At 43.1% G+C, this 72,089-nt stretch overlaps 1 protein-coding gene across 3 annotated transcripts; it reads left to right on the top strand.

Annotated features, from left to right (window-relative positions):
* Nucleotides 1–20,210: 20,210 nt before the first annotated feature.
* On the top strand, nt 20,211–50,035 carry LOC311010464 (phosphatidylinositol-3-phosphate phosphatase MTMR7-like). 3 transcript variants are annotated; one of them, XM_084004968.1, is made up of 14 exons: nt 20,211–20,469; nt 21,213–21,338; nt 22,745–22,907; nt 28,996–29,153; nt 31,868–31,996; nt 33,048–33,182; nt 33,547–33,679; nt 33,809–33,918; nt 35,825–35,950; nt 36,194–36,243; nt 38,800–39,000; nt 44,238–44,372; nt 45,443–45,569; nt 46,094–50,035. In XM_084004968.1, exons 1-14 carry the CDS (start codon nt 20,371–20,373, stop codon nt 46,454–46,456), a joined length of 2,055 nt encoding a protein of 684 aa, XP_083861094.1. In that variant the 5' UTR covers nt 20,211–20,370; the 3' UTR covers nt 46,457–50,035. The 3 variants fall into 3 exon arrangements, with proteins under 3 accessions (XP_083861094.1, XP_083861093.1, XP_083861095.1); XM_084004967.1 differs by having other exon boundaries at nt 31,868–32,000; nt 33,052–33,182; XM_084004969.1 differs by lacking the exon at nt 46,094–50,035 and having other exon boundaries at nt 20,212–20,469; nt 31,868–32,000; nt 33,052–33,182; nt 45,443–46,066.
* Nucleotides 50,036–72,089: the final 22,054 nt, after the last annotated feature.

Here is a 72,089-nt window from a genome sequence, read left to right as displayed (position 1 = left end):
GTAATTACGGGACTTTTACTGGTAAAATCTGCCGAAGTCCGGTATTTTTTAACTCCTCTGTCCGGTGAAAATATGTCAGGGCTTTCCACCAGCATCGGTGTTATGTCGAAGTCTTTTCCCTTGTCAAATGATGTTCCCCTCGTGTTAGAATGGTGTTTTCCGAAGCACCCCCTCTGCGGTTGGGGTTATAAATTTTAGACATTTATCAGAGCCTGAGCACTAACATTTGTCAGGATGTTTTACTTGTTTGTTCCATGAAAGTTTTATAGAATGCTGCAAGGCATAATTTCTGGTGTGTAAATTGTTTTCATGTTATTCACGCACAAGTGTTCAAGTCATTGTGTCAAAAGACACTATTCTTAACGTGTTCTGCAAGCTGCACTTTATGAGTGGTCAGATGTCACATGTAATGTTTCATGTAGTGATTTAATAAATCTTGAAAATTGATATCGCTTCACTATTTGTTAAATGTATGGTAATTTTAACTGATTATTTGAAGCAGTTAACAGTCAAAATTCATATTTTTTCCTTTTAAATAATAATAATAATACATTTTATTTATATAGCGCTTTTCACAGATGCTACCTATTTTAATTAAGTTTGATTTGTTTAACATGCTAACATTTTTGACATTCATTTGACTAATTTAATGAATTTCTTGACTGTTTCTCATAGCCTCTATAATTATTTCACTGAACTTGCAAAAAGTGATTGGAAAATGTTACCTTAATTTTTTTGAGTTATATCTACGCAAGAGTTTTAAGTCTGATTTGCTTAGCATGCTTACATTTTTGACATTGGTAATACTCAATTTCTTGGCTGTTTGTTATCAGCTCTACTTATTATTTTAGTATGTAGTGAAATGCATATTATGAAGTTTTCCCAACTCAAAATATAAATTATTTCACTGAACTTGCAAAAAGTGATTGGAAAATGTTACCTTATTTTTTTTAAGTTAGATCTACGCAAGAGTTTTTACAGTGTATGTTAATGTCTTTCATTTATGTTGTAAAAGAACTGAAAAAGTCTGAATTGGAAGATTTTTTGGGGTGATCTAGACTTACGAGTTCTGTGTGAAAATAGAGGATTTAGTGTCGAGGGAGAACTTCAAAAGGGTAGGTTGTCGCCTTTAGGCATCGGAACAGTTCCTAGGGCAGGACTGTTGCCGATAAGCTGATAAGCTGATAAGATATAGGAACAGCACCTAAGAAAGGGCTGTTGCCTATATGTCTGTTATTTAATGTCTGTCGTTTATGTTGTAAAAGAACTGAAAAAGTCTGAATTGGAAGATTGCTGGAACCTTTTTTGGGGTGATCTAGACTTAAGAGTTCTGTGTGAAAATAGAGGATTTAGTGTCGAGGGGCAACTTCAAAAGGGTAGGTTGTCGCCTTTAGGCACCAGGGATAATTCGTGAGTAGAATTATAGGCTGATAAGATAAGATACAGTGCCGATAAGAGGGCTGGAGACTGATCAGATATAGGAACAGCGCCTACAAGAGGGCTGTTGCCTGTAAGAGTAGCTACATAAAAGTACATAAAATGTACATAAAAGTGCGCAAAGTGACAAAATATGTGATATGCTGTCGGGAAATAGAGGAGAGCAGGAGTGCAGTGTAAATAAAAAAGGGAGTAAAAGTTATAGAGTAAAAGTAAAAGTGGTAAATAATAATAATAAAAGTAGAGAAATCAAATAAGCAAGAATTAAGAGAAAATTAGTTAAAGGTGAAAAGGGCATAATCAGAGAAATAAAATGAGTAAGAATTAAAAGAAAAATATTTAAAAGTCCGTCTAACGGCTACCGCTTTGTCCTGTACGCAGGGTCGCGGGGGAGCTGGAGCCGATCCCAGCTAGTTATTTAAAGGAGGAAAGTGAAAGGAGTTATGTAAAGGTCCGTTTGTCGGCTCCCGCTTATCCTGTACGCTTAGTCGCGGGGGAGCCAGAGCCGATTCTAGCAGTAATGATTTAAAGGAAAAAAGGAAAAAGCAGAGAAAATAAGAAAAGTAAGACATTAACTTAAAGAATAAATCAACAGGCGGAGGGCCAGATTAGGAGAAGGCCAGCGGAAAAATAATAACACCGGACCAAGATAGTAGGCTACAGCGCCGTCGGGCCGCTGCACCCAGCCAGTGTAAAAGAAAAAATGGGTACAAATTACAGTACACAGTCGGAAGGACTGACAGCAGTTGAATTGGTAATGTTGAAACACCCAAGACAAAAAAAACAAATTAAAAAATGCATGACAAAGTGGCATAGAATAACATCAGGAGGCACAAGATGGCCAGTGACGGGAACCTTTGATCTAGATTACTGTGACCGGGTGGAATCGGAGTTATGAGATAAAGACAAAAAGAATGATAAACGACACCAACGAAAGAGAATAAGTTATGCGGAGCAGAGAGATGTGCTGCAATATTTAAAATAGAAGAAACACATAAACACATGGCAATGCAACAAAAAATGGAGCGAAATGGCATGAAGCCGACTGCTCCAGGTCCGGAAACGCAGACACCACCGTATGCGCCTGTGGAGGGAGCTGGACAATTCCCACAAATGCAGCGAGGGACAGAAGTGGATGGGAGAATAAGCGGGACAGTGACGGTAGAGCTGAGGAGAAAGACAAAACAACAGAAATTAAAGTCACACACTAACACCAACAAACTAGCATACAGCCGAGGTCAAAACAGCGAGCCAAGAACCCCAGCTGACTCACTAGACTCCGAGCTGGAGGAAGATTTACATAGAGAAGAAAATGAGGCTAGCGATAATATACCAGATTTAGACCAAGAGGAATTCCTGGAGACAAGAGACAGCGGAGAACAACAACGGCAATACAGTACACTACAACAACGGACACCACTAGATCAAGAGGAGGGGATCTCAGGAGAGGAAGGCCTGAGAGAGAGACAGCAGCTGAGCACCCCCCCCCCCCTCGCATGAAGAAGTGAGAGCAAGAAAGGAGGGGCAAAGCCTCGTAAACTAGACACACAACAGAGAGCACATTCCTACCCAAATACAGAAAAAACAAAAGTGATGAGAAGGAAAAAACATTCTCAAAAACCATACAGCAGTGATATAATAGGAAAAGAGATGACAAGGCTACAACAACAAGACGAGAGTCTTCGGAGACGACTGGAGGAGGTGACGCATGAGCTGGAATGGAAACTACAGGAAACAAGGAAACTACAAAGAAACGCAACCACGTCACCACAGAGGCGGACGTACAGCATGGATCTAACTATCAACGGAGAAATAGACGAAGAGCAAGGGGAGGAGGACTTGCAACTGCGGGGGAGGACCCTCCCGAAATACCACAGTACTGGCAGAATGCCCAGTAGTAACACACAGTACTACAGAATATCATGTGATGAGGCGAGAGAGGAGAATGAAGAGGAAGGACAAAAGATGGGACCCCTGCTGGCCAAAGGGCCCGAATCAGGCAGAGAGATATGTCAGCCACAAGGACTGTCAGCACTGGTGCTGCTCAAGGGTGTGTCCTGTCCCCTCTATTGTTCTCCCTCTACACCACAGGTGTCAAACTGATCCAGTAAAGGGCCGCTGTGGCTGCAGGTTTTCATTCCAACCAAGCAAGAACACAGCTGACTGGACTTATTCAATCAACTGAATTGTCTTCACACAGTTGATTAGTTGGATCAGGTGTGTTCTTGCTTGGTTGGAATGAAAACCTGCAGCCACAGCAGCCCTTTACTGGATCAGTTTGACACCACTGCTCTACACCAACGACTGCACCTCAGGCGACCCGGCTGTCAAGCTCCTAAAGTTTGCAGACGACACCACTGTCATTGGTCTTATCCAGGACGGTGACGAATCTGCTTACAGACTGGAGGTTGATCGGCTGGTATCCTGATGCAGCCAGCACAACTTGGAGCTTAACACTCTAAAGACTGTGGAGATAATAGTAGACTTCAGGAAACACCCCCCAGCACCGCCCCCCCTCACAATAGCAAACAGCCTGGTGTCCAGAGTGGACCTGGGAGTCACCATTTCCCAGGATCTGAAGTGGGACCACAACATCAGAGCCACACTTAAAAAAGCCCAGCAGAGGATGTTCTTTCTAAGGCAGCTGAGGAAACATGGCCTACCACAGGGGCTTATGGCCATCTTCTACACAGCGGTCATTGAATCCATCCTCTGCACCTCCATCTCAGTCTGGTTTGGTGAGGCCACAAAGAAAGACATAAACAGACTCCAGCGCATCATCAGATCAGCGGAGAAGGTCATTGGCATCCCCCTGCCCTCCCTTCAGGACTTGTATCTTGCAAGAACCAAAAAGCGGGCTGGGAAGATTATCAGTGACCCCAATCACCCCGGGCACCACCTCTTTGAACTCCTCCCCTCTGGCAGACGCTACAGATCACTGTATGCCAATACTTCCAGACACAAACACAGCTTCTTCCCCTCTGCCATCAAGCTAATGAACAGCTAGTGCCCTTGTACTGTACACTGTTGCACTGTACACTGCTGCCCTCCCTTCCACTACATATTCTGTACACATTCAGCCCATATTTATATATGTATGCATAATTAATATACTATGTATATTTTGTACATAAGATTGTCTATCTTACCTATGTGGAAAATGTCTTTATTGTTGTGTGTATGTATGTGTATGTTTGTATGTACGTCTATTGTCTACTGTCTGAGAGAGTGTCCACTCTAACGGAGTCAAATTCCTTGTATGTGTGCATACTTGGCCAATAAAGCTGATTCTGATTCTGATTCTGATGCTAGACAGAGTTCAAAACAAAAAATACATGTTTGTGGTCATCTGTAGGTTTAGTAGATGGGTTGAAGCATGCCCCACAACTAAAGCTGACCACAAATCTGCTGCTAAGTTTCTGTGTACAGAAGTATTTCCAAGATTTGGTATGCCAGATACAAAGTGATACAAGAAATGTTTAAAATGTTAGGCATACAACAGAAGTATGGTTGCGTATATCATCCACAGTCACAAGGCTCTGTGGAACGAGCAAACGGTGTGTTGAAGAACAAAATAGCCAAAATCATGGCTGACAGCAATGGCAGGCTCACCTGGGTGGATGCTTTGCCATTAGCATTGATGGCTATGCGATCACAAACTAACAGACTAACTCACCTAACCCCACATGAAATGCTCACTGGCCGACCAATGCCGTTGCCACAATGTAGGGGCCCCCAAGAAGGGCCATCACTCTTACAACTTGAACGAGAATTGGGTGACTATTTGAAAAGTTGAATTCAAATCCACAGACTTGTCTTCCAACAGGTGAAAGAGGCCAATGGCAAAGACGATAGCAGAATCCCGTTGGATGCTTGCCAGACCCAAGTGGGGGACCAGGTGTTCATACGAGTATTTAGACGTCATTGGCACGAGGCCCGTAGAGAAGGGCCATTTAAGGTGGTACTCACTACACCCACTGCCTTAAAAGTTGAAGGTAAGAGTTTTTGGTACCATCGTAACCACTGCACCCGTCACCAACCTCCTAACCCGCCTGGCCGCCTGCCTGAGCATGCTGAAGGGGATGCGGAAAGCACCCCGCGCAGCGGTCCATCCAGTTCACCTCAAGGTGAAAGACGGTCAGCCCGCCTACAGGCTCGGCGTGCAACTTCTTGTCATAAAGGTACTGACAGCAGCAATGGGCCAGCCACAGAACATGACTCTGCCAGTACGGCCGATAAGGACGCCCCAGAGAGTGTCCAAACAGGGCCATCGGGTGTACGAGACACCGATTGCACGCCCACAATTACCTTCAGATCAGACCCGGAATAGTTTGTTTGCTGTCTTTCTTTTTGTGCTAACCCTTTCAGGTTTTGCAAGGGGGGAGGATGTCCTAATGACCTCTCCGTCCCTAGCAGCCGCTAATAACATCCCACATGCTAAGTGTGCATTGGCTATGGTCACATTAGCTACTGACAAAAACCTACTAACAAAAGGAAAAGTGCAAAACTACCTGTATGTAAAAACTGACACCTATGATTATGTACTAACCATTGACATCACAACAGCTAACGCTCCAAGCAAACACTGGGTGGGACTACCCGCACCACTGAATGCCAAGAAGAAGGGATTGTGACAATGCTAGAGAGAGACTTCTCTGACGGTAAGCGCTTTGCGTCATTTCCTGTTTCTCCGTGATAGTCGATACAGGCTGTGTTTTTCTCTCTAGCCTAACTCTGTTAATTTAACGTAGTTTCCCTGTTCAGCGGCTTACTACCGCCAAGTTTAAACTAAGCACACGCTATCCCTGCTTCAGCAGACACATCGCTCACTCTCTGAGTTGCCTCGCTAAATTTACTGTTGTTTTTACGCGCTATCTCTGCTAGCTACTTTAGCATAACATCTAGCCTAGCGGCTACGATGGCTTCTCTCTTTCCCTGTCCTCCATGTGTCTAATGTTCAGCTACTACTCTGCCTCCTTTACTGATAACGGTACATGTAATAAATGTAGTTCACTTTTTGCTTTGGAGGCGAGGATAAATGATTTAGAAGCGCGGCTCCGCACCAACAATCCTCCGTCGGCTGCCGCTGTAACCAGCCAGCTAACGCTAGCTGTACACGGTGCGGACCTACATAGCGTAGCAGCTAGCCGTCCCCCGGCAAACCCCGAGCAGCCGGGAGGCTGGGTGAATGTTCTAAACCGAAGCCCACGGTTAACCACCATGTTCACGTTTCCAATCGATTTTCCCCACTCAGCGACACACCCGCTGAGAAGCCAACTCTGGTCATTGGTAGCTCCATAGTGAAACACGTGAAAATAGCGACACCAGCAACTATAGTCAAATGTGTCCCAGGGGCCAGAGCAGGCGACATCGAAGCTCAATTGAAACTGCTGGCTAAGGATAAACGTAAATACAGTAAGATTCACGTCGGCGTTAATGACACCCGGTAATTGGCAGCCTTTCTGGGGAAAACCTGGTCTGATCAGGAGAGATGGCATCCACCCCACTTTGGATGGAGCTGCTCTCCTATCTAGAAACATCACTGATCTCATTGGTAGTCCTAGAACATGACAAACCAGTGTTGAGACCAGGAAGCAGAGTTGCAGTCTTTCACACTTCTCTGCGCCTCCTTTAGAGCAGTCACCCACCCAAAACCAAAACCACATAAGAACGGTGTCTGTCCCCCGACCAACCAAATTAATTAGGTCAAACAGAAGAGAGATTTCACATGAAAACCTAATAAAACTTAACACTTCCGATGTAGTAAAACAAAATAAGAGAATGAAATGTGAACTCTCAAACATTAGATCTCTCTCATCCAAAGCAGTATTAGTCAGTGACTTAATATCAGATAATCATATTGATTTATTCTGCCTGACTGAAACCTGGCTAAACGAAGCTAGTCCTCCCAGCCATATTAATACTCATATATCTCGAGGCAGCAGACGTGGAGGAGGAGTTGCAGCCATTTTTGATTCAAGCCTGTCAATCAATCCTACGCCAAAACTAAATTATAACTCATTTGAGACTCTGATTCTCAGCCTTTCGCACCCAAACTGGAAAACAATGCAGCCAATTCTGTTTGTTATTGTGTATCATGCTCCTGGTCCATACTCTGAATTCCTATCTGAATTCTCTGAGTTGCTATCAAGTTTAGTCCTTAAATCAGATAAAGTAATTATTGTGGGGGATTTTAATGTCCATGTGGACGTTGTAAATGACAGCCTTAGTGTAGCATATACTTCCTTAATAGATTCTATTGGCTTCAGTCAGAGTGTACAGAAACCAACTCACTGTCATAGCCACACTCTCAACCTCGTCTTATCTTATGGCGTTGAAATCGAAAACGTAATAATCTTTCTGTCGCGGGGTTCTCGGGGGAAAATGATGGCGTAGTCAGCAGGGTTGCAGTTCAGTGAAGTTTATTCTCACCTCCCAAATATCCAAAAACAGTGCAGTGATATTCACAGTCCAGGCTATTTACAAAAATATTTACAGGAAAAAAAATAGAAAAACACACAGGAACGGAGTCCAACTGTGACTCCACCACAATCTCCAAGAAATACTTTTTCCAACCAACTCCACACAGCGCCTTCCATGCACTCTCCCACCTCTCTTGAACCTGGGCAGAATTACCTTCTTTTAAATCATAAGCCCCTCCCCGTGGGCGTAACACACAATAAAAAAAGAAAACTTTTCCCGCCGCGTCCCCTTTAAATTTTCCAGGAAACATCAGCCCTGTTTTGCTGACGCGCCTGCGGAACCCGGAAGCACAGGCAAGACACCAGCGTAGCGTCCACGGCGCGCCCCGCTCCGGGCGCCCCTCCCGTTTAGAAATGTGTGGTTCGGTGAGTGTGCACCCTCCTCCGAACCACGAAACCGATTAGAACAAAAGAAACAAAACGCCTAGCGTATGTGGGTATGTGCGTGTGTGTGTGCGTGTGTGTGTGTGTGTGTGTGTGTGCGCTCTGCCGGCGCTCAGTGACGGAGCCGCTCCGTCACACTTTCCTCAAAATTCTTCTTAATCTGACCATTACTTGATAACCTTTGACTTATTGCTGCTGGACTTCGCTCCTCTAGGAAAAAGCTACTACTCTCGGTGTCTATCGGATAGAGCAGTAGCTAAGTTTAAGGAAGTAATTCCGCCAGTCTTGAGTTCACTTCCATGTCTTAATGAAACGGAGGACTTTTATGTTAATCTTAGTCCCTCCCAGATCGATTCTCTTATAGATGAATCTGGAAGCCTACTGTGAACGACTCTCGACTCTGTTGCTCCGCTAAAACAGAAAACTATAAAGCATAGGAAGTTAGCTCCCTGGTATAACTCCCAAACTCGTAAATTAAAACAAAAATTGCGTAAACTTGAAACCATCTGGCGCTCCACCAAACTGGAAGAATCCCGCCTAGTTTGGCAGGATTGTCTTAAAACGTATAAGAAGGCTCTCCGTAATGCCAGAGCAGCCTACTACTCATCTTTAATAGAGGAACATAAAAACAACCCTAGATTTCTTTTCAGTACTGTAGCCAGGCTGACAAAGAGTCACAGCTCTACTGAGCCATGCATTCCTAGAGATCTTAGTAGTAACGACTTTATGAACTTTTTTAATGATAATATTCTAGCAATCCGCGACAAAATTACTTGCATCTTGCCTTAAATTGGAACCGTGTTACCCTCAAACTCAGGAGTTTTAGAACTAGCATTGAGACCTGATATATATTTAGACTGCTTTTCTCCAATCAACCTAAACCAACTAACGTCAATGATCTCTTCTTCTAAACCTTCAACCTGTCTCCTAGACCCGATACCAACCAGGCTACTGAAAGAAGTCTTACCCTTAGTTAGCGCGTCGCTATTAGATATGATCAATGTGTCTTTATTAACAGGCTACGTGCCACAGTCATTTAAAGTAGCTGTAATTAAACCTCTTCTTAAAAAGCCTACTCTAGATCCAGGGGTTTTATCAAACTACAGACCAATATCAAATCTTCCTTTTCTCTCTAAGATCCTTGAGAAAGTAGTCGCCAATCAGCTGTGTGACCTTCTCAACAATAACAGTCTACTTGAGGACTTCCAGTCAGGATTTAGAGTACATCATAGTACAGAGACAGCTCTGGTGAAAATTACAAATGACCTTCTTATTGCTTCTGACAAAGGACTGGTTTCTGTACTTGTCCTGCTAGATCTTAGTGCTGCGTTCGACACCATTAACCATGAGATTCTAATATGTAGACTGGAAAAATTAATTGGCATCAAAGGAACCGCATTAAGCTGGTTTAAGTCCTATTTATCCAATCGATCTCAGTTTGTGCATGTCAATGAAAAATCCTCCAGGCACACTGAAGTTAAATACGGTGTTCCTCAAGGTTCTGTGCTCGGACCAATTATTTTCAACTTATATATGCTTCCTTTAGGCAACATTATTAGAGGACACTCTATAAACTTCCATTGTTATGCTGATGATACTCAGTTATATCTATCGATCAAGCCTGAAGAAACCAATCAGCTAGTTAAACTCCAGGCATGTGTTGATGACATAAAATCCTGGATGACCTGCGACTTCCTGATGTTAAACTCCGATAAAAACGGAAGTTATTGTACTTGGGCCTAAACTCCTCCGATGCTCGCTGTCTAAAGATATAGCGACTATTGAGGTGATTGCCATCGCCTCAAATGCTACTGTAAGAAACAGTGTTGTTGGAGTTATCTTTGATCAGGACCTGTCCTTTGACTCGCATATTAAACAAACCACGAGGACAGCCTACTTTCACCTGCGTAACATTACTAAAATTAGGCCAATGCTGTCTCAAAAAGATGCAGGAAAACTCGTCCATGCATTTGTTACCTCAAGGCTGGACTATTGTAATTCTTTATTATCAGGCTGTTCTAATAAATCTCTTAAATCTCTCCAGCTGGTCCAGAATGCTGCAGCTCGTGTTCTGACTAAAACCAGAAGAAGGGATCACATTTCTCCTGTATTAGCTTCTCTGCACTGGCTCCCAGTAAAATCCTGAACAGCATTTCAAATCCTTCTCCTCACTTACAAGGCTCTTAATGGACAGGCACCATCATATCTTAAAGAGCTCATTGAACCTTACTTTCCTGCTAGAGCACTACGCTCTCAGAATAAAGGGTTACTTGTAGTTCCTAAAGTCTCCAAAATTAGAACAGGGGCCAGAGCTTTCAGCCATCAAGCTCCTCTTCTGTGGAACCGTCTTCCGGTTCTGGTTTGTGAGGCATACACTGTTCCCACATTTAAGAGTAGGCTTAAAACCTTTCTCTTTGACACCGCTTATAGCTAGGGCTGGCTCAGGTTTGCCCTGAGCCAGCTCTTGGTTAAGCTGCTATAGGCCTAGACTGCTGGGGGATTATAGTGACACACTGAGCCTCTTTCTCTCTCTCTCTCTCTCTCTCTCTCTTGCGCTCTCTCTGTGTATGTTCCCCCGGAGTCCCTGTGCTCTCTTGCCTAGCAGGTCTCCCTGGACCATGGTGGAACCTGATCCGGACTGCACCGATGTTGTGGTCTTGTTTGCCTCTTACCGCCAGTATGCAGACTGCTAACTGGCCTGACGCTGGAAACACCACATTGTAGCTCCACCTGCCCGCTGTGTGACTGCTCAACTACTCCTGCTTTTTGGTCTACGGCGACGTGGTTGGGATGGATCCATCTCGGCGTGGCTGTGCCTGCTGCCATGGACTACTACTGTTGATACTATTGCTTCTGTTAACACCACCACTACTCTTAATGCTACTACTACCATACTACCAACACCAAATGCGGTTGGAACCCAAGGGCCTGGGCTGCACGAGATTTCTGCCTAAAAGCCTATTAAGGCAGTTTTTCTTGCCACTGTCGCTGTAACGCTTGCCCCTGGGTGTTGTTGGGACTTTGAAATTGTGTTGACTCTTGAAAGTTTGAGCATATTCTAGTCCTGCTCAATGTGTTAAGTGTCCTGAGATGACTTCTGTTGTGATTTGACACTATAAATAAAATTTAATTGAATTGAATTGAATTGAATGCAGGTAACATGCACCAACATTTTGTGTCAAGAAATGGACACAAAACAGACAATGACAACAGTAGAGGCCAATAAATGGATTCGGCTGGTGAGTAAACGAGAAAAACGAGATTTGACCAAACTAACAACCTAGCAATGGGACTCCAACATGTTTCAACAATGGATAACATACTCAGCTAAACCAATGTATAAAGCACACAAGAAAGAGCGACAGGAGTGTATTGCCTGTTACAATGCTAAACAAATTCTACAGCTCATGCCACTGCCTGGAAGTAGCATAGGAAGCTGTCCAGAGATAGCTGAATGTTTTGCCTTCTGTGCAATGATCATGGCAGGACACTTAAATGGATGGAGTGAAAAACTCAAGAATATGTCCATATAGACAAAAAAAACAACAGAATAACAATGAAGTAATAACAGCATTACCAGCTGTTGTACGCAAACCAAATTATTTGATTTTCCCTTTTTGTTTAGTACGAGGGGAAGAGTTGGAGAACCTGACCCAAACAGACACCCCGATCATGACGGACGTGGCAGGACTGGTGGAATGCAGAAAAGAGACCTGGTATTCAACCACCAGAATGGTTGGGAGTCGCTTTCCACAGGTGCGTGACCAGGGAGGACAGCCGATCTACATTACCAGAAGCAAGAGTGGATCCACAAATGCCAAATCAGCCGCCAGCGGACAACATGTTCAACCCTCTCAGTCCGGCCAGTGAGGACAGAGGAAGCCCCTCACCAGGGAGGCCCATGCAGCAGGATGGATTTGGCTCAAGTGACATGGACCAACTGAACAAAGTGTTGGAACAGCCGTTAGGTACATGGTCAGCGTACCGCAAGGTAGAAAACAATAGGCAACTTGTCTAAAGACAACTACATCAACACAAAGAAACACCTGACAACCCAAGCACAAGTTGAAATGGCCAGAAGCCGGAGGAGATCATACGAACGCAGACAAAGGGTTAAGATTCAAGAATTAAAAACATCTAGGAGACTGCTGATGGATGAGATGGCCCAGCTGAGAGAAGAGAATGCAGAACTGCAGGCGGATAACGAAAACCTGCGGCAGACTGCCAATGTCGCACAGCGCAGACTGGCCCAGCTACAACATCAGAATGCTGGACTGTTGAGGTTCTGCAATGATAAACTGGTACATCAGTCAAATGTACTGGAGCTTCTCAGAATGGGGATGACTGTGATGGGAATTTTTCATTTAGCAGTTCATTATAGTATAATTAGTAGTTTGAGTAGTTTTAACTCATACTATTCCAAGTGTCATGAGGTAACCTGTATTCTGCACTTATGTCATGTCATGTGTTACTTGAGTTGTGAAATGCATCTTGTGACACCAGTACAGCTGGCAAGTCAATATGGATCTATGGACACTGATGAGTGGTTCAAACACCACATTCTGGACAAAGTTCTCCGTCTACACAAACAACGGAACAATGCTTTTCTGATGACACGTCACAAATAACTATATAAAAAGCCCTTCTTAAGACTGAAGACTTGGTCAGACTCTTAAGGAGTCTGCCCCTATCTGGCCAGATAGTTTGCTCTGAAGCTGTATGTCGGTGATGCGGTCCGCTTGGACACCCTGTTTGCGAGGGCTTTGACTTATTAGACTTTGTCTGTTTACAGTCTGTCTGTAGCGACTGCTAGCCTGTTTTGGACTCTTTATAGAATAAATTACTAAAAGCGCTGTTAGGAGTTGTATTCTTATTTCTCATCAGGTGATCATAAACTGATTTCCACCACAAACTTGGCGACGAGGATGGGATTGGACGTGTAATCTGGACTCCGTCGGATGGACAGGAGGCCGTATTCCTCCCCAAGGGGTGAGAAGCTGCCCTCCAGCGGAGCCCCGATTGCCGATCCAATCCAGTTGAAAGGACAACAGAAAACGCGGTGAGAAATTTTTAAATTGTCTAAAACAGCCTACAGAGTCAGAGCGAAAGATTGTTGAATACGTATTTCTCACAACCATTGAGCGAGTTGTTGACAGACGTGTCATAGTTAAACCTGTATTTATTTGTTAGTATACGCCAGTGAATCCTGGTAATTCATTGACGTGCACAGCGGGTAATAATGAGACAGATAACTAGGGATGGGCAACCGTTGTTGTAAGGGGAGACAAGCGTGAAGAATGAAACGGGGAGCCGTGGTTGCAGCGTTGTCTTGGCCTTATAGAGTTCAGACCGGTTGCTGCAAGGGATCCCATTATAGCGCTAGCGGTAAAGTGTTGAAAGCCGCAGGAACGAGAACAGTACTGTAAAGAACAGCAGAGCTCTTGGAGGTACATGAACAGCACGGATTTGTATTCACTGATACCAGTGGATGGAAAACCCTGCGCTGTCCCAGGTTCCTCCTTCACTATGGGCCACTCATAAATATGATGTGGGACTCATGAAAGGCGCCGCACTATTGATAGTGAACCCCAAATTTTATTATAGGCCGTGCCTTAAACAATACCCACTCAAACAAAAAGCCATCGATGGTATAAAAATTATATTGGAATCTTTATTAAAATTAGGCATTATTGTTCCATGTGTGTGCACACCTATTTTCCTAGTCAGTAGCGCTACTTAAAAATTTTAGACACAAGGCTAGCCTTGCAACCTAACAATTGATGACGTCATACTGTAGGTAGTGGATCCCAAAATGACTTAGAAAGAGGTAAAACCCTTAGCGCGCATGACAAATTGACTTGGACTCTCGAAGCTTAAAAGTTTTTGACGGCTTAAACTTTGACTTCTTTATCTCAGGCCCTGACTTTTGGCCTGGCTAGACTAGACTTATCGTTCACTCAGTTGATAGACCAGAAGGACTGTTACATTACATCAATTTTGTGCCAACTGCACAGAAAGGAGAGTGAAAATATGCTGCGATCGTACCATTTATAAATAACTTTGCTTTGTTGTGTAAGTAATAATCAATTAAGACAGTTGAAGGTTCAACTGAGGAGAATGGAGATAACTTGTGCAGCTCAATACACAACTCTGTCCAAGAGAAAGCAGAGAAAGATTGTGCCATTCAGAGCAGACTGGGGGCATTTGGGATGTGGAAATGTGAGTCAGAGAAGAGAAAAGAGACAGAAAGAGAAAGCATGTGATACATAGTGGATGCAGGAGCAGTCATTACACTGCACCTTGCACGTAAACGTAGGGATAGACAGAGATTTTGAGAAAGTGTGGTATGAAGTACAGAAAGAACCAGAAAAGTTGTTTGAAGCATTTCTATTGGACAGATGAATGTTCTGCTGTGTCAGTGACTCCTCCCCTCTTGTAAAAAGAGAAAGACGGACACGGCACCGCAGGCTGTGTGATGTATTCAATGAGTGTCGGAACTACGATTAGCTTAAATTTGCCGTGCATCATATACATGTTGCTGTGTACAACGACGGCCTTGTACGAGCAACTACCGGCTTTTTATATGCTTCGGATCGACGTTCTCAGCTAAACTCAGCTTGTCTAGTAACGCATCTTCAAAACGTTGACGTAAATAAACACAAGGTACAGCGCAGGCATCTCCCCCTCCCACCTCAACTGAAATGTGATGTGTGTCGGGCCTCGGCTTGCTCGGCAGCGGGGCACCGGCCGACTCAGACACTCACAGACCCGGTTATAAATAATCTTATCGGTTATAATATCTTATTATTTTTATCACTTGTCATTATTGTTGCTCTAATGCAAAACAAGTTGCATTTAGTGCCGTGATGCCATCGGCATAGGTTTCTGATGATTTTAATTTTGCAGAACGTGTTCTTCAACCGTTTGCATAAATTAAAGGGGTTTAGCCACGTACACCAAAACCCTACTCAGACGTAACACTTGCTGTTTCCCATATTTTGCATGCTCAGCTTCCTACCACAGTCCAAAGGCATGCAGGATGGGGATAGGTTAATTGATGACTCTAAATTGGCCATAGGTGTGAATGTGAGTGTGAATGGTTGTCTGTCGCTACATGTTAGCCCTGTGATAGACTGGCGTCCTGTCCAGGTGTACCCTGCCTTCGCCCAATGACAGCCTGGATCGGCTCCAACCGTGATCCTGAATACAGGATAAGGGGTAGCTCGAAGGGGGGAATTATGAGGTATCTGTTCATTTACACATTCTGAGATATGATTTACCCAGGAATGATTGCTTCTTTGCATGAAGCTTTAAAGGAGTCATCACCTGGTTTTATACGTATCCAGCCCCCCTTGGATCGCTTTGGATCAATTCGTAAAACTTATTAGAAAAAAAAAAAAAAAATTTAATCTAACATTGAGCTTGTTCTGACCCTTTTTCGTACCGCGATTTTATCACGCGAGATTACGCGCGAGGTTTTGACTGGTCCGGATGTGCATTGTATAATATGTAATGAGGCGCGCGTTGATTCGCCGCAGGAAGGACAGAGCCGGGGGGGCTTGCCTGCATGCAGACTCCAAAACATAATGGCGGCGCTTCGGCGATTTCAGGTAGCGGACGGGGCGGGGTTGGGTGGTGAAAGAGGGGTGGGCTTATGCAAGTAGTCGCCACGGTGACGTCACCGAAGGCGCAGAATCAAAATCTCGTGCTTTAGGAATGCACACCCTTGTGTGCTATTCCTGTTCGGAAAAAGAGCAGAAGCGAAAAAACGGCGCCACTTTCAAACTCCAGCCTTTCAGGCAAGTTTCAACTGAGGTCAAACACAGATATGCATGTTTTAACAAGAGAAATTGCGATTTCCAGGTGATGACTCCTTTAAGGCATGTGAATTGTTTAGGCTTGAGAATTCTGTTTCAATAAAGGTTGCTCTATCAATCCCAGAAACAACACCATTAAGTGTAGCCAGTGGCGGTCCTAGGCTTCATGACGCCCTGGGCGAACCTCAACTCACCTCCAGCGCCGTCCCCCCCCCAACCCACACACACACACAAATGGACCCCCCCTGTTCAGACCAGACGGTCGACAAGCGCTTCTGCTCAGCTGTTGTTCATTCAGAGCTATTTTTTTTTTATCATAACCTCATAAAATAAATACACCATGTTTCTGTAACCAAGAAGTTTGTACACTTCTTTTATCCGTTCAGAGAGAGAGAGAGAGACAAACACACACACAGACAGAGAGAGTGTGTATGGTAGTAGACAGTAGTAGTGTAGATATACAGTTGAAATACACATATTTGTTTATCTACTCTTCACATTTATTAAATGTATTGTGTCTTCCTGTTTCCCAGTGCAAATTTAGATACACAAATATCGCATTTGTCAATCGCGGTATTTTATTTTGAAAATTGACCGGATTGTCTCGTGTTTCTTTGTGTGATTTCCTGCCAGAATTGACACGATCGCTCGCGGCATACGCAAAAAAATAGAGCAGACGCCGAAACGATTGCTTCACGGCGCGGGACGGCCGCGCCTATTCGGTTGGTGTGAACTACACTATCGCTTAACAAGGGCACCGAAAGGAAGCGGGCTCCGCTACGCACCTATTTGCGGCACTTCCGCGGCCGGTGTGAACCAGGTGTAATCGGTCCGCCTGAAACTCATCCAGTGAGAAACAATCCATCCATCCATCCATTATCTACCGCTTATCCTGTATTCAGGGTCGCGGGGGGGCTGGAGCCGATCCCAGCTATCATTGGGCGAAGGCAGGGTACACCCTGGACAGGACGCCAGTCTATCACAGGGCCAACATATAGAGACAAATAACCATTCACACTCACATTCACACCTACGGGCAATTTAGAGTCACCAATTTACCTATCCCCATCCTGCATGTCTTTGTACTGTGGGAGGAAGCCGGAGAACCCAGAGAGAACCCACGCTAACACGGAGAGAACATGCAAACTCCACACAGAAGGAACCCGGGCCGACCCAGGGAATCGAACCCGGGACCCTCTTGCTGTGAGGCGACAGTGCTACCCACTACACCACCGTGCAGCTGAGAAACAATCCAAGGTGCAAAAATAAGTGCGATTAAAATACGTAAAAAAATGTAACGCATTAATGTTTGTGTAATTAATTAATCTTAATTAACGTGTTAAAGTCCCGGCCCTAGTGTGTGTGTATATATACATAGCGGTGGGAAGTGGGGGTGCTGGGGGTGCAGCAGCACGTGTATTTATGTGTCATACTACTCGCGATCAAAAAATAAATATTAAAAAAATGAATAAAAACTCTCGGTCCCCCTGTCTATTATGCACTAATATAATGTTCAATGGTTATATTATCAGCTGCCGCCGAGCAGTGTATGCCAAATGATGATGCCTGAATAGTTTAATTATTTCTCTTGGTCTTTTAATGGATTCGTTATAAATTTATGCTGATGGTTTATATGCTCTGCGCAGTGCGCTGTGTTTTTTGTTTTTGAAAATGTAGGCTAAGGCTATACTGTGCGTTTATGATGTTTTATAGCATTTGTTGTAGGCAATAGTTTAATGTAGCCTAATTATGCGTTGTGTAGGCCTATGATGTTTTGAGTCAGTGTGTTGTGTCTAAAATGCTGTGCGATAGGGTTGTCTTAAGGGGCGTTCACACCGGACGCGATAGACGCGAATTGAGCGGCGACTCTACATTGAAAATCAATGTAAATGGCGCGATGACACGCGATTCAGGCGGAGGCGGCGCGAATGGAGCGTCTGGCGCGGTGAGACGCGGCGCGAATGGCGCGAATGGCGCGTCTGACGCGAATGAAGTGAATGACGCGAATGAAGCGAATAGTCCAAAATGAAACGCGTGAGGCGCGATACACGCGTCTCACGTGATTGTATTCGCGTCTATCGCGTCCGGTGTGAACGCCGCATTAAGCCATTTTGACACCCATGTCAGAAGCGTCAATAATTAAGTTTTATTTAATTTATTTAATTTATAACAGTTTTATATTTCACGTGTTTGTTTTCACCGTCAATTTCGGTGCAAGGCTGTACAGCAACATTTGTTACCTTAGCAAACGGTTACTTTGTTTGCGTTAGTATCAATCTGTGTGCGTTTTGCATTTTGTCGCCTTTTTTTGACAATGATGTATGCCTGTGCTGTGTGCCATGCAATGCTAATATGCTGTCCTGTTACAGAGGCGTTTCAATAAAATACAATCAATTTTGTACCATTTCAAATTAAGCCTATTTTTATGGATTTCTGGCAAACCACCCCCACTACAGCACCCCCAACCAAAACTCACTTCCCACGGCCCAGTATATATACTAAGTTAATGTCTCAGGCAGCAGAACCCTGATGAGAGTGCGGAGGAGGAGGAGCAGACAACCTGGAGGGACAAGCCCCTACATGGCATGTACCACCGTCAGATAGAGGAAGTGGCTGATATCAAGAAATCCTACCAGTGGCTGGAAAATGCAGGACTGACAGACAGCACAGAGGCACTAATCATGGCAGCACAAAAACAGGCCATAAGCACAAGAGGCATAGAGGCCCGGTTCTACCAGAGCAGATCAGACCCAAGATGCAGACTGTGCAAAGAAGCCCCTGAGACAGTCCAACACATAGTAGCAGGGTCTAAGACAACCACAACCAAGTGGCTGGGATAGTACACAGGAACATCTGCAACCAGTATGGAATAGAAGTACCCAAATCCCAATGGGCCATACCACAGAAGGTGACTGAGAACAACAGGGCCAAGGTTTTGTGGGACTTTAGCTTCCAGACTGACAAACAGCTCCTGGCTAACCAACCGGACATAGTGGTGGTGGACAAAGAGCAGAAGACAGTGGTGGTGATAGATGTGGCGATCCCAGCTGACGCCAACATCAGGAAGAAGGAACACGAGAAAATTGAGAAGTACCAAGGGTTGAAAGAGCAGCTGGAACAGATGTGGAAGGTCAAGGCTAGCTTTGTCCCCGTGGTAGTGGGGGCACTCGGGGCAGTAACCCCCAAACTGGGAGAGTGGCTCCAACAGATCCCAGGAACAACATCTGAAGCCTCAGTCCAGAAGAGTGCAGTCCTAGGAACAGCCAAGATACTGCGCAGAACCCTCAAACTCCCAGGCCTCTGGTAGAGGACCCGAGCTTGAGGATGACACAGATACCACCCCACCCGCGGTGAGAAGGAGATTTATATATATATAAAAACATCTATATGTGTGTGTGTAAATATGTCACCCCCACAGCAATTTCAGACCCAATATTTAAGTCACCAAGCACTGTTGCAATAATGTTTGAACATTATGAAACAATATTTTTTAACAGACCATGCGTTTCCTATTTCCCTGAAAATATTATAAATAATGGTGAAAGATAGATTATCATTATTTTATCTCATAGTAATATTTTTGTATTGTGTTTAAAGGTATTTTAAAAATAAACGTTTTCAAGTGTATTCTAAGTTGTGAAATGAAACGATAAAATCGCGCTAAAAACTAATGCTGAAAAAATAAATGATACATATAGAAAAAACACAATGAGCATGTAATTACATCACGTATAAGTTAAAAACAAAACAATAATTCGTTTTATCTCGTGCGTTCAAAGGACAGAAGGATGTGTTTACGCATGCGCTGTGTATCAAATTAACGCTCAGTCTGAATTTTCAAAATAAAGTACATATTTTTAGGTCGATTGCGTATTAAAACATTGGAAGATATTTCCCGGCAGAAATATCCCACGCAATTTGCTATGAGTCATATCTTGCAGATGCATTAACAGTATACAGTACGCCAGATGGAAATGCCACTATCTACGCTTGGGAAAATGTCTTCCTCCGAATTTTGTATTTTACTTTGAAAGGAATAACTGAAGGCCGCGCGGTTTATCATGGTCACAGTGGCTGGTGTGGTACACGGTCATGCAGCGAGCGATGGAGCTGATAGCCGTTTACCTTCCAGTTTAACAGAGCTAACCCGCGATACAGTAGCGGAAGTCATGGCAGATATTCCCGAGCAGGGGTACAGCAGCCACACAGAATACAGCCCGTTTGTTGACGTGAATCAGGGAATATAACGGATGACAGCCAAAGAAACAACAACACACAACACGCCGGACACTCTTTCTTCTACTCCACCATCTTGGTTGTCAGTGATGGAGCACATCCGGACGCCTAAGGTAACGACACCGTATTTGAACGGCAGTAACTGAAATCAAAGCCCGCTCCGTCCTTTGTCTTTATCTCTCCTCTCCTCTGTGTCCGCTCCTCTAATCTCTCTGTTCTTCAATGACACGCTCCCCTCCTCCCTCCGGCCATATCCCCCATCTCGGTTACAGTCGTTACGCGGCGCCGTTTCCATCAACGGGCGTCTCGTGAATGAAGGGGCAGCCGTCGGGAGGACGTACGTCTATGCTAGCAGCAGGCTCGGTTTAAAAGCACCGCGTCCAGGCGGTGTATCCCTGTTGGTTTAACGAACGAACGGTTCCCGCAGAGGACAACAAATCTGTGATACGTAAACGTTATGTGTCCGATAATGGGCTCAGCACCGATGTCCCTGACGGAGCTCTATGATCACGAGCTCCTGCTGCCAACAACGTATGTGTTTTATTACTTGCGGAATATCAACGTGTACTTGTATTCTGCCCAACCATGATGTAGCCCCCCCCCCCCCCATTAACACAACATTGAGAGTCTGTATTGATACAACCATTACAGTAACAGCTCTTCATAACATGACATTCATGTTCAGACCATTTCAATTTGAGCTCAGTGAAATCTGTTGAGTAATGCCAGAGAGAGCTGTTATTACAGTTAAAGAACCCCTGTTTTTTATGTGGGTGCCATGTTGAGTGGAGACATGTTTCCTAGCTCTTCAGCATGTTGTCATGACTCTGGTTTTTGGCTTGTGTGCCTCTGCCAGGTGGAAAACGTGCGTCTCCTGGACCGGTCGTCAGGACAGAGAAAGGCCAGTGTTGGGACTCTCTACCTTTCTGCCACGCACGCCATCTTTGTGGAAAACAACCCGGAGACACGCAAGGAGACATGGGTAATCTAGCTGCACCTGACATCATGAGCACTATCTCTACACCTGAGCAGTGTCACAGTCAGAGTGGGTATGTTTCATTAAACAGACAGGATCTAGGAAGCTAGCCATTGAGGTTCATTATGATTTAAATCATATATTTATAATCACAGCTGGTGATGACAGACTGTGTAAGTGCTGAGTTTCCAGACAAGAAAGAAATATGCCACCCTTCCCACTTTTAAATCTTGTGGAGGACACTGCCCTGTCCCTCTGGACCTCACTCGATAAAACAGACATCCAGAATCAGAATCAGAATTCCTTTATTGTCCCTCAACGGAGAAATTTGTTTGCCACAGCAGCCAAAGGACAGTATGTTACAAAAAACACAATAGTAATAATAACAATAGCAAAAATTAACAATATAAATTTAAAAAATGTAAAAATGTTGGGTGTCAGATTTCACCCAACTGTGTTTAGCAAGAACAAAGGAGACAGAAGTTAGTTTGGGTAAAAAGAACGACTGTGAAACTTCTTCTTCTTCTTTGTCATTCACTTCCTGTGAGTAAAACCATCAACTGATGTTTCAGGAAGGACATTCCTTCCTGAATCTCTGAGCTCACAAGACAGATTGTGACTCATGTTGATGCTTGTTGTTTTATAGTGCTGATGTCACTAACATTTGTACACATTTACAGTCTAGCCTTTTAGAATATATCCCATGCGATATTGTACTGAAATAATGACAAAAAAGCAATTTCTTTATATTTTTACGTCAAAATCCAACATCCCTCTCTTCTGTAAAACATTATGTGATGCATGCTTACATCAGCTCGTACTAACCAATTCATATGGTTGAAATGCTCTCAGCTTGACTTTAAAAATACATGGAATCATTCTAAAACGTCAGTGACCCTGGCCAAAATTCCTGCGATTCAGCGTATTATCCCAATAATCAACAAGCTGTGCTTTTATTTGTTTTGCATCAAACATCTCTCAGTTTTTCACTAAATCTATCTAACATCCTTTTCACTGAAAAAATCAAACAATCGTTGATGTTCCCCCTGCATAAATAAAGGATGAATCAATAAAAAACAGCAACATTGTGAGTCTGTAGTTTGTTTTTTATTTTTGAAATAAGACTCTATTTTCACTCCTCTACCATGATAGCATGCTAGACAGCTTTTTTAAGTCACTCATGGGACGACATTCACGATTATCCTGATGATGGAAATTCACCACAATCAATGTTTTGTTAGGGAGCCTTTGATCACGATGTGCAATAAAATCCTAAAGAAAACGTCATTAGTTATCATATAAAGGACCTTGATGGAGAAAAGGCAACATTGTGTGTGTTGTGTTTTCTTGCATGTCTTCATGTCAGGTCAAGATGTCTACAATGGATAATAGGACAGATGTGTGCGTTCCAGGTGTTGCACAGTATGGTGAGCAGTGTGGAGAGGCCACCCACCATCCCCACAGGAAGTCAGCTGATCCTGCGTTGTAAGGACTTCCAGGTCTTCCAGATCCTCATCCCACAGGAGAGAGACTGTTTGGATGTCTACGCCTCATTGGCCAGATTGTCACGACCAGGTGTGTATGTGTATTCATGAATGTTAGTGGTTCAATGTTTGTTAGGGGCCGATCACAACTGTTATAAGAATTTGTCCGTAAACGAATAAATTCACCCAAGGAGGAGATCGGAGACATAAGTAAAGTCGACGTCTGACTTTAATCTTGATCAAGAGGAGCAGTTACAATGCAACAACGTGTGAGGATGCTACAGAGAAAGTGCTCCAATCACTGTTGTGACTTGAGTCTTTTAAAGGCACAGGAGATAATGCGTCATTGACAGTTAATCTTCATGCAGAACAAGACATCATGACTACCAGGCCTCTGATAACATTTAGGTCAGCAATGGGGATACTAAAGTAATAAACAGTTCAACACATAAAGCTGTAACCTGAACAAAGAAAACTTTAAGACATGAGGTTATACAAAATTCTTATAACAACAACGAACAAGATTGTTCAAATATGCCCCTCGGCAAAGAGCCAGGTCAAACAGCTGATTAGTCTGTGCAGCTAGTTATAGGTCATCAAAATTAAAAACCACTGACATAAACCTTTTATTTGCTACAGCCATTGTCTGTTCCTACACATCTACCACAATCAAAACAGGAAGGAGGTGGTTAAGGAGTAAAGCCTGCCTCTCAATTTAATTAGGTGTTTAGGCCAAGTGTGACACTGAGGAGCAACTCCACGCCTGCTGCTGAAAAGTTGAGACTATTATGACATTTTTGTGTGACTAAAAGCCGTGAGAAAAACACGTCATGTTTATATCATAAATCATTAAAGTCCCAGTCGGCAAGTCCGGCGGATCGAGGGCACTCTGTCAGATTTTGAATGTTTACAACTCTCACGCTCCTCCCCCACGACCATTGAGCACCTTCCCCTCGACTTCGTGCCCTTTGAAATCCCTTAGATCACGCCAACTTTGGAAACGCGGGTCCGATGTTGACTCTCGTTTTATCACGGGCACCGTCGCAATCTCTCTTTTTTTCCTTCTTTTCCACCGGTGTTTTCTTTTCCTTGGTCGTTTCGGTTTTTACAGTTTTTTTCAATTGTTTACATGCAATTTTGAAAACCGGGTTATTTTTTTCAAAATATAATCACAATTATCCAAACACCAAACTCAATTTGCATAATTCCTAGATTGTTTGCAAAATGACACACTTTTGTTGGGACCTCACCATTAGGACTACACAATGCGGCCTACAAAAGCCTTCACATGTGGTCAGAACAAAGGAACAAAGGTTCCTCGCACCTAGGTGCTTAAGAACTCTCTCTTCCATCGCAACACCACGTTGCAACAGGAGGTGGACTCGTCCACCGCAGCACACCGCTGCAACAGGAGACCAACTTATAACATCTGCAGGGTTTCCTTTGTCTTAGGCCACAGTCTTCTCGCTGGACGAGCGACTGTTTTTCCCCGTTTTCCGCGACTCGCCCCTTTTCTTTTACTCGTTTTTGGATCCTGAGAGATCACCACAACCGCGCGATCCTATGTTTACCTGCAGAAGAAGAAACACAAACGGTTTCGTTATTTCAGTGACCAGCCGGAAGCCCCGCTCCTGTCTGAAGTCAGCTGACTAAATCGCCAAGCGTGCGATTATATTGTTGCCCGCAGAAGGAAGAAACACAAACTGTTTTCTTTATTGATCAACGAGAGGAAAAACGCCCCGCTCTCGTCTGGACTTAGCCGACTCATCACATCCCCCGCTGACGCCGGGGACTCACGAACTACCGCCGCCGCCCGCCATCGCCGGCACGGACTCGCAGCCTACGCAACGACACCAGTAAGAGGCTATCAGTCTGGGCAGGGACATAAGTTTGATAGTGTAGGATATGCTTGTAATTCTTGTTAACGTGTTTTAAGTTTTGATCACGGACCGCCGAGTCCGTTGCTTTCTGTGTTGTTGTATTTGAATGCTGATGGTGTACCCACGCCGCTGGGTTGATTTCTGTAACAATGTTTTTGACTAACCTCAGCCATATTCGCGAGCTCAGTGAGCGTCTACTATCAGTTAAAGGACCGGGGTCCCGCTGAACGACCAGTTCATTCACGAGCTCCCGTGTGATAGTAACACGCCTCCTGAGCCTTAGAATATTGCGCGCGCATTCTCCCCCTCTCTTTGTTTGTGTCCCGCTAACACACACACGCACACATACACCGCCCCCCACACGTATCCTCCGTCAGCTGTTTCCGTCTCCGGACGCTAAGGACATAGCTCCATCTGGTGGCTGTACCCGGCCATCTCTCGCTCGCTCTCTCTCTCTCTCTCTCTCGCGCGATTCTATCGGATGTCAGTGGCTCCGCCCCTGAACGCTGTGAGGAATAGCTCCATCTGGTGGCTGCACCCGGCCATCTCTCCCTCTCTCTCTCCCCCTCTCTCGCTACTTCATCTGACGTCAGTGGCTCCGCCCTGAACGCTGTGAGGAATAGCTCCATCTGGTGTTCGCGCCCGGCCATATCTCTCTCTCTCTCTCTCTCTCTCTCTCTCTCTCTCTCTCTCTCTCTCTCTCTCTCTCTCTCTCTCTCTCTCTCTCTCTCTCTCTCTCTACACACACGCACACACACACACGCACACGCACTCCACGTGTGTCTCTTCCTTTGTTTAGCTTAGCTTTGTGTGTTAGGTAGTTAGGTAATAAGGCTTGGTTGATTGCAGTGTTATTGATCGTGATCATTATTACTGGTTTTAATAAATCTTATTATATTATAACTAGCGGTCTCTTGTGCTTGTTGTGTATATGTCACTGGATAACAGCAGGTTGTGAAGGCTAGTGCTCGAATTTCACGCCTTTTTAATTGTTCGATTGTTTTTATAATTCTATGCCAATGATCACGGTGATTGGCATGTGAGTATAAAACCTTTTATATTGAGACTGAATACAGTTTTTGGTTATCTTTTCCCTGATCCCAGGGTGGTGCCCCGTTTATTCATGATTATATCATGATAATGTATTAAATATAATTATTAATATCGATAATCATATTGACATCAATAATTAGCTGTTGATAACCAAATCTGCTCCTGCTACTACCCCAACACTTCAGTCAAAAAATACACACTTCAGTCAAAACATATACACATTTTTGTGAAAATGCTATTAGTTTTCATTTAACCAACACGGTCCTCAATGATCAGACACTATTGCAGCCAGTTTCACACTGGTGTGATAAATAAAAAACACATTTGTAAAAAAACTAATTTTAGGAAATAGCATCTGCTAGATTTTTGGCCAGACATTGTTATGTAAGGGATAATTTAGATGTCATAAAAATAGTGACAAACCCACAACATTCTTCATGATTAGTTTGAGATATAGGGAGAATGTACACAAATAGGCCTACTATAAACTTACCAAGCACTGCACAACACTGATGCTGCAGACTGAATATTTCAAGTATTTATTTTATCTACCTCTTCCTCTATCTCCTTCTTCTCCTCTTCCTCTACCTGGGCCTCCTCCTCTACCTCCTTCTCCTCTTCCTCTACTGCCTTCATCTCCTCTTTGAGCTCCCCCTCTCATTCTCACTCTTCTTCTTCTTCTAGCTCCTTCCATTTTTGTTGAAGACAGGTGAACTCACCTGCTGCCTTTTATAGCACACCTGAGTGCTGCATTTTCAAATAAGCACATGTGTGCTTCCACCTGGTGGATGTGATTATTATTAGTGTGGTCATTGGCAATCCGGGGCTTTGTAATGACAAGGAAGTAACAATCCTTATCTGTGTCTAAGGTGTGAAAAATGTGTGTAGCGTTTTACAAATCCCTGTGTGTAATGTTTTGCAAAAAGGGTGAATGAGACATTGTGTGTAATGTTGTGCAAATCTGTGGAGGTGTTTTGCTCCTTGGAGTAGAATTTCGCAAATTGTGTGGAAATTTTTATTTTAGTGTGTAAACAATCGAAAAAAACTGTAACGAGAAATTACTTCCCTCCGCCTCCCCCCTGTGATAGTGGAACGACCGGAGGGGGGGGGGGGGTGGGGGGCTCTGTGTGTGCATGAACACAGCCCTGCGTGCTGATTGGACAGGATGATCCGGGCGCTGTTATGGTCACAATTAAAAACCAATAATATCAACATTTCTGCATTTGTCACTGTCCATTCCCATAGTTAAGGAATGCTGAAAAGTTTTGAATATTTTAACTTTTATGTGCGTCTAAAAAACGGAAATAAAGTGACGCACCACACAGGAGAATAGTCATGTAGGTGCACCGTACCACAAGGACACAGTGGTTTTGCAGGTAACGCGTTTCCAGTGATGCGTATCGCTGTATCTGGGCCCTCAAAGGGAAATATTCTCAATTCTCATTGTTTTCAGCACCAGGCGTCACTCCACTTTACAATGTCACACTTGGTCCAGGCAGCCAATGGACCTGCATTCGAATTAGACTGCATTTATTTAGTCTTCTGACTGTTCAGAGCACTACATGTCAGCATCAGCCAATCACACACAATCATACACTGATACACACACACATTCTCACTCCGATGGCAAAGCCTTCAGGTCAGTACGTTGCCCAAGGGCACTTGGACATGTAGACGGGAGGAGCCGGCGATCCAACCAATCATCCGTCTGGAGGGTGACTTGCTCTTATTCTTGCCCAGTCAAACTGAGCAAGAGGCTTTACTACTTAACCCCTCTCTTCCTGTTTTGATGGGTAGCAATGAATGCATATGAAATGCAATTCATGCACACAATGTTCATATCAGGGTTTTTAAAATCTGATGAACTGCATATTTTTTCAGTATGTTGTCTGGAACAAGAGCTCCAGGTTTGCTTGCCTGGTTGAACGGTTGTACCTGGAGTGACGTACCTTTGAGTGATGTCAGGCACACACACACTTCACTCCTACTGGGTGAATGTGTGAGTGTGTCAGTCTACTGCTTTGACAGTATATCCAGTTTTTTTCAGTCACTAACAAGCGTTTGTCCAACCAGTTGTCATATTTTCAAAACTCTCAACACAATTGGCCTGGCATCGGCCTTTTGTGGCCATACCAATCACACATTTCATGTCGTTTTCACACAATATGCACTCAGTGAACACATTTCTACAATGCTTACATTTTCTTAACAGACAAGCTATACCTCCCAACAAAATTATGGATTGTTTTGTATTATTTACAAATGTTAACACACAACATCCCACAGTAGCAAAAACAATATTCCAAACCTTAGATACAGTATAGAAACCTCTGCTTCTGCAATGCTATCAGTTAAAAAACAATATATCTCAGCTGATAATAAACAAACAATTGAATAATTGACACACAGCTGATTTGGGCCAACCACAGCTGATTCCAGTCTGGCTTAGACTCAGTGGCAGGGGTTATGTTTTTCTATTACACTGACACTTATACAGTAAAAGGAGGACTTTGAGGAGTGATGTTTTTGGAAACAGAAAAAGACAAACTTTTTATCTGGGCTTTTTGCTGTTGATTTTTTGTCCAGAATGTTCTTGTGTGTTTCATGGATATTTTGTTGTAAGCAATACTGTAAAACTTTTTTCTGTTATACTATCATACTGTAAACAGTATTTCTACTGTACCTCCTGTAGTAAACAGTAAAGGAAAAAAAATCTGATTTGCTTTTTACTGGAATGCTTTTGAATGTGAACATTACATGTGGACATACAGTTCCAACTTCCCAACCAAGAAATTTAGTGTAAAAACAGTGGATTGCATGTTTTGCATGCAAATACCTGTAAAACTGAAACATAAAAGTCCATGCAGTTTTTGTAATGTCAACAATAGCCAGCATTTTGAAACCTGGTGTACTCTGACTGACTGCATGTACCTTGTGAAGTGAAAACAAGTGTTATTCTTTGACAGAATAATTTCATTTTGAGTCAGATTTCCAGTGTTTCGGTAAAGTAAGTGTGTGCAGAGAAAGATGTGTTCTATTTTGAAATGAAGAGTTAGTATATATTTAACACAATGTGTTTTGAGAGGAAAATTATCCATTCGGCCAATTGTGTTTTGTAGGTGTGAGTCTGTGTTAAGAGTTTAGAAAAAGTATCTGAAGTATGGGTAAGCGCTTGTTAGCAATTGAAAAAACTGTAAGTATATATAAGATGCTGATTTGAAATGCTTCTTCCTCTCCCCTCCCCAGAGAAGTACAGTGAGCTGTACTGCCTGTCCTTTAATCCCAATGTCAACAAAGTGGAGAGAGAAGAGTCCTGGACCTTCATAGACCTCATGGAGGACTACAAGAGGATGGGAGTTCCTAATAACCTGTGGGTTGCTACAGCAGCGAACAGTGAATACAGGGTTAGTGAGTCTATTTGTTCCTTTTGTACAAATACATGTTCGGTATTAAAGTGCTGTAATGGGAATTTTGGATGTTTGTACTTTATAATCAGAATATTTGTCAGGCTGACGCCATCCGCATCTCCTCATCTGACTGTTACGCTATGACGAAAATGAATGCCTGTTTGTAGATGATATGAACATGAGTGCCACATTGACATAAGATAATTTCAGGACTATGACGCCTGTGTTCTGTAATTCTTGACCTTGCCTGTACATCTTGTCTTTGTAAGATAGGACATGATCCGTCCTTTGGTTCCTCCTCCTTAAAAGGGAGACTGTTGTTGGACTCAGGGTCGTTCCTGCTGGGTCTGAACCTTTGTATCAGAAGGCAGGGGTGAACAGTACTCTCCTCTGCAGATTAGAATACTTAGTGAAATAAACCTCGGAGAAAGAGCTGATCCTGGTTGTTGATCTTTATTGGGCAGATTCATTTTTCCACAACAGTGCTTTAAATGATTGCTGGATGATAATGTTAGAGATTAAGGGCCCTAGTTTCGTGGCGCAGCGCAGGGCGGCGCAGGGTGGCGCAGGGTGGCGGAGCCGACGCAATGCAAGTTTCGACCCGCGCAGCCTTGCGCACCGTCAGTTTGGCAGTTTGGTGGATCGCCTGCGCCAAGATGGGTGTGGCGGCGCAGCAGGGGGAGGCGTCACAGATTCAGCTTGGCGTAGCGGAAGTTTCGTGGCAAAAAGCCTCGCCGAGACTGCGCTGAAAGCTCGCCAGCTCCAACCTGGTCTACTTTCGGCGCAAGGCGTAAATAAAGTCCATTCATTCAATGCGAATCACAGCTGGCGGAGTGGAAGTTTGGCTGACGGCGCGCAGTGCGCACACGTCACCGAGACCTCACAGGCAGGTTTCCACAGTTCCAGGCACATTTAAATCAATAATCACAACAAACACTATTTAATGCAACTAATTGAATTAACACGTGAATTTATATCTATATAGATTGTCCCGTCACATCTGACGTCAGATCAAAGGCGGATGGCACGCGTAACGGAAACTCAGCCTCTCGGACCAAAACATCTCCCTCTCTCTCTCCTGTTTTTTATAATATCGGCATTGTTGTTATTATGATACGCGCGCACAGCGCGTGATGAGAGTGGTGGGAGCGCCGGCGCTGCTTCTGTCATCGGGTTGTCAAATGACGGAACTTGCACTGAACCTCCCCTAACGCATTAAAGGTGAGGAGAGGAGCTCATTTGATTGGTGAAGATCTGAATCGGCTGTATTAATCCCAGTCCACGCCTCGTCTCCCACTCACGCCTTCTTCTCCTCCCTCTTACCCACTTGCGCCGGTGGGCGAGACGGGAGGTGTGCCTGCGCGAGCCTGCGCGGTGCACGAAACTTGCAAAGTCCAGGCGGACACACCCCGTCGGCGCGGCGCAGGTGCGCTGAAAGCTGACTGCGCCTGGTCTACGAAACTAGGGCCCTAAATGTATTTGTGTCATAAAACAGGAGGGAGTTGAGGTGAAGTTATACCTAAGGTTCTCTAGTTATAAGCAGTGAATACGTCTTGTGTTCAGGCCATTCACAAGGTCATAGATACGATAGTACAAGCCTCCCCTCAGCATAGTGTGCTGATCAGCAGCGAGCTGAGTTTCTAACATGAGCCCTCTCAAAGCAGCGCCTTCACACCGAGAGTTGGGTTGTTTGGTCCGGACGAAGGGGAAACATTTTCAAATGGGGAATCTCATTTCCGCTCCAGTTCCTGTTCACACTTTTTGCAAACGATCCAGCAGACTAAACAGGAACTTATATAGACTGACAGGTAGGCATGGGACAATATGGAAATTTGATGTCACAATTATTCACGATTCTGTCCTGATAATTATCAAAATATGCTTAAAACTCTTAAAATGGCATTCTGTTGAAAAACAATCAAATAAGGTTTCCCTGCTTAAATACAAGAAAAATAAAGAAATCATATGTTTCTGTATCCTGCATTTTCTAAATCAGGCTCTATTTTCCACTACAATAGTAGCAGGTAGACAGCTTTTTCAAGTCACTCGTTGTGACCATATTCACGATAATAATGATTATGTAAACGTTTAACGTATTGTGAGTGTGTTTTATCGCGATCTGCGATAACATCCTGTACTGTCCCATCCATAATGGCAGCTGACTCGCTGATTGGACAGTTTTGGCAGTTGTCATCCTGCATCATCAGGACTAATGTGGTGGAAAGAACTTCTGGTGACTGACAGACGTTTATGCAGCAATTTAATGCTTCTAATGTGTATATTATGTTTTTTGATGAATGCATGATTATCAGCATTATTAGTGTTAAATCGACTGCATGGTATGATGAATAATGGTAGAGACAAGACTGGACAAGATGACTGGTGTGAACACGTGGACACACATGAGGTGTGTTACTGTGTTGATGAACCCACAAATAACACAATACAACAACAACAACAGCTTCAGATTCATAAATCAGGGGAAATAACCCACACTCATAGATCTGACTGAAGTCTATCAGATCACTTGCTGAAAAGATTTCACCATCAGCAGATGGATTTATTTTAGTTGAACTTGTGAAATCATGCTACAATCACATATTTGCTTTCACACACAGACAGAAAGCACCAGAGTCTGCAGCATCTCCTCACAGAAACATGTTCAGTGTGAACAGTCTCTGATGTGATGGTGTGTTTGTGTCATTTCCCAGGTGTGTGATACTTACCCATCACAGCTGTTTGTTCCAAAGTCGGTCACACCTGCCATCATCGTGGGAAGCTCACGGTTCAGGAGTCGAGGACGTTTCCCTGTTCTGTCCTACTTCCACCAGGACACACTGGTCAGTGTCATGGACACACACGCACGCACACACTCTGACACACACACTCACACACGCTCACACACACACACACACACACACACACACACACACACACCACACACACACCACACACACACACACACACTCTCACACACACACAACCACATACACACACACACACTCACACACACATATACACACACACTCACGCACACTCACACACACACACACACTCATACACACATACATACACACACACTCACACACACACACACACACACACACACACACTCACACATACACACTCACTCACACACATACAGACACACATACACACTCACACACACTCACACACACTCACACACTCTCACACACACACACACACACACACACACACACGCACACACACACAGGAAGAACCATGTGAATATTTGTTTGGAAGATTGGACAGTTAACTTACCCTTTTTCAGGTTTTTCTGATTGTTAAACAACAGCGGGCACAACCCTCCACCAACCTGTCTCCCTGCCACTCTTCTCCCTCCACCAACCAGACACCTGCTGAAGTCTTCAGCTGAAGTTACAACCATCAGTGTTTGACGGGTTGCTGAAATCATCCTGTGTTGAATGTGAGGTTTACAGTTTGACAGCGGTGTGTTAACATTTGAACAAAGTGCTGTAAGTCCACAGTGTTGTGCAGGTTGTGGTTAAATTTAGGAGAGAAATGTGGAGAGTTTATATAATTGTGTTCCATTAATGAAACAGGAACTAGAGTTTGGTCCACATGAACTGCTGCTGTGCAGACTGTGGCTAGAGTTTTACACATGTGACTCCAGATGTGCCCGCTGTCGTTTAGCAGTCAGAAAAAAAACTGTAGGGGGGGGAGCTGGAGCCGATTGGGCAAAGGCAGGGTACACCCTGGACGGGTTGCCAGTCCATCGCAGGGCTATCATCAAAATGTGTTGAAAATAAATGTTTCTTTTTCTACTCTCGACCTTTTTGAGGGAAACAATATTATATAATTCAATGTGTCATCATGTGATAATGATTATCACGTTTCCTTGTCATCCAGGCAGCAGTGTGCCGGTGTAGTCAGCCGCTGTCTGGCTTCAGTGGACGCTGTCAGGAGGATGAGATGATGCTGCAGGTCGTGATGAAGTCCAACCCTGGCAGTGACTACATCTATGTGCTGGACACCAGGCCCAAGGTGGGTGCTATTTGCAGAACACTGAACGTTTATGTTTCCTAATAATATTCCCTAAAGGAAGCATCACTCTGCTATGGTGGACACCAAACCAACAAGTCCACAAATCAACTATTGTCTTGTAGGAAGTCACACAACTGATTGGCGACTGTGGTACACGGCCTGTTATCAAAGAAAGGCTGAACATATGGACTAAAGAGGTGCTATTGTGTGTGTGTGTGTGTGTGTGTGTGTGTGTGTGTGTGTGTGTGTGTGTGTGTGTGTGTGTGTGTGTGTGTGTGTGTGTGTGTGTGTGTGTGTGTGTGTGTGTGTGTGTGTGTGTGTGTGTGTGTGTGTGTGTGTGTGTGTGTGTGTGTGTGTGTGACAGCTGAATGCCATGGCAAATCGTGCAGCAGGTAAAGGCTACGAGAACGAGGACCACTACACCAATATCAAGCTGCAGTTCATCGGCATCGAAAACATTCACGTCATGAGAAGCAGCCAGCAGAAAATCATCGACGGTGAGAAGGAATTATACAAAGATGCAGAAGAGATGGAGAAAGCAACAGCTGAGTTCAAGTCATCACACAGAGCTGCTATCAGTAAATACACAGACATTTGCCATGTCTCTCTCTCTCTTTTCCATGCAGTGGGTGAGATGAGAACTCCGTCCATGACTGACTTCCTGTTTGGTCTGGAGAACTCTGGTTGGCTCAAACATATTAAAGCCATCCTTGATGCTGGGCTCTTCATAGTGAGGGTGTGTGCACGGACACACTCAGACACACACACAGCAACCACAAATATTATAAAGAATCTGTGTAAAAACGTAGAAAGCCACACACGATTAATCACAATGGTTTACCATTTGTAAATATACTGTTGGGGATGTAGCAGGAGCAGATTTGGTTATCAACAGATAATTATTGATGTCAATATGGTTATCAATATTAATAATTATATTTAATATGTTATCATGATATAATCATGAATAAACGGGGCACCACCCTGGGATCAGGGAAAAGATAACCTAAAACTGTATTCAGTTTCAATATAAAGGTTTTATACTCACATGCCAATCATCGTGATCATTGGCATAGAAGTATAAAAACAATCTAACAATTAAAAAGGGCATGAAATTCGAGCACTAGCCTTCACAACCTGCTGTTATCCAGTGACATATACACAACAAGCACAAGAGACCGCTAGTTATGATATAATAAGATTTACTAAAATCAGTGAGCTATTCCTCACAGCGTTCAGGGGCGGAGCCACTGAGGTCAGATAGAATAGCGAGAGAGGGAGAGAGAGCGAGAGATGGCCGGGTACAGCCACCAGTTGGAGCTATTTCCTTGGCGTCCGGAGACAGAAACAGCTGGCGTAGGATACGTGTGGGGGCGGTGTATGTGTGTTAGCCGGAACAAAGAGAGAGAGAATGCGTGCGTAATACACAAAGGATCAGTAAGCTATTACCATCACACGGGAGCTCGTGAATGAACTGGCGTTCGTTCGGCGGGGCCCCGGTCTTTTAACTGATGGTAGATCACTTACTGAGCTCGTGAATGTATCCGAGGTTGGACACGCACTGTTGAAATGAAACCCAGCGGCGTGGGTGCACCCAGCGGCGTCAGCACATCAGCATTCAAATACAACAACACAGAAAGCAACGGGCTCGGCGGTCCGTGATCAAAACTTAAAACACGTTAACAAGAATTACAAGCATATCCTACACTATCAAACTTATGTCTCTGCCCAGACTGATAGCCTCTTACTTTGTCGATGTGCGTAAGTCCGTCTTGTGCGGCGGCGATGCTTCTTGACGCGCTGGACGAGCGACAGACTGTGGTTCGCGAGTCCTCGGTGGCAGCGGGGGACGCGACCAGTTGAGTCCAGACGAGAGCGGGGCGTAGCAGTTATCCTTCTCGTTGGTAGCTGGAATAAAGAAACCGTTTGTGTTTCCTCTTCTGCAGGTAAACAAAGAATCGCGTCTGCGGCGATCTTCTCGGGATCCGTAATCATAAAAAAAAAGGAAAAAGGCGAGTCGAGGAAAAGGAGGGAAAACAGTCTGTCGCTCGTCCAGCGAGTTGGGAAAAGACTGTGGTCTAAGACAAAGGAAACGCTGCAGACGTTAAAAGTTCGTCTCCTGTTGCAGCGGTGTGCTGCGGTGTAGGAGCTCACCTCCTGTTGCAACGTGGTGTTGGGATGGAAGAGAAAGTTCTTAAGGCGGCGCCAGGTTTTATACCTCAAGGCTGCTCCCGGGGACCCCCTGGGGTACCTGTGGTTGTCAGCCAATAGGGCACGAGTTGTGTGACGTTGCACTTCGCACCTGGGTGAGAAGTTAAGCCAAAATGGCGGTTGTAGTTTTTTATTATCCCCTTTGTCCCTTTGTTCTGACCGCATGTGAAGGTGTCCTTGTAGGCCGCATTGTGTAGTCCTGATGGTGAGGTCCCAACAATACCCTTTTCTCTGTATATTGTTGTGGGAACAGAAGGATTATAGTGGTTAACCTTGTTAGCAGCTTCACACCAGAATCTAGGTGGATCCAGAGCTAGTAAGGGTGCTGCTCTGCTGCAGATCCACCCCTTATATTATTTCATGTTTTAGAGACTAAAGGAATATTACCCCAGATTGGATGTGTTGTGTTTAACTGCTCCCTCTGTCTTCAGGCAGTGGCTGATGAAGGTGTCAGTGTGTTGGTACACTGTTCAGATGGCTGGGACAGGACGGCCCAGGCCTGCTCTATAGCGAGCATACTGTTGGACCCATACTACAGAACCATCAAAGGACTCATGGTAGCACACACACACACACACACACACTGCTGACTTGTTCTTATTCTAAGACCAGACCCTGGCTATTCCATGTGTATAAATGTATAAACCAGAGAATGTCTATGTAGAAACAAGAACTTCACTGTCATGTTTATGTCCAAATGGTCTGTTTATTGCAATGAAATCACAAACATAACAATGCATCTTATTATTGCTCTGTACTCTCTCCTGTATATGTCCATCTCTTCCACTCCTCACTTCCAGGTGCTGATAGAGAGAGACTGGGTCTCCTTTGGACACAAGTTCTCCCACAGGTATTTGTGGACGTCTGATTTAAACACTTCAGTAACTGACTTCAGCGTCAGTAACATCATTACAATAATTATGGCTGTTTTATTTTGTAAGACGGCCAACCAAATGAGTCAAAATCAATCCTACAAATAAGTTCCAGGCAATAGATGAACAGAAAGTTGGCTAGTGTGATGATCAGAGTGTGTGGAGATTGCATGTTGGTGTTTAGCACAAACATGCCTCCAAAGTTCCTGGGTTCGATTCCCGGGTCAGGTTCAGGTTCCTTCTGTGTGGAGTTTGCATGTTCTCCCCATGTAAGCGTGGGTTCTCTCCGGGTTCTCCGGCTTCCTCCCACAGTCCAAAGACATGCAGGATGGGGCTAAATTGCCCGTAGGTGTGAATGTGAGCGTGAATGGTTGTCTGTCTCTACATGTCAGCCCTGCGATGGACTGGCGACCTGTCCAGGGTGTACCCTGCCTTCGCCTAATGACAGCTGGGATCGGCTCCAGCCCCCCGCAGACCCTGAATACAGGATACGCGGTAGACAATGGATGGATGGATGCCTCCAAAGTATGACTCGACACAAGAATGCTTGTAGAATACAAGTATTTTCTTGATATTCTGGGTTCGGTACAAAAGAGATCAGGCCAGATCCGGTCCAATGTGAAAGGTTCAGGCTAATGTAACACAAGGGGAAAGGCTGGAAGGCTAGAACCAGAGTACAGAGACAAACTGGCAAGCAGGACGAGACTACAGGGTTCAAATCCCCAGAGAACAGCTGATGTTGTGTGTCTCCGTGTTTCAGCCCTGTGATCGTCTGTCCTCCCGTCCTGTCAGCTGGAAAGGATGCTTACATCATGGATATACAACACATGTCAACATACCATACCTAAAATAGAGAAATACAAATATGCCAGCAAACATTGAAACATAAGTTACAAAATGAAAACGATACATGTTTTTAGGTGGAAATTACTTCTCCAGCTCTGACATGTTAAACTCCACACTCAGTACAACATCATGTTCTAATCACCACTTTAGTGCTCTGACTTTCTGTTTTGAATGGATCATTCATTTCAGCGTTCCCAGTATTTTAAAGCAACACTAAAGAGTATTTAGTGCCTTAAAATAATGTTTCCAAAATAGTTTCAGTGGTTCATCACCTCAAAACCGGGTGAACGGCACTTCAGCATTCGCTCTGCAGCCCTCTATCAGCTGTAACCGCACTATGTAACTTTGCCTCGTCGGGTAGCGGTTTTGTAGTTCTAATGAGACTACGAATTTGACCTGCTTTACGGCAAGCGTTACAAAAGCCGGTAGGTGGAGGCTCTGCATAGAGATCAGTGGGAGAACACCCGGCAGGTGCGTGGAAGATACCTTGCAGCTAGGTAGTTTTTAAATTGGCGTCATGGCAGAGCCTGCAAAGAAAAGGAGGAGTATAATGTCCGATGAGGCGAAGAAAAGAAAACTGAAGCATGACAAAGAATGAGCTCGAGTGAATATCGGACCAGCTCACACTCGTTGGCAAGAGCAGAAGGAGGCTACAAAATGCAAGACGGATGGTGACTTGGCTTTGTTGCTGCTGGACTTGTAAATAATACCGGTCATCATTTTTTTTCCAACAGTGTGCATCTGTGTACAATATATCGTCGATTATTTTATTGGCTCATGTTAGCTAAGGCATTAGCTATTGTGCTAATATATATGTAACTATCGCTATGGCTCATGTTAGCTAATCTTAGCTAAGGCGTTAGCTACTCTACCTTGTCACTGGACATCGTTCAAATCGTTCATCGTTTCCAGAGCCGGTTCTGCATACAAACAAATAACGTGTGTGCGATGGTAGGCTGCGGTAGGCTAAATTATTTACGACGGCAGTAATGGACAATTCTCTTCCAACCTGTAGGGGGACCGAAGAGGAAAAGTTCTTAAGTGTTGCTTTAATGTTTAATGCCTCTATTTGAGAGGTGATTGGTTATCACGATTTCTCTTCTAGTCGTTTAGTATCTCTTAGTTATTCTTAAATAATAACTATATATACATAGAAAATGAAGGTCTTAGCCAGTAAAACAGCGTTGTTTTGTTTGGTCGGTCTTTGATCAGTTTGGTGAAAGCTATGTATAATTATTTGTATCTACAACATTAATTTAATAACTAGGGAAATTGGATCACTTTGGTCAAACTTTATTTGACAAAAGCCCAAAAGTAATATTTAAAATACCTGAAATCTACCAGAAGTTATCAGTTGTACTGAGTCGTCATGCTACTATTATTTCATGTGAAATTTGAGCAACCACATCTTTGACACCCTGATTACTGCTATTTCCTTATTGTTATTTAATCAATACATTCATTACATAATGCATTCCTTTTAATAATAGAATGGAGGAACACACACACATATGTACACACATATATACTGTATTTCAACATATATTTTCTCTCAGGGGTCATTATCATTGTTTTGTTGGACCATACAGCACTGGCGTGTGTCTTGTCTTGTTCAGAACGGGATGAGTAATTGATTATTGAAGAGTAAGCGGTGTGCTGGACGTTAAGGCGGAGCTGTGTGCCTGCAGGTACGCCCACCTGGACGGAGATGCTAAAGAGGTGTCTCCTGTCATCGATCAGTTTCTGGAGAGTGTGTGGCAGCTGTCCGAGCAGTTCCCATGTGCCTTTGAGTTCAACGAGAGCTTCCTCATCGCCATTCACACACACATCTACTCCTGTCAGTACGGGACCTTCCTGGGGAACTGCCAGAAGGAACGTAGGGATATGAGGTAGGACTTACAGAGTGCCTATATACTGTGTGTGTGTGTGTGTGTGTGTGTGTGTGTGTGTGTGTGTGTGTGTGTGTGTGTGTGTGTGTGTGTGTGTGTGTGTGTGTGTGTGTGTGTGTGTGTGTGTGTGTGTGTGTGTGTGTGTGTGTGTGTGTGTGTGTGTAAATGTATATACAATGTATATGTGTGTGTAAATGTATATACACACACACATTCAGTCAAACATCCTTTTTTATCCTGGTTCAGCCTTGGAAATTGGAAAACTAGACACCATTACTTCCACATTTCTGGGTGCTTTCTGCTAAACTCAGTCATTAACAACCTCCAAATGTTGACACCATTATACTTCTGTTTACATCCAAGAATATTTGCTGCTCATTTCAGAAATGAGCACAGCATAGCTTTTACAAATGTCCCTCTCCAAATGGTACATGTAGTATCATTTAATTTGCTATTGTGTTTTATCATGTTAGTATTATTATTATTTATCTTTTTGAACATGTATTATTAGTTCCTTGACAGTTAGTCTCACACCGCTTCACATTCACAAATAATATTGGTATTCAGTGGCGTGCACAGACATTTTTTGGGGGTCAGGTGCTCAGTGAAAAGTAAGGGCACTTTATGCAGCATGTAGAACTGACAGCTGCCTTATTATAGCAGTGTGAGTTTTAAAAAATAAATAAACATTACAGGCACATGTTGAATGTAATTGCATATTTATTAATGTCAATATCTTAATAAAATTACTTGACCTTTGAACTGGTAAAGTTTCACACTATAGCACTGATCAGTCAATCACTATCGTTTTATTTCCCAGAGAGCTTCTCCCCTGGGCTGCCTGCTGTAGCTCCCTTTCTTTTCCCCTTCTTATCCTCTCCTTTCTCGGCATTATGCTGCAATTTGTAAATAAAAAGAGACCAACAATATGAATAAGACTGTTTGGTTATATTTCAACAAGGCACAGGGCTACTTTTTCTGCAGGCAATTGCCTGTTTGTCATTTAGCAAATAAATTACTGCAAGAGTTAATTATGTAGCCTAATGTAAACCTACACAATAGCCTACTACATATTCATCTTAAGTACCTGATGACCCCAATGAAGCTGCCAACCCCACCCCCAGAACATAGGGGTTCGAAAGCAGAGGGGGGCACTCCTGGGACGCCAGGTGTTGCCAATCAGCCCTCTGGAGGTGTCGTGGGCCTATCATTGAAACACCAGGGAAGGATGGTGCCCACCTGATGACCCCAATGAAGCTGCCAACCCCACCCCCCCACCCCATCTAACTCGATCAGACCCGTCACCATCACAGCGCTGAAACCACTTGATGGATGTATCGTCACCACTCACATCTCAGGTTTTTTATCTTGTTGTAACGGGAATGTTTCATCTAGTCCTAAAATCTAACTTATCTTCTGGATCCACCCAGTGACTGCTGTGAAGAGAGCAGCTGGCATCCAGGGAAAGACCTGGTGACCGCCTGGAAAGACAGCTGACAGGAGGGAAAGACCCCAACGGGCCTGCCTCAGGCTAGCTCCCTGTGGCAGGAGGGACCTGGCACTATGAGTGTACAAGTCCCACCCATCTCTGGCTATGAAAAGTTCAAGGAAGAAAACACGCCCTGAGTCAGCGAGAGCGGGGGAGGATGATGACTCACCAACAGATTACACAGCTACTGACCCAGGAACGACACAGACAATGAGAATGATGATCAACAAGATACCTGAGTTGACAACACCTACTCCAGGAATTGAGCTCCAGAGTTGTAGATGTGGCTGGACTAAAGTAACATCCTATGCAGGCCTGAGAAGACACCAAGGCTTGAAAAAGTGCTTGATGTCAGAGCAACAGGGAACTCGCATTGACCACTACTTCTTACGAAGCAGGTGGAGTAACAAGCCTAACCTGCCAACCTGCCACAGCCTGCAACCAAGAACAAGATCCAAGGGCGGAAACCACAAATCAGGTGGCCAAAATCCTGTGAGAAAAAGGAGTGGGAGACGATTGACACAGACATCAGTAACCTCCTGGGACAACTGAGGGGAACTGCAGTTAAGAAGCTGGAGAGAATGGGAGACCTGATTTACAACTATGGTGCAGAGCGCTTTGGAACTGCAGAAAGGAGGAAGAAGACATTATCCAGCCCGATGAAGTCCAGGAGACAGCAGGAGATTGAATGGTTAGTCAAGGAAAGAAGGCAGCTAAAAAAACAATGGAGAAAAAAAATCTCCAGAGAAGGAGAAGTAGGGAATTAACCTGCTACAGGCAGAAATCAAGAACCGACTGTCAACCTTGAGGAGAGCTGAGAGTTGTGGAGAGAATTGTACGTCGGGCAAAAGCTGCATCCTACCCTGGGCCCAGTGGAGTCCCATATCGGCTCTATAAGAACACACCAGAGGTACTATGCTTTCTATGGAGGTTGATGAAGGTGGTGTGGCAGAAACAAGCAATTCCAACTGCATGGCAGAGGGCAGGAGGCATCTTAATCCCCAAGGAAAAGGACTCCGTGGACATCAGCCAGTTTCGCCAAATCAGCCTCCTCAATGTTGAAGGCAAAATCTTCTTCAGTGTAGTGGCTCACAGGCTGGCAGTCTACCTGGAAAAGAACCACTACATTGATACCACAGTGCAGAAAGCAGTGATTCCAGGCTTCTCTGGTTGCTTGGAGCACAAAAACATGATATGGAATCAGATCCAAGCAGCCAAAAAGGATGGAACAGATCTCCAAGTTGTGTTCCTGGACCTCGCGAATGCCTTTGGGTCAGTTCCGCACAATCTCCTCTGGACGGCATTCCACTATTTCAGCGTCCCAGAATCAATCACCGGCCTCGTGAGAACCTACTTCCAAGACCTACAGCTATGCGTAACAACTGGCGAGTATACCACAGCATGGCAACGACTGGAAATAGGAATAATGGCAGGATGCACCATCTCACCTCTAGCTTTCACGATGGCTATGGAGGTCATCATCCAGGCATCACGGTGGGTGGTAGGAGGTCAGAGACTCAAATCTGGTCTTCGTCTCCCTCCCATCAGAGCCTATATGGACGATATGACCATCCTTACCACAACCAAGGCGTGTGCCAGGCGGCTGCTGAACAAGCTGCAGGAGAACATCCAGTGGTCCCAGATGGAAATAAAGCCGAGCAAGTCCAGGAGAATTTCGGTCGTTAAGGGGATGCTGTCGGAATATCGGTTTTACATAGGCAAGGAGTCTATATCAACAGTGTCAGAGAAGCCAGTCAAGAGCCTTGGACGTTGGTACCATGCCACCCTCAAGGACACAGAGCAAGTGGACCAGCTCAGGCAGGACACCATATGTGGCCTTGAGAGTATCCACAAGACCATTCTCCCTGGCAGGCTGAAGATGTGGCTCCTTCAGTTTGGGCTACTACCCAGGCTGATGTGGCCTCTTACCATCTAAGAGGGGGGTTTCAATGGGGGGGATCAATCCCCGGCTCCTCCTAGCTGAGTGCCTGGTGTCCCTGAGCAAGACACCTCTCCCTAATTGCTCCCCCCTTACGAGCTGGCTGTCGCCCTGCGTGGTTGACTCCGCCATCGGTGTGTGAATGTGTGAATGAATGGGTGAATGTCAGTCATTCCTGTAAAGTGCTTTGGACAAAAGCGCTATATAAATGAGGCCATTTACCATTTATCTATGAGGTCCCAATCTCAAAGATAGAGAAACTGGAGAGATTGGTCAGCTCCTTTGCCAGGAAGTGGCTGGGAGCTCCCTAAACTCCCTAAATGTTTTAGTAACATCGGACTGTATGGAAGAGGCATTCTAGAGCTTCCTGTTTCCAGCCTGACAGAGGCGTTCAAGTGCTCTAAAGTGCGGAATCCCGCGACCCATGTGTTGCCCAAACAGCTCCTACCCTGGTGACCGGAAAGTGAAGTGAGTGAAGAGGCAAGACACCACCTGGGGCACTACTAACACCTGCAGAACATAGGGGTTCGAAAGCATAGGGGAACACTCCTGGGACGCCAGGAGTTGCCAATCAGCCCTCTGGAGGTGTCGTGGGCCTATCATTGAAACACCAGGGAAGGATGGTGCCCACCTGATGACCCCAATGAAGCTGCCAACCCCACCCCCCCACCCCATCTAACTCAATCAGACCCGTCACCATCACAGCGCTGAAACCACTTGATGGATGTATCGTCACCACTCGCATCTCAGGTTTTTTATCTTGTCGTAACAGGGGATTGTTTCATCTAGTCCTAAAATCTAACAGTATACTGATAGATTCACATGCTGTAGGATACCAATGACTCTACCGGTGGTCATCATCACGTCATATCTATTATTGATTTTGGGGTAGCGTCTAGCTTGTGCAGGTGAGACAGGCTACTTCACAACAGAGACAAATAAATGCAAGTTACAGCTTGGCAACTGTGGCTTAGGGGGCAAACAACACACTCGGCTGGTGGGCAGGGGAGGAGGTGTGTTTGGGCTGCAGCTGTGCACTGTCTGCTTCTACAACGCGCCTCCGTTTGTGTCCGCTCTGCGCGTTCACATTGACATTGAGTATGTGTGGGTGGGGTATGGAGGGAATAATAATTGGGGCATTATTATCACAAGCTTTTAATCGACGAGCACTTATAGATGATAAGCATGGGCCCAAAAAAAAAAAAACCCGAACTTTCAAAAGGACACTTGCTTGGTCCAGAGGGCAGGTGCTTTAGCACCACCTAGTGTCTACCTGTGCACGCCACTGTTGGTATTAGAAAAAGTAAGTAACAATACAAAGACATGTTATACATACTTTTAACCCCAAACGTTTTTACAGTATGTTCACTTATAACAAAGACCATCTTTAGAAATGAATGTCCCGCCAGAGTTGCAGTCTTCCTATATATTATTAGTCAGGGTTATTATAGGAATTATTTAAAAAGTGATATCCTCATTCATTTTTGTGTCCTGAGTTAAGTTCCGGGGCACTTACCCTTACTGTGATTTTGGCTGAATATTTATTAACAAAGACATTACCGAGGGGATCTTGAAGATCTAGATTCATCCCCAGATTTAGATGATTTAGATGATTGATTATTGAATTTGAGAAGATTTTGAGTAACTTTGAGCTATTTATCATGTGGAGATGTCTCGTTTGTGACAGAAATCACCTAAAATGTAGGCTAGATTATTTCATCCATCCATTAAAAAGCTATAGAAAACAGATGTACGTTGTTTTCCCTCAGTGCAGCATCATGGTGTGTGTGTGTGTGTGTGTCTTTACAGGCTTCATGAGCGGAGTCACTCTGTTTGGCCTCAGCTGTGGAAGGACCGAGGCCAGTACACCAACCCTCTGTACAAGGCGGAGCTGAGCCAGAGTCAGGGCGTCCTGAGACCCAACACCACCCCCTACTGCTTCAAGTGAGCGGCTGCAGCAAACACACACACTGACACCCCCAGATGTGTTTCTGCCACAGACAGCTAGATAGATAGATAGATGGATGGATGGATGGATAGATGGATAGATAGATACTTCATTGATCCAGAAGGAAATGCAAGCGAAGGAAATTCAAGCTGAATGTATTGTTGTAGGGCTGGGGATCATTTTCATACTGATACCTTGAATTTAAAACTGTTGGCAACATAAAACAAATGTATTGAACGCTTATACTACCACCTCATCGCCCCACCAAACTCTGTTCTCAAATGTAACACTTCACAGTCAAAATGCATTTCAATATTTATCAGTGAATATTCCATACATTCATTCTCAGTTCCTTCTCTAAATTCACATGAACCCTTCTTCACGTCAGCATGAATTAGATCCACCACACAGCACTTATTACAAATGAAAATACCTCACTTTTAAAGCTGACTTTTGCCGTTTGCTGACAATCAGTATAGTATACTATATAAAAGGTAATTTTTGAAATGGCTCCGTCAACATCAAACACACCAGGGATACATGACATCACTTCCTGTAAACTTCACAGAGAACAAGGAGGATCTGTTTAAAGTGAATATTCTCTGATAAAAACACTGACTCCAGTACAGCTCAGAGTGGTGCCCAGCATACTGAGACTAGTCCTCACAGCAGCAGCCCAGCTTCTGCAATGTCATCCCCATCTCTCTCCTCCTTTCACTCTCACTCTCAATAAAAGGCAAAATGCCCAAAAGTAAACACTGAATGTGTCGTTCACTATGGAGCCTGTTTGTAAAAGGTACAGACCTTCACTCCACCCACCACGTTGAAATGTTTCTGATGTTACTTGCAGGTGAATTTATGTCATTTTCTCCGCTTCTAATGCAATGATGCAACGACCGGGTAGGACCGACAGTGTATGATGAATATCTACTGCTACATCATTTTTGTGAAGATTCAAATTTGTCTTGAGTCATGTCATTTGACCATAGAAAATGTTACAGTTCTATGTATTTTCTTTCTAACATGTATATTATCTTGAATTTAATCTTCTGATTTTTGTGTCCAGAATGTGGAAGGGTCTTTATAACCGCATGGAGAAATCAACGCTTCCCTGCCAGTCCCCTGTTGACTTCCTGTCTGCTGTGAGGGAGGACTCCCAGCAGCTGGAGGAGGAGCTAGCCAATCACCAGGAGGTACCGCCAGGAGGAGCCGCCCACCACCACCCCCTGGGCTCCAGACAAGGCATACAACACACAGACACCACCATAACCCTAATTCAACATCCAGAACTCAGAACAAAATCTGACTATTTGTTCAAATAAGAGATTTAATACAGAAAGTCCAACTCACGTAGTTCTTCCCATTTTGCCCAAATCTGAAATGGATTGATTTATGGAGCACTTTTCAACACAAGGCAGCATTCACCCACTGAGGTGAACCTTCCAAAAACATTCACACTCACACAGTTTGGGTAGTAATAGTTTATATTCACACTGGGAGTCTGTTGAGGAATGAATGGAAGGACTCTTTAAAGAGGTCCTACTATGCTTCTCTGCTTTTTTCCTTTCCTTCAGTGTGTTTAGAGTTTTTTATTAATGTAAAAAAGTGTCCCAGAGTCAATGTAAACATGTTCTAGTAGTAACCTGAAATACAAGTACTCACCAGAAAACCTCTTTCATTAATGAAAGTGCACGCCTCGTCATGCTCTGCTTTGCAGAAGATAGCGGCCCTGACAGGGCAGCCAATCACGTGGGAGAAGATCACGGTTCCGAGAAGGAGGACTAGCCACCTGCGGCCGACGCACTGTGGGCCGGACCCGCCCACCACGTACACAGACCCAATCAGCAACCCTGCACAGGACAACGGTTCTGCCCTCTCCTCTGAACCAGCCAACCAGAAAACTCGGACCAAGGACCCCAGCCTCGGCCTTCTTCGAGCGCCGCACCCCCACCTCCAGAGTGACCTCGCCAACTGCAGCGATCGGGAGTCGGGCGTGGCCGGTCTAAGCAGCTGCTCGTCCAGCAGTGGGGACGAAGCCAAGGACCCGGACTCGAACGAGGCTGTCTTTACTACTGTCTGACTGGAAAAAGGGAACTTCTGCCGCCTGGCTGGAAGGTAAAAGAAGAAATATTTATTCAAACACCAGGAGGGGAAACAAGCTAAAGATGGCTACGGACAGAACGGCAGTTTATCTCTTGTTTTCAAACTGTAGTTTGTCTCGTCTAAAGGGAGTCACAGTGAATTACTGTACTGGCTGTTCAAAAGATATTTGATTTTACATGTTTTTAAAGGTCATTGTTTTGTTGCTGAAGGCCAAAAGGCTGTTTGTTTTTTTTAGAATGTGGATGCTTCAATAGTAGGCGGCTCAGTTACGGTCAAAATGAGAGGAGGGAAACAATCTCATGAAACAGAGAGGCTCCACTCCCGAGGAAAACCTTAGCGTGTGTCCATATTTATCATCAACCAACGTGTCTCCTCTTCAAGCCAAAGTAAAAACAGGGCTTGGGCGTGGTGTGGTATACACGGTGGTAAGAGATCCGGCAGCATCATTCCAACATTAACGTAATAAACAGAGACGCTGCTCTTTCTATGATGCCCATGTGATGTATTGTAGTTATGCGCCACCAGAGGTCCTCTAGAAAGATGGTGACTCAATGGTCCCATCTGTTGTTGCCTTAAAAAGTGTCATATACTGACTATCCCGTCAGATACCTCCCAAGCCTAATACAAGTCATAAAGTTAGTCCACCCAGGTATTTTCTTTGTAGGCCGTCTGGCATTTGAACTTTAGACACAGAAGAAGTAGATGCCTTCCTTAAGATCAAACTTCTCCATTTGATAGTCTGGACCCAGTTAGGTGTGAGGGGCCACTAGTAAGGTACTATAACCCTGTAAGGATTCCTTTAGAAGCGGCTTATTTGTCCATGTAGAGGAGTGTTACCTGTGTGTTGGGGGTTTTCATGTGTGGACCCTGAATCAGCCCTCCATCATCCCATTTGAAGAAGCTTTATTGCTGAACGGAAGAAGGGAATCAAGCTGGAGAGTTGCTGCTCAGGACAACCTCAAATGTTCTATTGTGTAGTCTCAACACTGGGAAGACAACAGGGTTTCTTCTGTGACATGAACTTTGATGAAATCTCTTCTTCCGTTGCACTTTCATTTTCTTCCTTTGTAACTTTTCCTTCTCCAAACTCAGAGCAGCCACTAGGCATTAGTGTTTAGATAAGCAGCTGAAAATATAGCCTTTTTAAACTCCCAGCCATGATGGAGGTGATGGAAAAAAATATGTGACAGATTTACCGTCTGAATGGAGATTTCATGAACCAGGAAAAAGAAGCAACAAGAACAAAATCTGAACAAATGTATGTTTTTTAAAGCTCTTTATTTTATGTGTGCTCTGTCGTCATTCTACATCCACGTTGATGGAATAACATTTGTCCATTTGTGTCATTTATTTATATATTTAAGAATGTGTGTCCTTTCAGGTGAACTTTTGACATTCCCATTTGGATGAAGATGAGATTTAAACACATGGTCTGTACACAGTCTGTGGATGTCAACCAACCACACAGTGTATGGACCTATTAAGCACGTTGTAATGTAAAGCTGTCTTAACATGAGACTGTATTCCAGACACTTGCTAGCAGAGTAACACACATGACGGTTGATGTCTTTAAGAAGAAAAATATATCAGATTTTGATGTGAAAATATAAAGATATCTTAAACAGGTGACCAACATGACCAGGGTGTGATCTTAAAAAGGCATTTTTCATTTCAGCTCAAGTCATGTTTACAGTTAACATTCATACAAACAAATCAAAAGGGGGACAAACAAACTGTGGAAGTCCAGGAGAGCGCTGTTAGTGTCCCGTGTGAGTTGCGAGTCATGAGTCGGTCAAGTTAACGTCGACCACGCTCCTGGGAGTTGGTAGTCAAGTTAAAGTCGAGCTGAAACAATAAAAGCCTTTTTAATCCTTTACGGTCACATTCTCGGTCATGTGGTTCACGTGAACAAAATCAAAATCTAGTCATCTTTCCTTCCTGTAAAACAAAATACGATGCATGGTTACATACGTTGTGTGTGGAGCGTTAGGTTGAAAGCCTGCCCACTTTTTAGTGGTCCAATTAGATGTGAAGGATTTGATTTAAATTTGTCTTGTAACTGGACACAGCTCAAATGTCCCGTTTCACTGGGGAATAGAGAGGCTAAGCTCCGCCCCTTCCCGGGGGACCATCATGGGACCTTATTTTGGAAAAAACATTTTCATCCTGTTTGAATTGTACCATGAATTAGTGATGGAACGTAGCTAAGTTAGCTCGCTAGCTAGAACGCCAGGCTAACAATGTCTGTGACATACAGAGATGATGGTACGACAAATTTAAATTGACTTATTTGTATATCATAGTACAATTCATAGATTATTTGTCTCTTGCCATTGACTACTCTCCATATTTTAACCGACATAAGGTCATGTGGGTAACACCATTAGCGTCTATAGTTGCTGTACAGAAACCGAAGCTTTAACTTCCGTGTCACTGGGACTTTATCATCAACTTCATTCTTTTCCTAAACCAGAGTGGTTTTGCTGCCTAAACCTAACTTCCCTTGAAGACAGAGGTTTATTTTGAAAAGACTATCCATGTAAGGAGCGTGCATTGACATGCTGTGGTTGACACGTTCTAAAGTGACAGTAGAGGGCAATGTAGAGTCAGAGCCTCGGAGCTCTGACCATGCATTATTTGACACACTAGAGTGAGAATGTGTGGCTTCTACAGCTACACTAAGCTGGAAAGAAACGTGAGGAAAGTGACTTTTCATTGCCAACATGCTGGAATCAGAAGGTGAAGGTGGGCGATGATAAACGTCACCATGCTGCTGTGTATTTGACAACACTGACTGGATGTAATGAGCTGTAAGGATCCCCTCCTTCTCAACTGGAACATTTCATTGTAGCCGTGTGTGTGTGTGTGTGTGTGTGTGTGTGTGTGTGTGTGTGTGTGTGTGTGTGTGTGTGTGTGTGTGTGTGTGTGTGTGTGTGTGTGTGTGTGTGTGTGTGTGTGTGTGTGTGTGTGTGTGTGTGTGTGTGTGTGTGTGTGTGTCCGTTGATGTAACGATTTATCAATAAATGCACTGTTAAAAGGGAACTGCAACGTACTGGCTCTGACGTATTATTCAACAGGACAGGAGAAACTCAAGAAAGCAGCTTCCAGTGACAAATCCGATCATATAAGAATGGTCACCTGTTGGTTCGTGGACTACGGTTTTGAAGCCTTCAGTTCAGCATGTTCATCATTGCCATCTTGAATTTCTTCAACCAGTGAAGGAAGAGACCATTTTTGGATACCAAAATAAATGTCTGCTTTTTATAATGTATTCATGCAGGGAGACCTTGTGATGTACGACCTTCCCACTAGCATGATGTCTTTTTTGAGCTTTAGTTCATAGACAAGGTTTAATAGGCTACGTTTATCCCAGATTCAAACCATGTTTTAAACACAATTAAAAATGCATGATGTGTTGAAAAACAAACGTTTACTAAACTTTCACCTTTCTACCCCAACTGAGCAGAATTTAAACTGGACGTCTACCAACAAATGGACATCCAATATACATCTGTTTTAAACGTCAATTTGCTCAGTGGGATCTCATTTAAGACTTGCCAGCGACACAATAAAAATGTTTCTTCATAAAATGTAGTGATTCCGATGTGTTTCAGTGCCTTTCTAACCGGTTTAAGAATATTGTGATGATTATTTTGACCAGGATATCATAACATTACATTTTCATATCATCCCACGCCAAGCACTAGTATTCTTCTTAACATTCAACTAACAATTCAAGTACAAATTCAAAATCTGAGGGCTGCACGGTGGTGTAGTGGGTAGCACTCTCGCCTCACAGCAAGAGGGTCCTGGGTTCGATTCCCGCGTCGGCCGGGTTCCTTCTGTGTGGAGTTTGCATGTTCTCCCCGTGTAAGCGTGGGTTCTCTCCGGCTTCCTCCCACAGTACAAAGACATGCAGGATGGGGATAGGTTAATTGATGACTCTAAAATTGCCCGTAGGTGAGAATGTGAGTGTGAATGGTTGTTTGTCTCTACATGCAATAGACTGGCGTCCTGTCCAGGGTGTAACCTGCCTTCGCCCCAATGACAGCTGGGATTGGCTCCAGCCCCCCGTGACCCTAAATACAGGATAAGTGGTAGAAAATGGATGGATGGAATTAAAAATCTAACTTCAATGTGTCTGAAACACAAGACATGAAAACACTGATCATTATTTTATTTCATAAAAAGGCAGCTCTCAGTTTACATCCTTACACTTCCATTTATGACATGTGATACATCACCATAGAAACCAAATTACAGTTATATTGGTAGCAGTATGTTGATCAATAAGAAATTAAGCAATATCTGAGCAAGTTGAAAACAGTGACACTTCCATGTATTTTTTTTACTCATCAAAATCAGCCAATATCAGAGGATCTAATTTATAACTGATCATTATTACAGTAGTTAGTTATAAAACTAAAGCAGTATTGGTTATCTCGACTGCATCCTAAATCCATCCATCCATCCATCGTCTACCGCTTATCCTGTATTCAGGGTCGCAGGGGGGCTGGAGCCAATCCCAGCTTGCATCCTAAATCATATATAATCCTAAAACTATATATAATATATATATATAAACTCACCGGCCACTTTATTAGGTACACCTTGTTAGTACCGGGTTGGACCCCCTTTTGCCTTAATCCTTCGTGGCATAGATTCAACAAGGTACTGGAAACATTCCTCAGAGAGTTTGGTCCATATTGACATGATAGCATCACGCAGTTGCTGCAGATTTGTCGGCTGCACATCCATGATGCAAATCTCCCGTTCCACCACATCCCAAAGGTGCTCTATTGGATTGAGATCTGGTGACTGTGGAGGCCTTTTGAGTACAGTGAACTCATTGTCATGTTTGTCATGATATGCGCTTTATGACATGGCGCGTTATCCTGCTGGAAGTAGCCATCAGAAGATGGGTACAATGTGGTCATAAAGGGATGGACATGGTCAGCAACAATACTCAGGTAGGCTGTGGCGTTGACACGATGCTCAATTGGTACTAATGGGCCCAAAGTGTGCCAAGAAAATATCCCCCACACCATTACACCACCACCACCAGCCTGAACCGTTGATACAAGGCAGGATGGATCCATGCTTTCATGTTGTTGACGCCAAATTCTGACCCTACCATCCGAATGTCGCAGCAGAAATCGAGACTCATCAGACCAGGCAACGTTTTTCCAATCTTCTATTGTCCAATTTTGGTGAGCCTGTGCGAATTGTAGCCTCAGTTTCCTGTTCTTAGCTGACAGGAGTGGCACCCGGTGTGGACTTCTGCTGCTGTAGCCCATCCGCCTCAAGGTTCGACGTGTTGTGTGTTCAGAGATGCTCTTCTGCATACCTCGGATGTAACGAGTGGTTATTTGAGTTACTGTTGCCTTTCTAGCAGCTCGAACCAGTCTTGCCATTCTCCTCTGACCTCTGGCATCAACAAGGCATTTGCGCCCACAGAACTGCCGCTCACTGGATATTTTCTCTTTTTCGGACCATTCTCTATAAACCGTAGAGATGGTTGCGCCTGAAAATCCCAGTAGATCAGCAGTTTCTGAAATACTCAGACCAGCCCGTCTGGCACCAACAACCATGCAACGTTCAAAGTCACTTAAATCACCTTTCTTCCCCATTCTGATGCTCGGTTTGAACTGCAGCAGATCGTTTTGACCATGTCTACACTCTTAGAAATAAGGGTTCCAATAGGGTTCTTCTACAAGGGCTGAGGTTCTACCTGGAACCATTTGCTTCTGAAGAACCCTTTCCCGAAGAAAGGGTTTTTCAAGGGTTCTTGGTAACACTAATGGTTCCAGTAAGAACCATTTTGATCCAGAGAACCCTTTAAAACCCCTTTCCTGAATAAAGGGTTTTAAAAGGGTTCTTGGTAACGCTAAGTGTTCAAGTAAGAACTATTTTGATCCAGAGAACCGTTTTTGGAAGAAAGAGTTCTTCAGGGATTGTTGAAAGCATGGGTATAATATCCTGTGTCACCAGGGAACTTCCTGATAACACTTACCAATAATGGTGCAAAATACAATTCCTTGTGACTACTGATACAAATACTTTTCATATTCATTTGTTTTTTTCTTCTTCTCCAGATCCTGTTGATCAAACTGTAACATAATTGCCGATCTTGGGACTTGAACACCTGCCACCCCGTCTAAAGTCACTGGCAGTATTGACTCAGCTAACCTGCTAGCTGGGTGGAGTCATCAGGTCCACCTCGCTAGTCTATTACCTTACACATTCTGATCAGACATACAAATAATGAAACTGAAATGTTCTATTTTCACAACCATTAATTATAAGAACGCAAGACCTTCATCAGCAAATCTTGTTGTGACCCAGGCAAAGATTAGCTGTGACTGAGATTTTAACCCCCACCCTCCAAATCTAAAGTCTGTACCATTACCCACTGAGCTATCGAGGAGAACGTGTAGAGCAGGGACTCCTCTGACTCGCCACACTCACTCACACAGCCAGGTTGACAGCTCCTTCATGTCAGTGGTCAGACAGAGGGAGCTGATCATGTGTCTGTTTAGCTCTGTCTGTACAAACTGTGACTTCTGCTTTTAGGTCACAGTATCAATTCCCATGTGGACAGATATCCTACCTTGCTGACCACACTTCCAGACAATTAGCTCAGTTGGCTAGGAGCTTGTTCTTGGTGCCAGACGATGTAGGTTCAAGCCCCAGCAAGGGTGATAATGGTAATACATCAAAATACCTGGTAGTTTTTGTGTAACAAATGTACAAAATTTTAGAGTCATGGTAGATGATGTTTGACAAAAACATATCAGAATTTTACCTCAAACACTGATTTTTGACTGTGAATGGCTTAGTCAATTTGTGAAGCCACAGTCGACTTGCCACTTGCCAATTAGCTCAGTGCGATAGCCAATGGTCTTTGGTTCCAGAAATTGTGGATTTCAGCCTCAACTGGTGCAAAATGTGCAACATTACAATGTCAACTGTCTTGCCTTCCTTTTCTCCTGTTTGTTGCTCAGAATTGCCTAAAGTTGCCAACAAATAGTCTGGACCGACCCATTGCTGCGCAGCAGCTATAATTGTGTTTATTTTTTTAAAGTTTAGTTACACTACTCCCTTCTTCAGGAGGAAATGACACACAGCAAAGAAGCAGCGAGGGGAATTGAACCCTGGGTCCCTACAGCAAGGATATAACCCCTCTTTCTGGGGCATCTAAGTGAGCTATACTATTCACTGGACAAAGGCTTTTGAAAGTTTGTTACAAGTCACGTGATCTAGAGATACAGTTTGAAGTTGTGAGTTCAAGGCCTGGTTGATGCAGAGTGACCATGTTAATGCCGACTGAGGTGATGTGTGGATTAGTGACAGACAATTTGAAAAATATTAAACACTTATTTTACAGACAATTTTACTCATGTATTTGTCTCCTCCTCATACTTTTCCATGATCGGCCTCATCCCATGGCTGCTGTACCCTGCTGACTGGCTTAGTCAAGTTGTGAAGCTGCACATAAGTTCAGTGATAAAGGAAGGTCTTTGATGTCAGAGGCCAAGCCTTAACTGATGTAAAAAAAAAAATAGATCATATTGTAATGCTGACTTTGGGGCTACTGCATCAGGGTTTGTTGATGCCAGGAATTGAACCTTGATCTCCCAGGGGAAAGGGCGAGGTTTGGTGTGATGGGCCTGCGAGCTGGCCCCATGGTGGCTGTCATGTGTGAGTTAAGATCTGGTTGCCCCATGGATTGCACCATATGGTCTGGTATTCCCCCTCTACAAATCAGGTGTGACATACCAATAGTGATTACTGTGAACAGAACAGAACAAAGAGGAACAGAAGAGAGAGAACAGAACAGAAGAAACTTCAGAGAATAAAGGTGAGCTAAATATAATATCTTATTTCAGCATGCTTGACCCTAGCTGAGGATTTTTATGGTGAAAGGTGGACTAAGCATTTGTTTCTTGTTATGTTTTGTTCGTTTGCTTGCTTGTTTGTTTTCTTGTAGAAATGACTTACACAGCTTGGACGAAAGCCGAAGTGTGCCATTGGCTTGAAAAAGAGGGTTTTGCTGAGATTTCCATTATTGTTATAATACGTAACATTTTGAGCACTTGTTACATAACACTGAAAACTATTTTAACATTATTTAAAGCAATGTGAAAACTTTGTGGGGTTCCCTCACTTTCTCATGATTCTGTTCCACTGTCACAATTAGTACGTACAGTATGTACTCTGATTCCTTTCATTGGACCATGCATTATTTTATTGTTTGTAGATAGCTTACAATAAGGCACAGTAAATGCACCTTGGATTGATGGAACTAAAACTCTTTTTTGTCTCCACTTTCTGCCATGTCACCGTTGCTGGAGATTACACAAATCCACGACTGAGGACAGCATGATGTGTCTGGCCTGTCATGTTGCTGATTCCACTGGACCTATGCTGACTTTTGACCTACACAGCCTGTTCTGTTGGACTATCTTTAAATAAATGTTTTTCTCATTAAAATGTTTTGAATATTTGTTCAATGTCAACATGATAAATGACCACAATATAATATGGACTAAACTGATCTGTAGAATACAATATGGTTCTTTATAGAACCCTCAGAGGACAAGACAGTTATTTGTGAAAACCTTTGAAAAGGGATGTTTTTAGAACCCCCTGTGTGAGGTCTGGATGAAGCCCTTGAAACATGAAAGGGTTCTTGGTGGAACTCCTTTTGTAGGTTCTAGATGAAACCCTTGAAAAACAAAATGGTTCTTAGTGGAACTCCCTGTGTGGGTTCTAGATAAAACCCTTGAAAAATTAAAGGGTTCTTAGTGGAACTCCCTGTGTGGGTTCTATACGTAACCCTTGAAAAATGAAAGGGTTCTTAGTGGAACTCCCTGTGCGGGTTCTAGATGAAAGCATTGAAATATGAAAGGGTTCTTAGTGGAACTCCCTGTGTGGGTTCTAGACGTAACCCTTGAAAAATGAAAGGGTTCTTAGTGGAACTCCCTGTGCAGGTTCTAGATGAAACCCTTGAAATATGAAAGGGTTCTTAGTGGAACTCCCTGCGTGGGTTCTTTGTAGAACCTCTTATGGGGGGTTCTGGGTGGAACCTTACACACACAGTTCTAGGTATAACCCTTTATGTGGGGTTCTCGGTAGAACCTTCCAAAAGGGTTCCAGGTGGAACCTTTATAAAAGGTTCTACCTGGAGCCAAAAAGGGTTCTCCTATGAGGACAAGCCAAAGAACCTTATATGGTTCTACTTAGCACTTTTATTTCTAAGAGTGTACATGCCTAAAAGCATTGAGTTGCTGCCATGTGATTGGCTGATTAGAAATTTGCGTTAACGAACAGTAGGACAGGTGTACCTAATAAAGTGGCCGGTGAGTGTATATATTTATTTATTTATTTTATATATACACTTTAGCCTAAATGAAGTAACAAATTGCATAGAGATTCTGCTGTAAAATGGGTCAAGTATAAAAAGTGTAAATCCATGTTGCAAAGTATAATCCAATGTATGCTTATTTATTCAGTATTTACAGTTTTTCCTCGATTGCTAGGACACATTTCTCTAAAGCTGCTCTCCTTTTCTCTAAACTGAGCACAAAACCCAATTTTCAAGCTACATTCACAAAACCTCAGACTCTTCTTGCAAAACCAAACTTTCAACTCAAAACAGTTCAATCGGTGCTCAAAACTGAACTATGTTGTCGAATCGTGCCCCGAGTCAATCAAAATTAAAAACACTACAGAGCAGTCACTAAACACTACATACACTCTTAGAAATAAAAGTGCTAAGTAGAACCATATAAGGTTCTTCGGCTTGTCCTCATAGGAGAACCCTTTTTGGCTCCAGGTAGAACCTTTTATAAAGGTTCCACCTGGAACCCTTTTGGAAGGTTCTACCGAGAACCTCACATAAAGGGTTATACCTAGAACTGTGTGTGTAAGGTTCCACCCAGAACCCCCCATGAGAGGTTCTACAAAGAACCCACGCAGGGAGTTCCACTAAGAACCCTTTCATATTTCAAGGGTTTCATCTAGAACCTGCACAGGGAGTTCCACTAAGAACCCTTTCATTTTTCAAGGGTTACGTCTAGAACCCACACAGGGAGTTCCACTAAGAACCCTTTCATATTTCAAGGGTTTCATCTAGAACCTGCACAGGGAGTTCCACTAAGAACCCTTTCATTTTTCAAGGGTTACGTCTAGAACCCACACAGGGAGTTCCACTAAGAACCCTTTCATATTTCAAGGGTTTCATCTAGAACCCACACAGGGAGTTCCACTAAGAACCCTTTCGTTTTCAAGGGTTTCATCTAGAACCTACAAAAGGAGTTCCACCAAGAACCCTTTCATGTTTCAAGGGTTTCATCTAGACCTCACACAGGGGGTTCTAAAAACATCCCTTTTCAAAGGTTTTCACAAATAACTGTCTTGTCCTCTGAGGGTTCTATAAAGAACCATATTGTATTCTACAGATCAGTTTACTTCATATTATATTGTGGTCATTTATCATGTTGACATTGAACAAACATTCAAAACATTTGAATGAGAAAAACATTTATTTAAAGATAGTCCAACAGAACAGGCTGTGTAGGTCCCAGGGGAGAACAGGTCAAAAGTTAGCATAGGTCCAGTGGAATCAGCAACATGACAGGCCAGACACATCATGCTGCCCTCAGTCGTGGATTTGTGTAATCTCCAGCAACGGTGACATGACAGAAAATGGAGACAAAAAAGAGTTTTAGTTCCATCAATCCAAGGTGCACTTACTTCGCCTTATTGTAAGCTATCTACAAACAATAAAATAATGCATGGTCCAATGAAAGGAATCAGAGTACATACTGTCGTAGTAATCGTGACAGTGGAACAGAATCATGAGAAAGTGAGGGAACCCCACAAAGTTTTCACATTGATTTAAATAATGTTAAAATACATTTCAGTGTTATGTAACAAGTACTCAAAATGTTACGTATTATAACAATAATGGAAATCTCAGCAAAACCCTCTTTTTCAAGCCAATGGCACACTTCGGCTTTCGTCCAAGCTGTGTAAGTCATGTTTGAGTGGCTACTAACCAAGGGAAAACATAACAAGAAACAAATGCTTAGTCCACCTTTCACCATAAAAGTCCTCAACTAGGGTCAAGCATGCTAAATAAGATATTATATTTAGCTCACCTTGATTCTCTGAAGTTTCTTCTGTTCTCTCTCTCTCTTCTGTTCTTCTTTGTTCTGTTCTGTTCACAGTAATCACTATTGGTATGTCACACCTGGTTTGTAGAGGGTGAAGACCAGACTATATGGTGCAATCCATGGGGCAACCAGCTCTTAACTCACACATGACAGCCACCATTGGGCCAGCTCGCAGGCCCAACACACCAAACCTCTCCCTTTCCCCTGGGAGATCAAGGTTCAATTCCTGGCATCAAAAAACCCTGATGCGGTAGCCCCAAAGTCAGTGTTACAATATGATTTTTGCATCAGTTAAGGCTTGGCCTCTGACATCAAAGACCTTCCTTTATCACTGAACTTATGTGCAGCTTCACAACTTGACTAAGGGTACGGCAGCCATGGGATGAGGCCGATCATGGAAAAGTATGAGGAGGAGACAAATACATGAGTAAAATTGTCTGTAAAATAAGTGTTTAATATTTTTCAAATTGTCTGTCACTAATCCACACATCACCTCAGTAGGCATTAACATGGTCACTCTGCATCAACCAGGCCTTGAACTCACAACTTCAAACTGTATCTCTAGATCACCTGACTTGTAACAAACTTTCAAAAGCCTTTGTCCAGTGAATAGTATAGCTCACTTAAATGCCCCAGAAAGAGGGGTTATATCCTTGCTGTAGGGACCCAGGGTTCAATTCCCCTCGCTGCTTCTTTGCTGTGTGTCATTTCCTCCTGAAGAAGGGAGTAGTGTAACTAAACTTTAAAAAAATAAACACAATTATAGCTGCTGCGCAGCAATGGGTCAGGTCCAGACTATTTTTGGCAACTTTAGGCAATTCTGAGCAACAAACAGGAGAATAGGAAGGCAAGACAGTTACCATTGTAATGTTGCACATTTTGCACCAGTTGAGGCTGAAATCCACAATTTCTGGAACCAAAGACCATTGTCTATCGCACTGAGCTAATTGGCAAGTGGCAACTCAACTGTGGCTTCACAAATTGACTAAGCCATTCACAGTCAAAAATCAGTGTTTGAGATAAAATTCTGATATGTTTTTGTCAAACATCATCTACCATGACTCTAAAATTTTGTACATTTGTTTCACAAAGACTACCAGGTATTTTGATATGTTACCATTATCACCCTTGCTGGGGCTTGAACCCACATCGTCTGGCACCAAGAACGAGCTCCTAGCCCTAGCCAACTGAGCTAATTGTCTGGAAGTGCAGTCAGCAAGGTATGAAATCTGTCAACATGGGAATTGATACTGTGACCTAAAAGCAGAAGCCACAGTTTGTATAGACATAGCTAAACAGACACATGATCAGCTCCCTCTGTCTGACCACTGACATGAAGGAGCTGTCAACCTGGCTGTGTGAGTGAGTGTGGCGAGTCAGAGGAGTCCCTGCTCTACACATTCTGCTGGATAGCTCAGTGGGTAATGGTACAGACTTTAGATTTGGAGGGTGGGGGTTAAAATCCCAGTCACAGCTAATCTTTGCCTGGGTCAACAAGATTTGCTGATGAAGGTCTTGCTTTCTTATAATTAATGGTTGTGAAAATAAATTGGTAACAGAACATTTCAGTTTAATTATTTGTATGTCTGATCAGAAGGTGTAAGGTGATAGACTAGTATGGTGGACCTGATGGCTCCACCCAGCTAGCAGGTTAGCTCAGTCACTACTGCCAGTGACTTTAGACTGGGTGGCAGGTGTTCAAATCCCAAGATAGGCAATTATGTTGCAGTTTGATCAACAGGATCTGGAGAAGAAGAAAAAAAACAAATAAACCAAAAAATGGATATGAAAAGTATTTGTATCAGTAGTCACAAGGAATTGTATTTTGCACCATTATTGGTAAGTGTTATCAGGAAGTATGTCCCTGGTGACACAGGATCTTATACCCATGCTTTCAACAATCCCTGAAGAACTCTTTCTTTTAAAAACGGTTCTCTGGATCAGAATAGTTCTTACTGGAACCCTTAGCGTTACCAAGAACCCTTTTAAAACCCTTTATTCAGGAAAGGGGTTTTAAAGGGTTCTCTGGATCAAAATTGTTCTTACTGGAACCATTAGTGTTACCAAGAACCCTTGAAAAACCCTTTCTTCGGGAAAGGGTTTTTCAGAAGCAAATGGTTCCAGGTAGAACCTCAGCCCTTGTTGAAGAACCATATTGGAACCATTATTTCTAAGAGTGTAGAAAAATAGAAAACACAATGCTCAGGACATGAAGCTGTAGAAATAAATGTTCATTGTTCACTGTAGGCTAAATGCATGTTGCAAAACAAAAAACCTGTTTATTTAGCACTTGTACATAGTAAAAAATAAAAGTACCAAAAACGGAAATCCTGTGCATTTACACGTAGCACTTGTACAGTACAAAAACAAACAGAAATCTTGTGTATTTAGCACTTGTATACAGTAAGCCTACGTAAACATAAAGTACAAAAATATACAAATGAGAAGTGCATTACTCAGCCACAGCATCATTTCTCCCTACTGGGTCAGGCCACGGGACTTCATCCACATCACAGGCCACATTTTGTCTGGCCAGGTCAAGGGGGAAAAAAACCCTGGCATGCCGTATCCAGGCTTGGCATGCCTCCACACCTATTTCACCACAGGCTAGTTCCATGGCTTGCAGGAGATTTACCCTTGTGTAAGGTTGGCGTTTATAAACCTTCCATCGCCATGAGGAGAAGAATTCTTCAATAGGGTTCAGGAAAGGGGAGTACGGTGGAAGGCAAAGATTGATAAAACCTTGGTTCATATTGAACCACTCTCTAACCTGGAGGGCTCTGTGAAAAAATCACATTGTCCCATACAACAACATAGATGGGATGCTCATCCTGCTGCCCTAACAGAGCATCTCGCATGTGAGTGAGAAAAATGAGGAGCTGGTGAGTGTTGTAGGGCCCCAGGTTGGCATGATGGTGGACAACCCCATGATTGCTGATGGCAGCACACAATGTGACATTGCCACCACGCTGCCCAGGGACACCAACAATGGCCCATTGGCCAATCACAATACGGCCTCTCCTTCTCCTTTTGGTGGGATTAAACCCAGCTTCATCCATGTAGATGTATTCATGGGGTCTTTCCATTGCATCCAGTTGAAAAACTCTCTGGAGAAATAGATACAGTTTTGTAAGTGATACAGCAAAAGTGATTTAGGCCACTACAGTAAATCACTACTTACAGTAATCAACATTGAATGTAAGTATACCAACCTGTACATACTGGAATCCTTGCTCTTTGACTCTGTCTGAGTTGCGATCAAAGGGCACTCTGTACAGCTGTTTCATGCGCAGTCTGTTGCGCTTGAGAACGATCAACAGTAGAGAGGCTGACTCTCTACTAGATTCACTGTGTCCACCATAATCCAAAGATTTAGAGAAGAGAACAGGTAATTACCTTTTTTGACATTATAGTATGTAAATGTTGACAGCAATTACTGTATGACTATACTATATACTGTACCACAGTATACTGTAAGTAAATATATGTTTCAGTACATCACTGTGCCAATGTACTGTAGTAGTGTAATGGAGGGTTAGTCTAACTGTTTGTAGGCCTAGTATTCCATGTATATTTTTGTAACTGCATGTTCTATTTTTGTAGAATTGAAAGACTGCCACATGGAGGTGGGAGGACAGGTATGTTCTCCCCACACCAAGAGACCGTAATTGTCGATATGGTCCATGAGAACAACACCATTAAACTGCTTGAAATTCAGCAGAAGATAATTGAGGACCATGTAAATTTTGAGGGTATCAACAGAGTCAGCCTCTCTACTGTTGATCGTTCTCAAGCGCAACAGACTGCGCATGAAACAGCTGTACAGAGTGCCCTTTGATCGCAACTCAGACAGAGTCAAAGAGCAAGGATTCCAGTATGTACAGGTTGGTATACTTACATTCAATGTTGATTACTGTAAGTAGTGATTTACTGTAGTGGCCTAAATCACTTTTGCTGTATCACTTACAAAACTTTATTTATTTCTCCAGAGAGTTTTTCAACTGGATGCAATGGAAAGACCCCATGAATACATCTACATGGATGAAGCTGGGTTTAATCCCACCAAAAGGAGAAGGAGAGGCCGTATCGTGATTGGCCAACGGGCCATTGTTGGTGTCCCTGGGCAGCGTGGTGGCAATGTCACATTGTGTGCTGCCATCAGCAATCATGGGGTTGTCCACCATCATGCCAACCTGGGGCCCTACAACACTCACCAGCTCCTCATTTTTCTCACTCACATGCGAGATGCTCTGTTAGGGCAGCAGGATGAGCATCCCATCTATGTTGTTGTATGGGAAAATGTGAGTTTTCACAGAGCCCTCCAGGTTACAGAGTGGTTCAATATGAACCAAGGTTTTATCAATCTTTGCCTTCCGCCGTACTCCCCTTTCCTGAACCCCATTGAAGAATTCTTCTCCTCATGGCGGTGGAAGGTTTATAAACGCCAACCTTACACCAGGGTAAATCTCCTGCAAGCCATGGAACTAGCCTGTGGTGACATAGGTGTGGAGGCATGCCAAGCCTGGATACGGCATGCCAGGGGTTTTTTCCCCCGTTGCCTGGCCAGACAAAATGTGGCCTGTGATGTGGATGAAGTCCTGTGGCCTGACCCAGTAGGGAGAAATGATGCTGTGGCTGAGTAATGCACTTCTCATTTGTATATATTTGTACTTTATGTTTACATAGGCTTACTGTATACAAGTGCTAAATGCACAAGATTTCTGTTTGTTTTTGTACTGTACAAGTGCTACGTGTAAATGCAGGATTTCTGGCTTTTATTTTTTACTATGTACAAGTGCTAAATAAACAGGTTTTTTGTTTTGCAACATGCATTTAGCCTACAGTGAACAATGAACATTTATTTCTACAGCTTCATGTCCTGAGCATTGTGTTTTCTATTTTTCTATGTAGTGTTTAGTGACTGCTCTGTAGTGTTTTTAATTTTGATTGACTCTGGGCAGGATTCGACAACATAGTTCAGTTTTGGGCACAGATTTAACTGTTTTGAGTTGAAAATTTGGTTTTGCAAGAAGAGTCTGAGGTTTTGTGAATGTAGCTTGAAAATTGGGTTTTGTGTTCGGTTTAGAGAAAAGGAGAGCAGCTTTCGAGAAATATGTCTTAGCAATCAAGGAAAAACTGTTACGCGTATAAGCGTCAATGCGTCACCTGTCTCTTCGGCACGGTTTGAAGTTCCGGTGAGTTTGGGTGAGTTCCGGTGAGTTCCGGGTGTTCCGGGTGAGTTTTTACTATGAGTCCCCTACTCATCCCCCCCCCCAATCCATATCAGTGTATATCAGGCGCAAATGCATGAGATCCGAAACGCAGATCGCATGCATTTGCGCCTATGCATGCACGAGACTTGAGAGGATCCGCCGGAACTCGTCATAAACACGTCAAGTTCCCACCACGTCAAGTGGTCTGTGAAAAAAAAAAAGTCTGTGAAGTGCACCTGTGCACTTCACAGACTTTTTTTTTTTTAAACTTTATTAATAATTATTTATTAATAATAATATACATAACAAAAACTGTCGAGCCAGGGGAAATTTCACGGACTTTGCATAAAGAATATGGCCTGCCCAGTGGCACTGGCTTTCTTCGTCGCTGACGAATTCGAGCCGAGGCATTTGAACTCCCGTTGTTGACGGAGGCTGAGGAATTTTCTCACGTGGGAAATACCACGTGATAATTCTAACCAACTAGGGCAACGTTGAGGGGAGTGTCTTATGTCCGCACTTATTTGAGACCATCTGCACAGAAAAGCATGCGGAGGGAGGTACCCTGGAGGCTGTCCCGCATCCCCTTATCTATTTATCCTATGCACTCAACTACTTTCTACTCATATTAAAAATAGCTCGTTAAAAGGTATCTTTATTGCAGATAGAGAAATTATAATCAGTCAACTGGCAGACGATACCACATTATTCTTAAAAAATGCTTCACAAGTTCTCATTGTTATCCATACAATAGATTTATTCTCTGCAGCTTCTGGACTTAAATCTGAAGAAATGTGAGCTATTTCCTCTTAAAAACTGCGATGATTCAATGATTTACAATATACCTGTTAAAAATAAAATCACCTACCTTGGGATTACCATTGTAAAAAATCAGACAGATAGATGCTCTGAAAATTTCAATATGATTATTGATAAGACAAGGAAAAAGCTAAACCAATGGCTTCAAAGGGATTTATCTCTAAAAGGTTGAATACTGCTAACAAAGGCAGAAGGATTGTGTCGTCTTACTTATGTAGCTATTCCCTTGTCTGTTGAAAAACAAATCTGTAGTGCCATTGATAAGTTATTATTTAATTTTATTTGGAAAAACAAGACGCATTATTTGAAAAAATCTGTTATTATGAACACTTATGAGTCTGGTGGTCTAAATTTTCTTGACTTTACTACCCTCAACAATACCTTTAAAATTAACTGGATAAAGCAGTTCTTACATAATCCTACATCCACTTGGAATTTTATACCCAAATTTATTTTTTCTACCATTGGAGGCCTTGAATATGTGCTATTATGTGATTATAAAATAGAAAAAATTCTATCCAACTTTCATAAACAAATGCTGTTGGCATGGTCTTTAATCTATAAGAACAACTTCTCTCCACATATATGCTTTATTTGGAACAATCAACACATCAAATATAAAAATAAATATCTATTTCTTAATTCATGGTTTGATAATAACATTATTTTAGTTACCCAACTACTCAATGATAATGGAAATTCCTTTCAACATATGGTATTCCTGTGACCCCAAGGGACTTTGCAATTGTAATGGATGCTGTTCCTTCTGGTATCCTAACTCTATTAAGAGGTGCTGGTAAACCAGTTTGTCTGGTTATGTGTTTTTCTGTTAAAACTAAAAAAAGGAATTATCTAATAAGATCACTATTTCAAACTGATATTACCACGACTCCATCTGTTGTTCAGTACTGGTCTAATATTGTTCATGGACTGAACTGGATCCAAATATGGAACCTTCCATACAAATACCTAATTACAAATAAAGTGACAGAAGTGTCTTACAAACTAATTCATAGCTATTACCCTGCCAAACATTATTTGTTAAAATTTAAGAAAGATTTATGTGTGAATTGTTCTCTGTGTGAGTCTGAGCCTGAAACTGTGATGCGCCTGTTTTGGAACTGTAACTCTACTGCCACCTACTGGAAGAAGTAATGCGTTACATCACATTGAAGATTGACTCAGATTTTTCTTTAGATTGGAACAGTGTACTTTTTGGAGTCCACGATGTCAAAAGTAAGAAACAGAAAGAACTGTATGTCATAAACTTGATAATAATATTAGGGAAATATCACATACACAAAGCTAAATTTAGTCACTCTAAACCCTGTTTTGTGGCATTCCAAAGGGAAACGGAACAGTACATGCAAAGTATCTGTGACTCGAATAATAAGAAAGCTATGAAAACATATGATTTGTGCTCTTTATTCTCTGTATTTATTTAATATAATACCTCCTGGATGATGTTCAATTGTTTGTTTGAAGGTACATTAATATTAACTGTCTTTGTATTGACTATATTTCTGTCAATAAAGATTTATTGAAAAAAAACACACAAAGGGTGCAGTCGAATAGTCTATTTTGTACGAAGGAGGGGAGGATTCAAGATGGCGGAGTGAGAAGCAGCTTTTTTGCGGGCTCAGCAACAATATATAGTTTTAGTCCTTGAATTACGATTGTTTTAGTGTAACAACATTTTTTCTGTTTAATTAACTTAATAGTGACATTGTTGTTTACGGTTTTTGCGTACTGCTCTTAATTTTGAAGGAGAACATTTGGAAAAGAAAAAAGGGGGTGGGAAAAAAAGGGATCCTGCTAGCATGATGGACCACGATTATGACTCGGCCCTCCATGAGGCATGCGCCAACAGCGACATCGAAGACATGGTTTTGGAAAAGAATCCAAAGGAAGATAAAGGAAACCAGAGCCACACGCCTATAAAGAGCCCAAATCCCAAAAAGTTGAGACGGGTGTGTGACAATGCAGATGAGAAAAGTGCCAGTGCCGCCATTCTCCACGCCATTCAAGTCTTAACCAATAAGATGGACGAGCAGACTGAGCTGTTAAAAAACTTTGAAAAACGCATCGAAATTAATGCAACAGCTATAAAAGAGAACAAGGAAGAAATTGCTGTGCTTCGTAATGAAGTCAATAATCTCAAAAAAGAAAACGGCTCCATGAAAATGGCTTGTGAAGAGCATGCCCGTTACAAACGGAGATGGAACTTGAGGCTGACTGGGTTACCTGAAAAAGATGACGAAAACACAAGAGAAACTGTCATTGGGATTCTCACAAGAGTGGTGCCTCTCTCTGTGGAGCAACTGCAAGAGACAGTGGATACTGTCCACTGGCTGGGTAAGAAGAACGAAGCTGCTACTTCAAACAACGCGCCAAGGGGGATTATCATCCAATTTGGATTGAGAACTGTACGAGATGATGTCTGGAAAAGATCGAGAGAGGCGAGAGTCTGCAGCGAGAAGCACATCCGATTCAGAGAGGATTTCTCCAAGGAAGACCGGGAGGCACGCACCAAGCTGTGGCCGCTGGTGCAGGAAGCCAGGAGGAGGGGAGAGCGAGCGTTTCTGAAGGAGGGTTATGCACTGATTAACAACCGTCGGGTGGACACCTCTTAAACATCGTACACCCATTGTTTGATTCAGGTACACTAGTTTAATCGGATGTTCATATCACACTTCAGGTATGTTGTAAGTTGTTGCACAAAACATTTTTGAAACTGTAGGACAGGTTTTTTCTCATTCCTGCGCATCACGTTCCTTGCGCATTTTTATAAGAAGTTCGACTTGGTGAATGTTATCTTTTGTTTCTTTGAATACTAGGGGGTTGGAAAATAATGTGAAACGTAAGGCGACTTTTCTTTTTTGTAAGGAGCAAAAGGTTAATTTTATTTTCTTGCAAGAGACTCATTCTGTGGAGTCTGACGTTAAATTCTGGAAACAACAATGGGGTGAACTCTGTTTACTTTAGTCACAGAACACCACACTCAGTGGGTGTGATGATCTTGCTTAATACATTTTCTGGGAATGTAATTAACCACATTAATGATACTAACGGACATTGGCTGCTGATGGTAATAGAGTTTAATGGTGTCAATTATATCCTGTTATGTGTTTATGGCTATAACCAAAAAACGCAGAACAAAAAAATGTTTTCATCTTTAATTAAATTGCTAGAGGAATGGAAAGTGAGCTATAAAACTGATCATTCATATGGAGGAACAAAACACATTACATTAAAAAGTCGCAGCTGTGGGGCGCCGTTTAGCTCAGTCGGTAGAGCGGGCGTCCCATGTGCAGAGGCTTTGTCCTCGCTGCGGCGGCCCCAGGTTCGATTCCCGGCCTGGGCGCCCTTTGCCGCGTGCCACTCCCCCTCTCTCTCAACCTGTTTCCTATCATATCTTCAGCTGTTCTATGAATAAAGTCAATAAAAGGCCAAAAAAAAAGTCGCAGCTGGTTAAAGAATATGACAAAGGTGGTGTTAAAGCTCTTGATTTTGAGTCGATGGTCGGTACTTTTAGGATAAATTGGATAAAAGCTTTTTTACTTCAGCAGAATTCAATATGGTTTCACATTCCAAGGTCGTTGTTTCATAAATTAGGTGGGCTACAATTTCTTTTAAAATGTGATTTTGAGGTGAGTAAAATTCCCATTAAACTGTCTAACTTTCATAGACAGATTCTCCAATTTTGGAAAATGATATTCACCCATAATTTTACCCCTCACGCTTCAACCCTGTGGAACAATAGAGTCATCTTAACAAATAGAAAATCTCTATTTATAAATGATTGGGTTGAGAAAGGTATTATTTTTGTAATTGATTTGTTGGATTGTAATGGTAAATTTTTGGATTATGAAGCTTTTCTAGTCAAGTATAACCTCAATTGTTATCAAAAATTCAAAAAGGTTTGCAAAGCAGTCCCATTACCTTTGATTTTACTAATTAGAAATGTATTTATGTACGCTAATGTTAAGGCAGTATTACCAAATTTAGTTATTGAAGAGTGTAATATATATGATAAGAAATTTAATAATAAATTCATTAGTATTGTTCTGAAATCTAGGGTGTTTTATGACTACTCGAGAAGGGTACAATTACAGGCCCCAGAGCCAATAACCTTGTCTGTTGTAGATAACGCTCTTTCCAAATATATCAAGTGGCCCATTTCTCCAAAAGTTAAGGAAACCCATTTTAAGATAATTAATCAAATTTATCCAACGGCTGCATTTCTTAATAAAAGATTTAGATTTGAAGTGGACTGTGAGGGACCGAGTCGGTTGCAATGAGGACAACAGATAGTAACTTCAAAAAAAGGGGGTTTTATTTACCCAAAATATACAGAAACAAAATTACTCAAATGAACATAAGGTCTGGGCCCATAAAAGAGGTCAAATTAACAGAACTGTACAAAAGTCAACTGAATAAACTAACAGAAGACAAAACCGAACAGAATTAAACAGACCTAACTAATGAACACAAGGGCGAACTTATATACTGGGTGGTCAGCCCATACTACCAAAAGAGGGGTTAACTTAACCCTAAACACAAAAGACCACAGCTAATTCCCAAACAAAACAACTTAGGAAAGGTAACTTATAGAATAAACACAGTCTATACATAACCAAACAAAACTGAAATTACTAATGATCTAAGGAAAATAATAAACATAACTAAACCACTAAACTTCCCCCCACGGTGCACCGGTCCTTGGGTTGGCCCAATTAGTGCTGCCTGTTATAAAAGGGTCGAGCTTGTGGGGGCAGATCCTTTTATCTGGAGGATCCCAGCAGCCGCACCAACAGCACCAGCAGCACCGGTAACTCAAAAGAACAAAAGAGAAATTAGAAACAATACTGAACAAAAGCTAACTAAACATGTGTGCTCAAATAGAAACTAATGTACTGTCAAATAATAAAGTATATTGTATACAACCAAAACCTGTGTGAGTTATTTCAATATTTAAATGTTAACATATTGAATGTATAATGCCCATAACAAAATAGTGTGAGTGTAGGTGCAAAGGGCTACTACCCTTGTATCATGGCTGTGTGGCCACGACTGTGGCCATCACATGGACCCATGTGCCTTCTGTGGTGAAAATGAAGAAACTTTAGAACACATATTTTTTCTTCCTTTCCTTGTCCTTTGTCCCAAAGATTCTGGTCAAACATAAGACATTGGTTATTATTGAAGATTACTGACATCCCAATTTTTGATATTTCTCACGTTTTATTTTACATGGATAATCTGAATGCTTCTGTTTCTGACTTGGTTAATATTGTTTTGCTTTTGGGCAAATATCATATACACTGTTGTAAATGGCGTACTACTGAACCCTCCTTTGATTGGTTTCTAAATGATTTTAAGTTTTTTAAATCACTCAAGAAAATGCGTTGCAGCAAAATTGCAAATAAGATAAGTGCAGAATTTTCTAGGTTGTTGTTATTTTGAGTGATGGCCTTGGATTTGTACCTTAATGTCTACGCTCCAGCCTGTAAATTTAAGATGCTTGGTGTTTTTATTTAAAAGTTTGTTTAGAATACTTAATACCCCCGAGTCTTACTGTGTGTTATTTGTATGGTTTGCCTGTCTTCGTGTTATGTTTTTTTTTTGTCATTATGATTGTACATCCGGGGATAGGTTAATTGGTGACTCTAAATTGCCCGTAGGTGTGAATGTGAGTGTGAATGGTTGTCTGTCTCTCCATGTCGGCCCTGTGATAGACTGGCGTCCTGTCCAGGGTGTACCCTGCCTTCGCCCAATGATAGCTGGGATCGGCTCCAGCCCCCCCGTGACCCTAAATACAGGATAAGCGGTAGAAAATGGATGGATGGATGGATTGTACATCCTCTGCGAGACACTGTATGATCTTATGTTTAAAAATAAATAAATAAAAATGTGTACGAAGGAGTATTAGGGCGAGCCCCCCCCCCCAAAAAAAACAGCAAAAAAAAAAAAAAAAGCCGGCACAAGGGGAAAAGAAAAAAGCGGGCAAAAAATAAAAATGTAAAAAAAGCCAGGCAAAAAAATAAAAATCCGGCACAAGAAGAAAAAAAGAAAAGTCAGGCAAAAAAAATTATTTAGAAAATATCAAAGTACTGTAGTCGATGGCCATGGCTGCCTACAGACTCGTTGATTAAGCGGTACTTCAGAATCGGCTATAATAAGGAAATTCTCTCTCTTTTGGCTCATAAACAGTGTGGTGATAAGTTAGTCTGGTTTTCACCATACTAAGGTCAATCTTTTAAGATTGAACATTAGTCTGGGGAAGCTGCGCTTTGTTTCTACTGCTCAAGAGGCGGGATCAATGGGCATCGTTCAAATGACTCCGTACGCAATTGGATAGTCCTACAACCAATCAGAGCAACTTTCCGGACAACAACTGCTGCTTCGCGTCGCTTATGTTTCGTCATCGTCACGTCACCGGCCAATAGCGTGCCAGGAGAGAATGGCCGTTTCTGATTGGAGCCAAAGATTCTGGCAATGTAACAGCGAAAGTAAGCCTGAGGGTGTCCAGCCTGAACTGCCGAGCGAAATCCAAATTTCCCGAAAGTTTCAGGCAGGGTTCACCCAGCCTAGTGATAAGTATTAGGACGCCAAAGAGACTGTGTCGGAAACTTGGTTTGTTCAGGAGGATAAACCATACAAACTTGGAGGAGGTGGCCGCATTCATACAAAATGAAATAGCTGGAACGGGGCAGATGCAGGGGTACCGATGGTTGCACCTGCGTGCGATCCAGAGAGGGTATGTTGTATCACAAGATACAATAATGTAGCCGCCAGGGGAAGGCAGGGTTATAAATTAGGACAGACAGATTTAAGGAGGCCCTAATCAGGCAGATAGGCAGCTGTGTGTTTGGAGTCCTCACCAGCTAATTTGCTGCAGGCTGGTGAGGAGGGTTGGGAGGGCACTGCCGAATGTGTTGGGAGCTGTTCCAGGAGGGAACATGGACGTTTCAGAACCGCTTTGCGGCACAACGTTTCGAAACGTTTCGATCCGGGACTTCAGAGAAGCGCCGACACGCCCGTTTCGGAAGTCACATCACTATTACAGTTTTTCTCGATCGTTTACACACATTTTCTGAAAGCATGCCTCATACTCTCAGAACTCTACACACAAATCTAAAAAACACACACACAATGGGCAAAACCCCTCAATTCTCCTGCAAAATGAAACTTTACATTCAAAACAATGTTATTTCTTCTCAAAATGGTATTTTGTTGTGAAATGACACACACAAACCATCATATGAATAGACATTTATAAGAACCAGTTGAACACTGATGTGCTCAATGTAAAACACGATGAACATTTCTTCTCCATTTGCCATAATGACTTAGGCCTTTTTTTATTCAGTGTTACACTCACTACAGACAGTACATACATAAATGTGTTGTAAAATATTTTAGAATATTGTTTTTATATATTGTATTTTTCCCACAAGAATACTGTAATGTACACAGTGTTCATCCAAACCAACACAAAGTTGCATATACAGTGGTCTACATACAAAACCAGAAGAAATGACTGTATACAGTTACAAAAAAAACAAAAAAACAACAACTATCCCGCATCCTCTCTTCTGTTTCGGTCTGGCCACAGCACCTCATCCACATTACAGGCAATGCAAGCGATGGCGAAGCAGCGGGGGAAATATCTCCTAGCATGGCAAATCCATGCTAGGCTCCTCCTCGTACTCTCACTCCTCTAGCTCTGCCTCTGTTGCCAATGTTGGCATCCATTGCTCCAAAACAGAAGAGCTCACCTGTTGCACTTTTATGCTAATGCTCTGATTGCAAATTGTAAAACTGTGTTGCAGGTGTTTTCCCATGTGATGAGTCAGTGTGCATAGTAGGGAAATTAACTTTAGAATTTTGAATGGCAGTGTGTTCCTTGTGAAAACAAGAGATTTTCTTCATGAAAATTGTGCCAAATGCAGAGAATTGTGTGTAGTTTTTTTTGAAAAAAGTGTGTTTTAAAACTGCAATTTGAGTGTAAAGCAGGAATTGTGCTTGAGTTAGTTCAGGGTGTTGGTGCATGAGTTACATGTTGTGGTCATTGTGTCTCAAGTACCAGTATTTGTGTGTAAACAATTGAGAAAAACTGTAAAGAGTGTCCACTGTTCACTTGGCATGTTGTGTGTGTGTGTGTGTGTGTGTGTGTGTGTGTGTGTGTGTGTGTGTGTGTGTGTGTGTGTGTGTGTGTGTGTGTGTGTGTGTGTGTGTGTGTGAGAGTGTGTGCATATGTTAATGCTGACCATATTGTATGTTTGTTGTCACTGAAACAGTTTCAGGGGGGAAACGAGCCGACAAGTGTTGGGCAGATCAGTGTGGGCACCCTTTGACAGCCCTATGGTGCATGAGGGACGGCGGTGCATGGCCT

The sequence above is a fragment of the Eutrigla gurnardus genome (genome assembly GCF_963514095.1).
Source record: "Eutrigla gurnardus genome assembly, chromosome: 3".
Lineage (NCBI taxonomy): Eukaryota > Metazoa > Chordata > Actinopteri > Perciformes > Triglidae > Eutrigla > Eutrigla gurnardus.
Note: the sequence above shows the minus strand (reverse complement) of the source record. Positions and strands in the feature narration are given on the sequence as shown.

Bases quoted from the DNA above. Each gene is read 5' to 3' on its own strand.
- LOC311010464 (XM_084004968.1), top strand. From the start codon at position 20,371: ATGACAGCCAAAGAAACAACAACACACAACACGCCGGACACTCTTTCT. The intron at 20,470-21,212 runs GTAACGACACCG...TGCCTCTGCCAG, and splicing joins AGCACATCCGGACGCCTAAG to GTGGAAAACGTGCGTCTCCT. The intron at 31,997-33,047 runs GTCAGTGTCATG...CTTGTCATCCAG, and splicing joins ACTTCCACCAGGACACACTG to GCAGCAGTGTGCCGGTGTAG.